Below are 72,089 nucleotides of genomic sequence, written 5' to 3' on the forward strand. Positions count from 1 at the left end.
AGATGGGGTACTCATAGCGAATGAATCCTTACGATGGCTGAAGAACAATAGAATCTCAGGTGCGTTGATCAAAATTGATTTTCAGATGGCTTATGATTCAATAAACTGGATGTTCCTTAGAAAGGTCATGGAAAAGCTCGGTTTCGGTAGAAGATGGATAGCGTGGATCATGGAGTGCGTTTCCTCAGCTTCAATGTCTGTTCTTCTCAATGGCTCCCCCCTGCGACCATTCAAGATGGAAAAAGGCCTCAGGCAAGGTGATCCTTTATCTCCTTATCTTTTCATACTTGTCAGTGAAGCTCTTGTATACTTTCTGAAAAAGGCACACGACCTCAACATGATTGAAGCTGTGAGCATTGGGAAAGCAAAGGTTAGTCTAAAACATCTTCAATTTGCTGATGATATCCTTTTTTTTACGCCCAGAAACCCATCATGCATCATAAGCTATTTTAGAATCTTGGATATTTTTGCCTTAATGTCGGGTCTAACCCTCAATTATAACAAGTCCGCCTTCATCTCATGGAAGGTAGATGATTACTCTTGGGTAAACGAAATGGCAAATGATGTTGGCTGTTTACATGTACGCCCCCCCTTTTCCTATCTTGGTTTTCCCCTTGGTGCAAATTTCAATACATATGCTGCTTGGAAACTGATTTTAAGAAATATTGAGAACAGATTAGCATCGTGGAAGGTAAGGTTATTATCGAGAGCTGGTAGATTAACCCTTATCAAATGTGTGCTAAATAGCCTACCTGTCTATTTCATGAGTTTGTTCAAAATGCCAAAGAAAGTAGCTGCGAAAATAGTAAAAATGCAGAGAAGGTTTTTCTGGGGTGGCCGCAATGGGGAATCTAGATGTTGTCCTACAGTCAAGTGGTCTAATATAGAGCTACCAAGAGAATTGGGAGGACTAGGTGTGGGAAACATACTTCATAAAAACCTGATTCTATTATTCAAATGGTGGTGGCGTTTCTCGGACACTGACAATACATTGTGGAAAAGGATCATCAAATCGGTACATGATATCAATGGGGATAAGGCATCCATGGCCAATTTCAGAAAAGCCAAAACAGGTATGTGGTCAAACTTGTTGTCCAATGATCCGGACACTGTCAGAGTCAGAACAATCATTGAAGAAGGCATGAGGTTAAAGGTGGGAGATGGAAACTCAATTCAATTTTGGCATGATAGATGGTGTGAAGCAGGGGTCTTAAAATGTATCTATCCAAGGTTATTTGCAATATCACTTCAAAAGAATTATGAAGTATGTCAGATGGGAGAATGGGTGGAAAACTCTTGGGTTTGGAATCTAGATTGGCGCCGTCGTTTGTATGATTGGGAAATTGAAGAAGTACGTGCCATGCAAACAATCATTGATCATAATGGGCCGAAACGTGATCCACAACGTGGGTTAATGTGGAAAAACAAGGAAGTTGCTTCTTACCCTACAAAAGGCATCTATGCTACTCTCAATGAATCTCTTGCTCCATCAATACCGAAATCTATAGCTACCGTTGTATGGCAACAATTTATCCCTCCGAGAGCACAATTAACTGTATGGCTGGCATATAAGGAGAAGTTGAAAACTAGACATTTCCTTGTGGAGAAAGGAGTCATTAGCCCACAAAATGCAGGTTGTCCCTTTTGCAGAACCGAACTGGAAACAAACTCTCACATTCTTTTTACTTGCAGATTTGCCTGGAGCACGTGGATGGAAATGCTTAAATGGTGGAATCTCTCCGCTCCGCTACATATGACGTTTTCAAACTTCAGCATCCAGTGGTTAGGGCTGGTCAATGAGCGGAAATGCAAAGATATCTGGATTCTTTCTCTAGGTTGCGTAATTTGGTCGCTGTGGTACGAAAGAAACCAGATTAAATTCGAGAGCAAGAACGCCATCTTCAAAAATTTTGTTATGTCGCTGAAACTGAGAATAGGAACCTGGGAAAGGAAATGATGGGCTACTCTGGCTGTGCACCAAATGTTATATTTAATGCAGACTCCTTCATACTGCGAGCTTAAGGCAACGATGTAAAACAATATAGACTAGAACTGTTTGTATATGTCTTACCTTTTTTTGTTTTTTGTGGTGTGTAATGGTGTGTAAGGTGTAATGTCTTATCCATGGTGTGTAAGGTGATGGAAAGCGCAGTGCTAGCTCGATTGGTGTTTTATGCAGGTGGCGTTTAGGATGGGGCATAGAAACGAAACAACCAATATCCGCTGCGTGGTATAGACCACCCCTATGCTGTTTTGTATGGGCTGTTCCTCGTCCCCTTTTTTCCCTATGCCTTTTTCCCCATGGGGTTTTTTATGCCGGCGGGTGTGGGTGCTCGGGGCTCAGTATTCTGTTTTCCCTCTTCATATATATATATTCCAAATTCTCAAAAAAAAAAAAAAAAAAAAAAGTATGAGGGCTTATGTTTTGGATCACTTGATGAAGTGATCAAAGTGGGAGACTTTGTGTGCCTTGATAAAGGCAAGGGAGTGCTCATGGAAGGTTTCGAAGGTGGCTCGAGTTGTCGAGCATGTAGGGCTCGATCGATCCACAAGACAGAAGCTGACCAGTGACCTCAGAACAGGCGCTCGACTGGTCGTGCATAACCCGCTCGGGTCGAGCGAGTATCAGTGGAAAAACAGCGCGATTCTGTTTTGTATCTGGTTTTGTTTGGGCTTTTAAGCCTTTTGTATTAGGTTATTCTAATATGTCTTAGGGCTATATAAAGAGTCTTAGAACATAGGGTGAAAGGGAGAGGCATATATAAGAGAGTAAAACTAGGGTTCACACCATAAGAGTTCTTCTCCTTGTATTTGCATATTTGTGAGAGATTGAAGTAAAGATTCAATCTTTGCTTTGGGAGATTGTTCTTAAAGCTTGTGAGGTGAGTCATTAATGTATTCTTGTTTATATTAATGATAAGATACTTTGTTTGAGGGGGAGGTATCATTAAATACCTCATATATTCTTGTGTTTTGCCATTGTTGTTGCTTGCTCTGTTTTTGTGGTTTACTTTACATTAGTTTGTTTATTGTTTCTTCACCAAAGTAATAGCCCATCTCACCAACAAGAAACGTACATTTCCTAACAAAAATCATAATATAACCTTTGATTTTAAATACAATACCGATCTATTCCAATTGGAGTTCGACAGCATATAACTGTAGAATATATATGAAGAAATCAATTTAATAAAAAGCTTAATTTAATAATAACAGTCCGTTTTTTACGGGATCGTTTCATAGTGAGAAGATTTCAAAACAAAAAACTCATAAGGTAAAAGTTTCTAATATTAAACTATTTAATTCAAATATAAGACATGACTCACGGTGAAACTGTCTCATATAAAGATTCGTAAATAATTAATATTTGGTCACGTATAGAAAACCATTGACCATTAATTGGTTATATCTCCTTTAATGTAATTTAACCCACCAACCAAAAACACATGTACATTTTATCCTTTTCTCTAGTTAATAAAAGTGTACGTCCTTCCTTATCGTTGCAGCCAAAATAAAACAAGGCAGGACAATGTGGTGAAATAATTATATAAAATAAAATCAGTACAATAATATGAAATGCAAATGGTATTCATGAGTAGAACCATGTGTAAGTTTAAAACTTACTATATTCATAAGTTTGCTGATATTTTTATTTAAAATATTTATTTACTTTGTAATATTTTCATCACTTTCTTTAATTTTTATATCCATAATTTTTTAATTTTTCTTACTCTTAATCAAATTCATATAATTATAATGTCTTTTATTACTTTTTTTTATTATTATTATTATTATTTTTAATATTTCTCGTTCTATTAATCTCATGAAACAAAAAGGAGTAAAATTTGAATTATTGATAACAATGACCCTCCATGTAAAACAATAACTAGGTTCTAAAAAGATATGTATACCCCTTTTATTTAAACACACAAATCACTGTGCACGACCATAAGTACCCTTAGGCTTAGCTAATTTTAAGTACTAGGATAAATAACACTACAAACTTACGTGTACTCTTATTTATTGCATGCTTCAAGAAACTTTTGTTATCTGTCACTCTTAATTAGTATTATTTATTTTTTGAATTAAAAATTATAAAATAAGAGATTGAAAAAACAAGTGACAAAATTAAGTGTTTAAGATTAAAAGAAATGTTTAGTAATAACAAAAAGTGTAAAATCAAAAAGACCGACTAAAATGAAAAAATAAAATGTAAATTGAAGGAGTATCAATTAGCGTTCAAACATGTTTAGACTTATTCAATTAATTTGTTACATATGTTTCTTCTCTTTTTAAACAAACACGATCTATATAACTAATTTATTTTGTCTTACTCTGATAAGTAGCAGACAAAAAATTAAATGGACTATAGCATTTTATCATATTCCTTCCAATTCAGCACTAACGTCTCATTTATTTTATGCACTTTATCCAATGCATTTATGCAATCCTTAATATCTCTAATTGTGCATTATTAAAAATTATAAAAAGTTGATATGAATAAACTTGCATTGAGACGAATCAAACAAGTTCCCACATGACTATGTTTTAACTTGTAGATTAATAATAAAATACAAATTAAAAGTAAGAGATGAATAGTATCCATAAAGCAAATAAAACGTTAGTTAGTGCTAAATTGGAGGCAGTATTTTTTAAAAGCGTAATCGAGAAATTTGTAAAGAATTATTGCCCGTAGATAATAATTTTGAGTTGGGTCATGACACACTTATAAACTTGGTGAAATGTACATTCGATCACAACTCACACGTACAAGTATTGGTAATTCTCCTTGCTTATAAATTTGAAAAATTGTTTAGTAATCCATTTCTTTTACTCATGTTTTCACACAAACACTTGTTTTGCGCCTTTCAATTCTTATAATTTTTTATTTTAATTTGTTTTATTAATTTTGCATTATTTTAGTTTTTGGCATTAATTTTACTCTTTTTTTAATCTAATCAACAAACTTATATTTTCTCTATATCTTAACCATTTATTTTATCATCTACTTTTTTTTTATCTTATTCTCCAGTTGATTTTTCATTTCTATAAATTTCTACTATTTTACAACTTATGCAAAATCAAAGAAACACAACAAGAAACGATAAGAATATTTCATTATTACCAGTGTCCAAGGACATTATAGTAAAATCACACAACACTAGTCCAATGTACTTTTAAGCTTTGATATAGGACTAGCCAATTAATCCCACCTTAATATACACATTTAGGTCACAGTAAACTTATAGCATTAAATTTCAAATCCACATATATCTTTCTAAGATTACCTACTTTTGTTGAACATACATACATCTTCTTCCTCCTTCTTCTTTTCCCATCCTCTTTTCCTCTTTCTCATACATACCTTTTTTTTGTTAACCTAATTAAGAGAGCCAGCTTAACTGGTTCATGGATATTGATCCCTTCTGGGTTCTTGGGGGGTGTAGGTTTTTTTCTTCAATTTGCATGGCTGATCTTAACCCATCATCATCATCATCATCATCATCATCATATTTTCTCTTATTCCTTTCAATTCTATTCATCTTTCTCCTTCTTGCTCACCCATCATATCAAATAAGAGCATTAGAACAATCCAAACAAACCCTATCTTCATCATCATCTCTTACAAATTTACCACCAAAAAACACAAAAAATGGAAAAACTTTACCATCAAAACAATTTGAAGCAAGTGAACATGAAGTACCAAGTGGGCCCAACCCAATTTCCAACCGGTGAGTTTAATTCAAGGCTATATATTCAGATTTTCCAGCTTATGGTGCATGCTTTGAAGCTTAATTATTATTAATTTTTAGTTATTTTAATTTCCATTTTTCTAATATTTTTAATTATATTATTTTTATTATTATTATTATTATTATTATTATTGTTATTATTATGTTGTAAGTTCTTTTTCCCCTTTGAACTTCTTAAAGATGTATAGCAAACTATTTGTATCCACTCATCTACTCCTATATCTCAATTTTCATGCTTGGTATTGGTTTTGTAGTATATATATAAATAGCAACTCTTTTAAGGGAGGGAGACTCAATACTATTTTTCTTTATATATAATATATTCCTCAATATTATTTTTTTCTATTATGTGCATGGTATAGATAATTAATAATAATTTTTGCATTATATAACATTATAGTTTAAGTTTTTAATTTCTCTATTTATCTTAATTTTCTTTTTATTATATACATCCACCATCAAAGAATATGTTTCTGTTTGAATAAAATAATAGACGCGTATGAATAAAAGAATGGAATATATGTTTGAGATGAAGGGATGGAGTATGTTTGATTGCATTTGGGATATGAATGTTATTAGAAAATTTCTATATATACTTTTTTCTACCATGGGAATTAAACCCTAAATTTCTAAGATTTACTTTTATGAATTTTGATTTTGATAGAGTATTGGCTTTTAAATTTTTTCCTTCATGCTCCTCTAGTATGCCTCAAAGGAAAATATTTTTTTAAGAAAAACTAAATTAAAAATTTTTTGATCTGGGGTAAGGATGGGAAGTCCTCCTACATCCAAGGGAAAGGGAGTTTTAATCCTATCTATAAGTGATTATAATGAACTATTGTCATAAAAGTAAAAGAAAATAACTTCAATTATTTAGTCAATTTATGGTTTTTGGTTATATTAATTTCAATTTTGCATGAAATAGTGAGTTCAAAATTTAAGATATATTAGTAATCAAAGTGGAAACTTTTTTGTTTGATTTATTATTAGACATGAGAGGTCAAAAATTAGGTATTATGGAGTTATTTAACAAATAAATATTATTTCATTTTTATTAGCCAGTTAAGTGAAATCTTATTTGATTCGTCTTAATGTAAACTTATTAATTAATATTTAGTTTTCATAAGTACTAATAAAACATAATTAGAGATATTTAGAATTTAAATAGCAGATCGATAAATATGTAAAATCAAATAAAATATTTAGTTAGAATAAGATAGTATAGTTCTTAAAAAGAAGAATTACTATAGTAAAAGGTAGTAAATTGGAAATACAATAACATAAAAAATAGAAGATATAATTGTTTAGATATGGTGCATGAAAATTGAGAATTGAGTATGGAGAATTGAGAATAGAGATGGTGGAATTCAAAGTTAAAGTGGGAATGATAGATAAGAAGGGAATCTGAGGCTTTAGATCAGAGATGGCAAAGCTGTATCTACAGTTATGAAGTATGACCCCTTTTGCTTTCTTTATCTTTGTCTTTGTCCCTCTCATATTATTTACTTCTATTTTTTAAATTTTTTTTATATTACTCTTTTTATTTTTGCATTATAGTTTAAGTTGTCCCCCTCATGCACCCATTCCAATGACAAAAATATAGACATAGGTGTTTTATATTCATTGAGGTGTTCAGATGGATTTTCGATATAATATCTTGAATCAGATTGATTTCGTTGTTTGAATATATGTAAATATTTTGACAATTTTATTTTAGTTTTAATTTTTTAATTTTTCGAGTTTAATATTAGATAATCGATTTTAGTTAATTGGATAATTTTATACAACTCTAATAATGTAGGATGTCATATATATAATATAATAATCCTTAGCATGATTTGGCAATTATTACTTTTATTATTAACCATAGTAGTTTGTGTCCATATTTATGCATGCAGCCAAATCTTATAATGGGTGAATCATATCCTAGCAGGAAATTCTGTTTGCACTCCTTTGTTTTCTTCCCTTTTAATATGAGTAAATTCACCTACTCACTTAAGGTAAAATATGGTTCATTTAAAGTGCACTTAATCTTCGTATAATAAATAAGTTTTTTTTTTTGTTATCTTTGACCAACTTATAATTATTATGGAGTACTTTTTTTTTGAAGAATTTATTAATTAAAGTAATTTAGGATAAAAATAAGTCAAGTAAAAATTATTTGGAATTATTGGAGAGAAGATATTGTTTTTAAATGTATTGATGTGAATATGTGATCCCATTTTTTCCTAAGAATATGTAGATACATAGTAACTAGAGTCTAGACTCACTATTTTGTATGAAAAAAACTACATTTGAAAGTTAATTTTATCCTTTATCATTAAAAATTCTAATAATATTTAATGTGAATTGTAGAACATAATGTATTACTCTAATTATAAAAATTGAAAATAAAATAGGGTATGTGGTTTAATGTAAATATTTTTAAAGTCAAATATATGGGAATATAAGTTGGGTATGAGAAGTATAGGACGGATATGAGGTGAAAATAAGACGAGTATAAACTAAAGAATCATGATGAACGATCCATGTTGGTAGACCTAATTAGGTGACTATAAAAAAATTTCCTACAGGTAATGAAAATAAAACCCTTATTTAAGGGTGAAATAGAAAGTCTTCAACTATAATTTTCAATCAATTTTATTTTAAATTACATTCATCTTTAATTTCAACCCTTATTTATGTTCAAACCCATGTTCATGTTATTGTGTTTATGTTCATGTACATGTTCAATGTCAGCTTCATGTATGTTCATTACTTATGGCGGTGCAAACTTATGTTAAGGATTTATGATAGTAATTGATAAGGTTATAAAAGACTTGTTCCTTGCTAGTTTAGTGGTTGAAGATTTTCTTATTTATTATTATTATAGAAAGAACAGTTTTTCATTTCCCTTTAATCGTAAAATTTTTTAATCTATCTTCGAATAAAAAAAATTTATCTGTGTTAATATAAAAATATTGTCTATTATCGGATAAAAAACCTTTTTTTTGAAATAGTATTTATATATGTTTTTGCAAGAACAAGAAAGCATATTTAAAAAAGTTATAAAGTTGTAATAAATTAGTTGGTGTAGTCTATTATATTAGACGGCAAATTGGTTTATTGTGGAATTAAGACTTAATTGTAGGCCAAAATGATGGACAAAAAGAAAGTGGATTTTGGGAATTTAAATTTGTGCGTTTTTACTGTTCGTCAACTATTGAAGAAGGTAGCTAATTTATGTGTTGTGTTGGATAACCAAATTTGTATTCCATTTTTTATGTGCTTTTTCATCATCATCATCATCAATGATTCATGATTTCATGATGTCTCAAAAGCCAAGAATAAACCCAATCCAAAAAGCACAAATGTTTTTTTCTTGGCTTTCTCTGATTTATTTTTGAAGGTTTTAAGCTGGTTAAATAGTAAAACAATTAAAAAATAATTGGTGAATGATTTTTAAATGAGCTAAAAATTAGTTCAGTTAATATCTGCATGTTTTGGATTTTTAACTTTTTTTTTCTCTAATAAATAATCGACTGTTAAAAAATAATTTTTATCAAACTTAAGTTGACTTAAACAACTAATTTATCGACTAATAGCCTAATACTTATAGCCCATCAAATCAATTAATAACTTTAAGTAAAAGTGATTTGCCAATGAGCCAATAAATAAAATGCACGATTTTTTAGTATAAATTAATATAAAGAATCTAAGTTTTAATTAATGATGAAATTTGGAATTATCGTTATCTTATTCAAATGGTTTTTTTATTATTAATTAACAAATAACCATGTATATAATCCAATTAGGATAGATTTTAAATACTATGTATGCAAAAAATCCAAAGTGCTAAGTGTTTTTACCATTTATTGCAAATTAAAATTACAATATAAAATTATTGCTGGATTTTAATGCATCAATTACAAAATTATTGCAAATCAAGCATACATTTTCCTTACTTATTGAATCAATTATTCCTAGATTTTAATGTATTAATTACAAAATTATTGCAAATCAATTATAGAATTTCCTTATTTAACGTAAGATTATATGTTGTATTTAAATTGCTTTACCTTTATTAGAATGTATGATATGATATGATATATGATGATTGCGTACTAATTATGGGGAAGTTAAAATTAGATACCATTTATTATTATTTTATTTTTTTTTGAAAAGAGATACCATTTATTATTAAGTGTACATTGTCAGTGTTATTGCCATTTATTTTTTAAATTGTAAATAATAGTAGTTACAGATGGACATAAATTCAAAATCTTGTTAAAGTTATCTATTATCAACCTCGGTATGATTTTCATATCAATTGGGTTTGTCTTCTATTCGAATCCAATAAAACAAACAATAGCCTTAGACGATGCACTCAGCACTCCAAACCAACTTGACACGAATTTGCTCCAAACTAGACTCATGAACGTACTGACTAAGGATCCATAATCAATTTTAAACTCATTTCTAATATATAAAACCTTAAAAATGTAAAAATAATGAAAAATAATAATATCAAGACATTCGTTATTCATTTTGAAAAATAATACTCCCTCCGAATCAATTTAATTGTCCCATTTCCTTATTTGGCAGAGTCTTTTTAGTTGTCCCATTTCTATTTTTGTCAATCTTTTTTACCTAAATACCCTTAGTTCATACACGTAATTACGAATATACCCCCATATACCTTTCTTACCTAACTATCCTTCACTATTTACCCTTCACTACTTACCTTTCACTATTTACCTTTTTAATGGACCCCACACCATTCTTAATAACCGTGCCCAAGTAAATGGGACATCTAAATTGGTTCGGAGGGAGTAATAGATCTAAATTTTCATACCTTATTTTTCAATTTTGCTTGTAGGTCAAAACAGAAAAAATAGGAGTGGATCATATGCTGAGAAACAAAATTTATCTTGTGATATTTTGAAAAAACCATTATTTTAGAAAAGAATTTATACTCTTCTCTTGTTAAAAAAATAAAGACATGCATAAAAAGTGGTACAAATTCTAGGCACCAATTCAGCCACTTATCAGAGACTGAGAAGACCAATCCGAATCCAAAGGCAAATAATATAAAATGTGAGCAACAACTATTTATTCATGTTATTGGGTCGATTTTCAGTTTGATGTTTCGAGTCGGCTCAAATTTAGATCTTGCGTATATATTTATTTTTTTACTTAATTGTAAATTAATTTTTAAAATCGGGTTAAAATTGAATTTTATTACAAGATTAGATAAATATCAAATTGTCGAATATGTTCTGAAGATAGTCTAACATATATGATGAGATCTATCAAATTGATACTTATGCCAATCATAAATAGGCTCCCAGGGCACAATACAGCTTTAACACCATCGTCTTTAGTTTAATTCACTTTTTCTCTTTGGAAGTGGACTCATTTTTGCCAGCACTCCAAATGCCAATTTGTTTGGTTGCAAAATTATCACAAATTTTTAAATGAGCTCGTATCAGAATCGTTTTGGACATTTTAAAGGTTTTAAGGCGAAAATTATACATCAGCCCCTTGTACAAATTATATTTTATATCATTTTTACAATATTGTTATTATTTCTTGTTAAAACCTATAGAAATTTGTATCATTTTGTTGGGATAATCAATGTATATATAATATATTAAAATGATTACTTCTAATTTTAAAGTAATAAATTAGGGAAATAAGCTAATTATATTTTTTTTATTTCATCATCGTCATCATCATCATCAACCTAGTGTATTCCGCCTATCGAAAACTATGATCAGCGTTTGGGGAAGAAAGAATGGCGGCAACCCATACCCATAAAGAAGAATGCAGCCAAAGAGTTCTTTGACTCGAGATTAATCCTGAAAATAATAGGTTCCAAATTTAATATTAATATTAGAATGATGACAACTCATATCTAGTGCTGATTATATTTTTTTTATTTGTGATTGGTGAAAATATTTTATTCAAATTCAAACTCTATAATTATAATTTATAAATTAAATAATTTAGTGACTACAGCCCAATTCATACTAAAATCCCACAAAAGTTTTTATTGTGACTAAATATGATGGCAAAATTAATGTTTTTAATCAAAAGCCAAATTTATAGACACAAGTTAACGGATTTTTAGTTATTTGAATTTAGAATAAGCAATCTATGACACGCCGCCCATGTACTATATTGATTATACATTAACCTTTACATAGAACTAAAAGAAAATAAACTCAAACATACATGAACGAGATTGTGAAAAATAAATTTTGATATTTTTGGAAATTTTTTTAAAAGTTAATATACTCCTATAAAAATGAATAATCTTTTATAAAAATTTCATCTAAGTTCTATTGGCAAAAAAATAAATTACTTAAAATATGTTTCTTTGTAATGAGTACTGTTTCGGTAATGAAACGAGAAAATGTAAAAGACACTTAAATACCTGGAGATAGGTGTAATCAGGTACAACTGTCAATATGCTGAAAGTGCTTATGATCCTTCCGCTGATGAGACCTCAAATCCTGCAATACAACGTTAGCCTTGCTCGGGGATAGTTTCCCGTAGAACCCCTCCGACGCTCAAGTTAGATTGGGAAACAGAAAGTAATGAATATATGATAATAAATGAATGCAAAATTATCGGATTATAGGATGAGTTCAGATCAATAGAAGGATATTTGGTTAAGTATAGATTGTAAGTAGGAGGGCGGTGTATTTTTATGGAGTAACGGTAGGAAGATATAAACTTCGAGGTAAATGAATAAAGCAAAACGTCTTTATAATGGTAGAATGGAGGTTAGATGGAGAATTAATCTGGGAATCATATGCATGATGGGTGATAGTGGTAGGTTAGGTTAAGTAGTAGGTGGTTATATTTAAGTGGTTAGTGAACCAAAGTGAGTAATTTAGGGTTTGACTAAATAAATTATAGATTTATTATTTGACCACATAACAAGTACTAATTAACACAATCATTCATTTAAACGTGAAATATTTTGTTGAACTAGGGCATGAAGTAAGTTCGATATTTATTAAACCTCTAACAACAAATTGTATGAGCAGTATACGGAGTGGTATATGAAAATAGTGGTCTTACCCAATGTTAGTTCTTTGTTTTCTTAGGCCATAGGTGAAACGAGGCACGTCTAAATCTAAAATAAAATTTAATAAATGAAATCATCCAAAAATAATTGAATTCTATGAATGAACAAATACAAAATAATAAAAATAGACATTAAAAAATCGACAAAATTTAAATACACGCTAAACATTGTGAAAGTGTCCAAAAACTACAAAATCAAAATCTCCATCGTCATGTCAATAGTACTTAAACTACTCATGTAAAAAGCAATTTATTTAATTTCTAAAATTGATTTTATCATTGTTATAAGTTATGCATAACTCAAGTAAAAATAGATAACATTGCAATTTCTACCATTAAGCAAGTAAACAACAAGAGAAAGATACAAAGACAATTTAAAATAGCTTTTCTAAATTGATGAAAGATTAACCTAGTATGTATTTTACTTTGATAAACTATATTTTCAAAATATGAATAGAAGAACCATTTATTAATTATAGCCACATAATTTAGCTCATTTATTAATTATAACCGTAAAATTTATTTTTTATGAGTTATAGTCGGTCTAAATCGAAATACGCCGTCATTGTAGCCAAATTATCGAATTCCGATCAGATTGTTGACTCAATTTAGTTAACTTTGAGTCTTTAATCTTACCCTAGTTATCCAAACTACCATCCCTACTTAAAATAAAATTCTAATATACATAACAAATAAAAAATAACTTTTTTATCGTCAAAATCTCATTATTTCAAGTCTCAATTAAAACCATAAAATTTTTATTGTCGTTTGTCAAACACCTCTTCATACTTCTAACAACTAGTCTCTTGAGAGCTCGTCTCTTTGAGAGACGTCTCTTTCATTAAAACTTAATGCCATTTATATTATTTTTAATGTCTACTTATCATATTTTTAATACCTATTCACAATATCTCAAATGCATACTTACATCATTTTTAATACCTACTTACAATATTTCAAAAATATATATTGAGCCGGTCCAATTAAAGAAGAATTTGTGTACTTAGATGGGTAATTACCGTTGCCAAACACCCTTTTGACTTGATTGGTTGAAGAGTAATTGTCGTTTGCCAAACAGACTTGAAGGGTAAAAGTAAAACAGCTAGTCTTTTTTAAAGACGTATCTCAAGCCCAATCCATTAAAGATTAATGTCTACTTACTGTATTTTTATTGCCTACTTACATTATCTTTGATGCTTACTTACCGTATTCTTAATACCTACTTTCAATATTTTAAATATCTATTTGTATTATTCTTAATACCTACTTATAATATTTTTAAAATAATATAATGCAATGATCCAATTATTGATCTCTCACGACAAGGTTTTTAAAGTAAAACTCAAATAATGAACATGATGTTTTAGTAGTTTGATACTACTTGATAGTTTCCGCCGTTTTGCGGTTGTTTATTTTTTTTTCTCGTTTCCATTCTTCAGTTCCTGTTACTCTACCATCCCTCCTCCTCCTCCCTCCCATCTCTACTCAATAATTACTCTTTCTTGAACCCCATTCTTGTTGAAGAACATGGAAGAAGATAATCTATACAGGTAATATTATTATACTCTTTTCTTCTCTCTTTCTTTTACTTGATTCAATGGCGCTACTGTGTGTAAATTTTTTGTCAATTAGTTATGGTAATTTACATATGAGAATTCATTTCATTACATGATGCAAATTAAGATTTGAAAAAAAAGGCACCTTACATATGGGATTTTACTCCATTACTTGATTTAACCATGTGTTGTGAATTTTGAAGTAGCTGTACGTAAATCGAATCATTGTACCATCTATGTTGATGATTGAAATTTCAAATTTTGTTGAGTATGATGATTTGTACATTGTGTTGGATGATGGGTTTTGAAATTAGGGTGAAAAGTGATGTTTTTAAGTTTTGAAGTTATATAGATTGAACCATTGAACCATTTATATTGATGCTTGAGTTTTCAATTTGTGTTAAACTATGATGATCTTTAAATTGTGTTGGATGATGAATTTTTAATTAGGGTAAAAAGTGATGTTTTTTTCAATTTTAGAAATAGTAGTATATAGATTGAACCCCTTGTGCCTAATGCTGATTTAGAGGTATTGTTGGAAAGGACAGAATGTAGCAATCAGATTGATTGTTCTCCCCCTCTCGCCTCTCAAGTCCTAAGCTTTGACTTCCTGTGCTTCGGAAATGGCGTTTCGATATCGAAGCTTTAGACGAGTTTTGACCCTTGTGCCGCAACTCCTCTCAGGTGAAGTCTGCCGTTGTCTATTCCAACTAATTATTTTCCTGATTACATTTTTATTTTTTGTCAATCAGGTCTATTCATGTATACTAATTGATACCTGTTTCTCTTCTCTATATGTATTAGCATTTCCAAATTTAGTTTAATCTTTATTGTTTTGTTGGATGTCTACTACTTGGAGAATGTTATGGACGCTCTAGAAGCCAAATTGATGATGTGTTGACAAAATTAACTGTACATTGTTGAAGATTTAAGCTTTTCTAATTTTAGAACTTGGTTGGGGACTTTGTGGAAGCTGTTTAAGGGCTAAGATGTGAATCTAACTTCAGTTTGTTGTGGTTTAATGGCATGTCTTACCATAGGCAGCAAGTATTAAAACTGTCACACATCGTGTGGCTGGTCACCAAACAGTCATCTTTTTATGTGCTATGTTCTCATGTATGTGGTGTTTGTTTCTATCCAGAGCATTGGAACATGGAATTGCAAGATCCTTTGCATAAAACCTGGAAATATGATGCAGCTGAGCTATCTTATATATCTATTATTTGAAACTAGCTATGTTATAGGAGTTGCAACTTTCAATACAATTTCGCCACTTGAAAATTTGGTGGTGGAATGTGAAGGGGGATTGCAGATAGCTAGTTGTTTGATTAGAAGTGTTAATTATTTCAGTTATCAATGGCCAATTTTGAAGGCGCAAAGCTTGTTAATTTTTATTGTTTCAGAGGAATAATAGTCTTGTTTCCCAACTTGTATTTATAAGTTTATTTATGCTTTTGCTCATTTGGTTGATCAAGCACGTTTGGCCTCGGTTTGTTTTTGATACTTTGATTTAAATCTGTATTGATTTTGTTCCCTTTGTTTGAGATTAATTGAGATCCAGAAACCCTTCTACGTTTTGCTTAAAATAGACAACTCAGTATTCTTAGCCGATACTATTTTCTTAAATAGGAAGATTATATTGGATATCTAGTCAAGTGATTTGATTACGTGTAATAAGTCTTTCTTTGCCTTGTATGGACGAATATGGTGATTTACATCTTCATTTTTAATCAGGTCAGGGATGTCATGAATGGGGGGAAGCAACTAAATTAGCTTCCTCTTTGATTCCGTTGGCTCATACATTGGAATTTGTTGATAAAACTGCTGCATGGAGAGGCTTGCATATCTCAAGGTGGTTTCCTGTATTTCCTGTTCTTGTGCTTTGTGTCTTGTGTCTTTTGGTCTCAATCAGACATCGTTTTTGTGTTGAAAGTTGAAAAGTGACGGTTCACTTGTTTCTTTTATCTAATTTTTTCTTTTTACGTATTCTCCTAGTAGAAATGTTACTTTAATGCTTGTTTTGCTGTGAAACGGAACATGTTAAAGAAAAAAAAGTGAAGTGATGAACTATGGGCTGAGTACTGGGTGTATGTGTGTATGTGTTTGGTCGTCCTTTTGTAATTGGTAGATTTTTTTAAATGTCAATGAACTTTAATTTGTTTTTGGCTCTCTTTTCTCAACTACTATGTGACTATGTGTGTGTTGATTTTTCTAACTGTCCTGAATGACTAGTGGCAGTTTTTCCAGATTGTCAACTTTTGCTGAGACCTCAAAGGGGGTCTCTCATGAATTGGACCTAGTTGCATTTATCAGATCAACGTTGGATCATGTAGAAGGTACGCTTTTCATATCTTTGCCACTTTGATATCATGTTGCTGCATGTATTTGTTCTTGAGTTGATTAGCGTTTATGACGCCACCAAGTATCTGATATGGAAAAATTAATAGTTTCAAGTTTGGGATGTCTTCTCTAATTGATCTCTGGAACCTATAACTTCTTTTTACGGCTTGTTATTTACATTTTGCCCATATTTCTTGTCTTTGAATTGGTCGTCTCCCACCTTAGCAACCACCAAAACCCACTTGGCCACCCACTGCTAGATCACCATTGGCACTAGCACTCGATGCCCACCTAGCCACCACTAAGCATTCCCTACAATCCAAATCCATCAATCCGTTCGTCCACATGTAATTTCATTGTTTCATGAATTTGAAATTCATCCACAGAAGGAATAAGGGTTATATTTGTTGTTGAGGAAGAATTCTCTGGAATTTATATTTAGTTTTGTTATTTTAATTAATTGATACTTTGTTATTTCTTGCTAAAGAAGCCAACCCAATTCACGGTCCTTGCATTTGCTTTATATCCTATTTCTGGAGTACAGAGGAAATCATGCTCACTGCATGGTTTGGTCTTACTATTCTATTTGAAATGCTCATGATGCATGAGTATCACGAGTCTTTGCAGACTTGATGTAGAATCTCTGCACCATTTTTTATCTAGCATTTTCCTGGTTGTGGTTGGCCATGGTTTTGCACAAATTTTAACTTGATTTAACTTCAATTTGTTAATTTATTTGATGAGATTACCGGTCTCACTTATTTGCATTATTGACTATTAGGTCCATCTCATCGCTGGATAAATATATCTGATAGTAACAAGGAGTTCTTGAACAAAGATGGTGCCACTTTGCTTGTCGCTGGAGCATTTTTGGATGATCCTGCTGGATCTCAAGTTGATCAAATTAATATGCTTGGAAAAGTGAAATTAGTCCAGCAAAGGTAGGAGCAACGATGGAACTGAGAGCATGTTGACCTTTTGATTGAATAAAACAATATCATTTTAAAAAAAGATGAGCTCTTTTACCTTTGTGTGGGGGAGGGGAAATTTTTTCTTACATTCCTGTTACATTCTGCAGTATTTGAGGTGACAATCTATTATTATAATCCCCCTCCCTTCCAGTTTTTAGAATGCCGTTGGAATTTAGGATTGCTTATTCCAGCATGTTGGGCGATTCTTTAGTCTAATAGCCATATAGACAGTGAGAAGAATTGTATAAAAGCCCCAAGAAAAATTAATTTGTATGTGTAAAGCTTGAGAAACAAATAAAATAGCACGACGAACGTCTTGTATGCATGGTTTGCATTGTTACATCAGAAGAAATAGTGGAAAACCAAAGGAAAAAAACTTAAAATGTAGATATAGTATTGGCTATAAATGTAATGCGACACTTGTATTTAGAATGGGGATGGAGACTTTCACTTCAGGATTATAATGGAACGAGAATCTTACGATTTTATATGGTACAGATGTAGCTCACTTTCTATCACTATTTAAGTAGATTTAGCTTAGAACACTGGGTAAGGTTGCTTACATTTTTCGTTTGTGCTTTATCTTCTTTTGAATTCTCATTGGTACTGCTTTCTGATTGAGCAATGTGAACGAATTGCTCTTCAACATTAAGGTCCTGGAGCCATTTGTCGTGGCTTTTGGATGCTGGCTCCATCACCTGGTTGTTTACTCTATGTATTCTTATACCTTCATATCCAAGTGCTGATGGCTGTAGTTTTGCAATGGTGTGAAGATAAGAAATTTTTGTTTTGAACTTTCTCTTTTGTATCTAACTTGTCTCTTTCTCTCTGTTGTTCATGTCAGGTACCCATGGATCCAAATTCTTGGATTTAGGTCTTGCTCCTCAATTTGTTCTACAGTGGATCATGATCACCTTGTCAACATTATCATGGAAGAATACATTACCTTTCCAATATTGTTGTGCAGTAAGATATTCCCTGAGGTCAGTTATAAATTTTCTTAGAGCATTGCATTGTAGAAGCTATGTAATGCATAATACACTCTGTCAGTAGGTTGCAGTTTCATAGTTAACATTGTGACTTAACGAATATAAGACCAATTTTAACTGAAGAGCTGAAATAGACTTCAATTGTTCGAATAGCAAGTTAGCAACTTTGCACACAAACCAGAAAATTCATCCTGCCCAGCATTGCAAGTTACAGTTTAAGTGGAGGCCTTTGAAGAAGCTGAGCTTGTAAACCCCAAATTATTTTCATATTTCTGGGAAGTAGTGACACAGTGGCACTCATTTGCTCTCTCATGAACAATATAATTTGTGGCTTACAAGATATCTCTCCTTAGAGAGTGTCTTCCTCTCTTACTAATCCCGTCTGATCTTTTCCTTCATCTCCCTTCTATCCTAATGATGCTGCATGTAGATTCTTTCCTAAAAAAGTAATCAAGAGAAAAATATTTTTTACTTAATTACAAGCTTCCTAATACATATATCCTATATTTTTCATTGCACACTACCAGGTCAACTTCAGTTCCTTGATCAGCTGTCTTTTCTTGTCCTTTATCTTTAGAATGACAATTCCCGTTTTTGATAACCATTTTATTGCTGACCGTGTTCATCATAGCATCTTTAAAAGAGGCTGCTCTATAATGACGTGAATTGTGCTTTTGAAGGGTCTAACACTATAATCAACGTCAAGCTAGAAGAATACGATCAAACCATTCTTCATTTAAATACTTCCCTCCCCCTAAGCGGACTCCAAACAATGAAACATTTCTTTCCAGCAACAAATCACAAGGTTAACTGTTGTTATGCTCACTAGCCCAACCTCCCTGATTTATTATTCGCCTAAATGTTTCTACTTAAAAGGACCTTTATTAGAAATTCTCCAAAGCCTTTGATTATTTGTAGTTGTGCAAATGTTCACTCTCAAGGCATATAACTATTGCTGCATTTTAATTGGTACATGTTCATGCTAATAAAAGTAATATGGGTGTTTCTCTTTCCTTTTTTCCCTGCTTTGCATCTCTCAAGCTAGACTTCTTATAAGAAAACAGGGCTGGGGCGACGGTTGGGTGCAAAAATAGAAAGAGGGATAGAAAGATGTTGATTTACCCATCTTGGTTATTGTTTTCATTTGTGTTAAGTATTTGGCATTGGTATGGTTTCGATCCATTCTTACTATTTATTTTGATTTTGATTTTGATTTAGATAGCTGCTGGTGGATGCATGTTATTGAAAGGTCTCAAAGATCCTCCATTGTATCATGGGAAGGACATTGATTTGAGTACTTTTATTGATGGTATGTGGCTTGTTTCAGCACTTAATAACTTTATGTTCAATTAAAACTGACCATGCAGTTTAAAGTATACAGAAAAGCGTCTTATGTGTTAATCGTGTTATTGGACTAATGAAACAAAATGGGAGCTTTGATGTCTATGATAATCTTCAGGAAGATAATGGGACAAAAGATTCAAGAGAGAATCTTTGCATTTTGTTGAGTCAGCCATTTGTTGTAGTTTTACTCGACCTTTAGTTTGCTCTTATGAACTTAGTGGCTTCTATTTTCCAATCTATCGTTTCCTTATTTGTAGCTATCAAGGACTTGGGCCAGCAGATTAAGCATGCTGGGAGTGCTAATAAATTAGACAGTCCTTGGTCGAAGCATTGCGAGGAATTCAAGGAACCTTATGCTTGTTCTTATATGCAGAATTTGATTCTTTCTCTTCCAGGTATAGCCTTTATGCTTCAATTCTGATGAATATCTCTCTTTACTGTCTCTGGAATTATATTGATCACTGCATCTTGACAATGGATTAGTTTCCTTTATGTACTTCTGTTTCCTGCCCCCATAGTGAGGATTTCAAGGAACCCTTACTACCAGTTTTAATTCTATTTTCTTGGATATTCAAATCATGTTGTACACTGAGTGTTGTGCAAGTATTTAGCAACTACTTTGTACTAGACTTCTGTTCCTTTCTATGCACTTAGTTTATCTTTTGATGTAATGAAGTTGAAGTTTAATTTCTCAAAACCACTCGCATTATTTACCATTTAATATGAGTAAGAGTAATATATCTATATTCCTTTTAGAAATATATCCATTTGTGATCCAAATATAATATCCTTCACTCGTTTATCCAGAACAATGGGTAAAGTCTCAAAACATGTATATGAAGCAAAGGTAGCAAATTATATTTAACTGGAAGTGCATGGTATATGTGTAGTGATTGGGTCGAACACAAGGAAGCTTAGGCTATTGTGGATTACTGACTTCTAGCGCATATGCAGTGAGAACAAAAATAAGATGTAAAGATTATCTACAAACTAATATTTAGACTACTGGAATTTAATAATAACTATGGTATCGGGAATCTTCACTATTGCACATGAATGTCCAGATGTATTTGTTATTATTATATATGGGACATAAACTTAGTTAACGATCTTTTCAATCTCATACTTCCAGCTTGTTGATTTTTTCATCGTATGATGGCCAAATTTAATTATCCTCTAAACTTTAGCTTTATTGATTCAAATTGATAAAAATTTAACTCAAAATTACCTAAAGTCTATGTGAATCCTAATCTCATACTTCCGTCTTATTGAGTAAAATAACAAAAACTATAACTTAAGGCTCATTAAACACATAGTTAATTAATTAACCCACAATTCCATAAATAACGTCACTCATGAATAAATCCATGTACTATAGGGTTCATACCCTCTACCCTAGAGAAGAATCCATTCACTAGACATGGTAGAAAACAATAAACAAGAAACTGAAACCCTGAACATAATACTAAAAATAATTATGAAATTCAAGAGTATAAGTTGAAATATAAATTTAAGAAATTAATACTCCTTTCCTTTTTCCCTTTTGTTTGTCCACTTTAGAATATTGCACTTCAGGAGAGAGAATAAATAAGGTTATAGAGGGATATATCCATGTGATCTAGTTAGATTTGTCTTAATGTAAAATTTTTTATCGTACCATTTGTGTAATTTTTTATGATGTGTATCTAAAGCTTTGCTTTGAAAACTGTGCAAAAAGTAAAGGGAACAAACAAGAAGGAACGAAGGGAGTAACAAGAAATCAAAGGGAACAAACTACTTTGCCTCTTGTTATGTTGTGTTAGTAATGATAAATTTTTGTCCAGATCATAATAGGTTTATACCTGAAAATTCATCCTGTTAGTTTGTAGTCCTCTTCAATTTTATGATTTTGGTGTTAAGTGGTAACTATTGCTGGCTTTGAGAAGTGCAGATTCAGTCCACAGTGTCATATTTAATTTATTGATTGTACTTGAATGAGTGATATTCTGTTCTGGAGGTATTGTGACACCGCACTCCTCATTCTTTTCACTGTTTCATGAGTGAAGTAATTTGGAGAAGGGCGGGAGGATCGGTGATAAACCGATGATTGAGTAATTTATTTTCATTTATGGAATTCATGTAAATCATGAAGGGTGAGATGTGTAAGTACATAGTGGAGAGCTTTGCATCCTAGACTTCTTCTCTATTGAACATAAATATGCACTGAAAACCTATACAGTTGCCAGTGACAAAAACAAAAAATGACTTTAATTAGCACTTGCTGCAGCCATTTGGTATCAATCACTGTATCTGTTCGAATATGCCAGAATTCTTAATTGCTGTGATATGGTGACATTGATTTAAAGTTGGTTGAACGAGGAGAACAAATCATATCAAAACTAAATAACAGTCCAATGTCAATAGTATGTTTTAATTGCACATATTATATGGATAACTTGTATTAATCTTGGAATTTATTATTTGATTTGAACTGCCTTAAAAAGGATGAGAGCTATTATGGTAATTAGAGGAGTGAAATATGTATCTTGTAGAATAGCATAATGCAATTTTCTGAAAGTTCCTCCCTATTGCAGCCTGCATTTCAGCTGATGGATCTGGCAATAGAATTTTTATTTCAGACAGCAATCATCATCGAGTGGTTATATTTGATGATAATGGAACGATTTTGGATGTGGTACGTATAAAGTAATCAATTTTGATGTGCTCACTTCTTCTACTGCATTTTACTTGTAAATTCTTGTGTCATTGTAATGTTTCCTCAAAACCTGAAGCATTTTTCTTTTTTTTCTTGTCAAACTTACTTTGTTGGGTAACTATAGTCACAACTCACATGCTTTTAAAGATGTCTGGGGACATTTCCTGGAGATGTAATGGTTTCAGATTGTGTTTTCTAAAAAACCACTATAAAAGGCAGGAACGTCCTTGGCAGTAATGGATTTATTGCTTTGTCATATGTGTATTATGAATTGTTTTATTCATATTAAGTCAAATATAATAGGATCATATTGTAAAGATAAGGCTACATCATATCGTATCGTCTTCGTTATAAAGGTTTTTTAATTTACGTAACCCATATAGCCCGCAATGTAAAGGATTAAAAATCCTCATTTAGGTTCATGATATCGCTTGATATTTAGCGGTCCGACTGTACGACAATCGCATCACGACATCACCCTGTTTTTCCATCACTGTGACCACAAACGTTTTGCTTTATTAATAGGATTATGCATCAACACTTACCTTCTCACACACCTGTCCGTTTGTTACACAGGGTTGCCAAAATCCTAACCCTCTACATACAATGATCTAGGTTGATCGTCCTTGATTGGAAAGTTTTTTCAAGTTGTTCACCAAAATTTTCAAACTCCATATACTATCACACAAGAGATTAAGAGGAAAATAAATAGAGAAAAGTAACCATAGGTCTATGCAAAAGACAATAGGATGGAGAACAAAGAAAAAGAGGGCAAAAGCAATCACTTTTCTCTAGGGTTTGAGTTGTACACCCTAGTTCGTCATTAAAACTTGTAATTTACCTTGTCAATTATTAAGAGTTTGCATTTTTGTTAAGGTAAATCTGGAAAATTGATATAATTTGTATTCGATTGTCTTCTATTGGTTGCCCGACGATAGTGAAGCTTGTATTAACTAACATATTGTCCTCCTCTCCTATCGCTGGACAAGCTTATAATTTAATATGAAGAGACATATGAATGAGTTATGGAATCACAATTTGAAGACGTAATGAGAAAAAATTGTTTTTATTGGTTTGGTTATATGAAAGAAGACCGATGAATGCACCAATTAGAAAAGAGAAGATACGTCATTGTAAAGAGTTTAGAAGAAAAGGTTGTTAAGAAGCCAGAAGGTGATGGTGGATAATATGAGTGAAGATGACATGAATATTGGAGAACATATATCAATAGATAGGAATTCATGGAGGTGGTGTGTGTGTAGATGATCATTGTAATTAGTTTTCATAGTTGTATATTATGTTTTGATAGAGCCAAAGAAAGTATAATTTTTGCTAGCGTCATTTTCCCACATTGATATCTTTTGGTTCTTGTAGGCGACCCCATATTCTTAGAAATAAGGCTTGGTATTGTTAGCATTGTTGTTATCAATGTCTTGTTGAATAGATTACAATCAGAATAAGAGATTCTTAGTTCAAACTTACAGCTTTTATATGTCAGATTGGTTCATCCCCAGGTTTTGAGGATGGGGACTTTGAAAGTGCCAAACTAATGCGTCCTGCTGCTTCCTATTATCATGCTTCAGAAGATTGTCTGTACATAGTGGACTCAGAGGTATTGCATTTGATTTTGGATCTTAATTTTCTTCCTCTATGTATTTTCAGTGCAGTTTTCTTCTGTTCCATATGGTTTTTGTTTGGTGGGTAATATACTAATATATATAACTGTTTCTGGTGATGCAATATCTTCAAATCTTTAAAACTTACAATGATAAAGAGTTTGTAATCTATTTTTGGTTAATTGGAATTTTACTTTCCATGAGCAATTGTTTTTTACATCCTTGACCCTTCCTTGCGCATGACAAGACTTTCCTGTTGATATTTGGTACTTCTTGGGTGTTGCATTGAAGCTTTCTGTAATTTTTGAAAGCTTAGGTCTTACATATTTCTCAATTATATAAATTTTGATTTAATAGTCAAAGATATGAAATGTGGGTTCTTATTATTTTATAATGCTTACATCTTTTTGTTGTCTTTCTGCATCAATTGGGTATGCTATTGATATTATCCTTCTGTCGATGAAGAATCATGCTATCAGAAGAGCTGATTTTGGCAAAAGAGTTCTAGAAACACTACATGCAGCTTCCATTTACAAAGATAGAAATGGATTCTGGACATGGATCTTGGATAAGCTGGGGTTTAGAAGAGATGCTGGCATGAAGCCTGTTGAATTTGATTCAGAGTCATTGTTATTTCCTTGGCATCTACTAAAGTCCGTGGATGATGAACTCTTAATCATGAACAAAAGGTATGCTATTTTGTTTTAATATCATCAAGATGATTTCCCTTTAGACTTGTAAAGGTTTTCATGTTACTTGTATTTCTCCCCCAAGTCTCTTGTTGTTTACAATTCAAGTTTCATTGTTCCTGCATCCCATTTATTCTTTCTTGATCAATGTGAAACATCTCTCTGATTGTCGTTATTTGTGTACTCTTGCGTTGAATTTCACATTTCTTTGTTCCCGCCAGTATTGTTTTGCATACTGTGTTATGTGAGATCTTATATGGAATTTACTGAAGCTTAGTAGAGCTGGATGAATAATTTTTTCCCTGCTTCTTGTTGTTGATGAGGACTTAAGGTGTTCTGTACTCTGTACATATCTAGGATTGCATCCCCACTTGTGAAGCTGCATTTGGTTACAATCTATGTAAATATAAGAATGGGACGACGGATCAGGGATATCTAGTTTGCTCTTATAAAGACTGAGAAACAATAATTGTTTGTCACCTTTATGGAGTTCCATGTTCTCCTAAAGATCGTTGCAGTTGGTTGCCACTTGAACTTCTATTATCAATTATAGTGCGTCCTATTTCCTGTGGTTTTTCTTATAAAAGGACCCTAGACATAGAACTTTGGAAACATTCTTGTTGAACATATAGAGTCATGGATAACATCACATACGCTATAGCTTTTTATACCCTCTCTTACAATCCTCAACCTACACTCTCTTACTGGTTGAGGTATCAGCAGCATATGCAGCTTGTATCAAGTACTAAAACCTATCCTTGGGGTCTTTGAGATGAGCTTCTGCTACCATACCTTTTTCTTCCCTCATTTTCCCCAATGCTAATATTCTATTCCTTTTTTGATTCCAAAATTCTTCGAGGTTTTCTGATTCAATTTTTTCATTCTTGTCAGAAGGAACCACCAATTACATAAGATTATGATGCATGTCAAAAAGGGAAAGGAAATCCCTAGAACTCTAATAGATTTATATTAAATTTCCTGAGCATAGTGCAAAAATTCAGCTTCAGTCACGGTCAGTGTAATGGTAATGGTTGCGAAACAGTTTTTGCGGTCAATGCAGATAGTTTTCACGATCGTCTAAGACTATATTTTCTTCGCGACAAGCTTAAAAACCTTTACAATATGGTCGTAGTACGGTTATGTGGGCGATATTTTGCACCTTGTGCTTGAGGCAAAGGCAGTTGTTTTAACAGGAAATTGTCACAAGTCACAACTGCCGAGAATGAATAAATTGGAATGGATGTATTGAAAGTATAGGTTGATGGTAAGAAATTCTGTGCTTTTTTGGGAAAGATTAAGCCTTTTAAAAACTTAGAACTATCTGTAACCGAAAGAGTTTACTAAGACTTCATAATATTTAATTTAGAATTCTTCAGCAGGAAAGATACACATAACACACGAGCATTGTGTGAGGTCATAAAATTAAGAGATTTATCTGGAATTTTTGGTTTTACCAATGATGTACTTAAACACATATACTTTATGCTGTAATCTTGCATGTACAATGCAGTTTTGATTGGAAGTGTTTAATCTGCAAGCAAGCCTAAATAGTAGCTTTCCTATTGTTGATTTGATATCTTTCATGTGTTATAAATCACATCTTGTATGTTGTGGTATGCATGCAGATTTAACAGTTTATGGATTATGGATATACAGAGTGGCATGATCAGAAATGTCGTCAAAGGTATTATCAACTAAGTTTATAAATTCATCTATCCTCTGTCTATATAAACTCTTCTACTGAAAATCATTGTTTTTTTGACTGGCTTCTTTATTTTTTGAAAGGCCAAAAAAATATGATGGAGATCTGTGGCCAACAAATTGTGGATAAAGTTTCTCCCTTAAAAGATCTCTCTCATGATTTCCTTCAGCAGTTAGTATATTCTCGTTATATGCTAGGAGATATCACAAATTCTGGTCTTGTATCGTCATTTATTGCCCGAGAAAATCGTTTGCTTTTATGTGATACAGGTAAGAATATTAATTGTACTTACTTGTCTTCTTAATATAAACAGACTCCAATTCATATTTACGTTTTATCATGTACTGTTTCTGGAGTTGCTCAGAGGGTTTTGATGATAAAAAAAGATGATACTTCCGCGAGTATTGAATTTTCAAACCTCGGAAATCTTGGCCTACCTTATTGGTTATCTTGTTGTTCGGAGACGGCTTTTACCACGTAAGTTCCGGTATTCCTGCAGCTACTGTGCTTTAGACATTGAAGCAGATATATGAATTACTTCATTATTACAGGAGCAATGTTTACAAGGAAGCTCATGTTGATCATCTTCAGTCTTTCACACTGTTTCCGGGTTAGAATAATTTGATTAGTACTGAACTACTAATTTTGAGGTTACTTTTTATGAACAAAGGCGAGCACTTAGACATATAAACAATGGCTCTTTAAAAGTTATGTTTTCATAATACTTGATTTTTTATGAACAATGTGCATTGGCATGGAAAAACCAGGGAAATAGACGAAATTATGTGCATATAATAATAATGCCTGTAGATTTTCCTGACTCGTGCATGTCCTCTGCCACAAATAGGTAAAGTAGATGTGCATTTGATTATAGATATTCCTGGGGATACTGAGCTGGTAGAACCTTTGGAAGAATCTTGTGTTTGGCGTCACGTTAGAGGGGCTGCATTGGATGTTTCACGAATGGATAGTACTGTTACAACTGTAGAAAAGGTATATGTCAGCGTTCCACTTTCTGAAAAGAAGCTTGCCACCATTATCTCATCCTTTTGCTTTGTATATGTCCTTAGCAGTGTAACCTGATTTTTTATTGTTCGTTTGCAGGTCGGCGTAGCTCAGAAATGGTATGATGATTTGGATGGTCTTGCTTTCGAAGTAAAACCAGAGGTCTCCTCAGAAGTAAAAACAACTCCAGAAAGAAACTTGGAAGATGGTAAAATTCACATCGAATGCGCTATCAACACAAGCCCAGGGACAAGCGAGGTATGTGCGCCTTCCCCCCCTCTTTGTCAAACACCCACCTGAATATAAGAAAGTGAAATTCTAAGAAACCAGTAACCATAATCCACTGGAGATGAATTTTTTAGTCAGCCACCTGAAGACATTAATGAAGACATTAGATGACAATAGTACATAATAATTGATTAGTCACTTTGTTAAATTATCACTTAACAATGGTAGGATGGCGTCTATGTTACTCGGACTCCTTCATTTTGCTTCATGTACCAGTGTCCGATCTTTGATGTTCGGACATTAGTATGACACTTAAACACTTCATTTTAGGCGTAAAATTGAATATTTAGACATACCCGACACTTCAACATATATCAGTATTCGACATCAGTACCCAAGTCCAAGTAACAAGTGGCATACATCTGACCCCCCAACTCCAACGTTGGTGAAAGCCATTTAACAGCACTGGGTTAATGGAATTTGTTATTGTTGGTATTGGGGAACGTGTGCTAGTTATGGAAGTTACACAATATCGAAACTATCTATCATTGTTCATGGTGAAGCTTAGAATTTACTTGATGTTCAAAAATGGCTTATAATCTGGGACATTTAAGGAAGCGAAGTGGCTTATTTTTGGGGGAAGGCAATAAGTCTGCTATGAATTGATATTTTGTTTTGCAATATTTTACAAGGTCATCATATTGGCTCCGCTTTACCTGAAAATACGAAATAGTTTAAAGACTTGCAAGGAAAATCAAGAAAAGGCAGCTATAATAGCAGAAATTCTGAAACCCGATAGACGAAGTGCAAGGCATGCACTTGTTCGTTCGTTATTGAGCTTAAAGAGAGACTTGGGAGAAGTTGTGTTCATCAAGCCATTGTTCGTAAAGCTAAAATTCGAGATCTTGAATCCTCCAAATGCCCAGAACTCGAGGGACATCATATTAACTGATTCAGCAGTTGATGTTAATGTTTCCCTCAGTTAATACCTTGAAGATTCTATAAGTTTTATCATTTTATGTGTCATGTACAACAGCAACAGGATGGTCTTTTATATGAATCATAAATTTGAAAATTTTGATGTTATCGAAGATTTTGTTGTAAAACGATTTTTGCCTCCTAATTATTATGGAAATGACAATATATTTTTCTAAATAATTACATTACTCATTTTATTTACCAATGTTAATATCAATAATCAAATGTCTCATGATAAACTATAATATTAGTAACTTAAAACGTAGGTCATGTTGATGGACAAGTGTCAGTTTACATAAAAACAATTCATAAGTTTGAATATTCCTTTTCATTCATAAACTTTTGCTATAAGAATACTTTGTGTGAGTAAAATAGATATTTCATGAAGAAATAGAAAAAAATGTCTGGATGAAATAAAAAAAAATAAGTAAAATATGTGATAAAAAAAGCAGCAAATTCTCTGATTAATCAACTTAAACTTTTTTTTTTTTTTTGAAAGAATTAATGAACTTAAACTTATTATACTGCTCATTCAACTTTATTTTTGTTATCAATTTCTAAGTGTCAAATTGTATAGCTTAATTCGCTGTTTTGCAAGACATTACAAGGATGGGTATATTTTGTATTTGCTTTATTGTAATTTATTGATTGATAGAAAAACTTAATTATGGAATTATTACCGTTTCCAGTCATTGAGAATAACTGCTGTTATTACCTTTCCCTTATTTTCATTTTTGATTTATCTAAGAAAAAATGACCAACGAAAATAAAACTTAAGTTTTTCTAAGAAAAAATGAGAAACCAAACTCACTTATCACCTTTCCCTTACTTTTATTAAATTCATTTAATTCTAAATCTTTAAGTCATACCAAACAGATATAGGAATACGACACCTGTCTTTGAATTAGTAACATTACATGTTGTGTTATAAATTTAAAAGAACATAAGTATATATGCCAAAGTAATCCATCTTCTGGGAATAGATTTTTTGGTATTGTTAGCGCGCATATATGAAATGGGGTGTTAAAAGTAAAGGACAATCAAGCTCAAGCTCAAGCTGATGGATCTATAAACAACGCTTAGGTTTGAGTTGCTACTAAAATGGACAGACATCCGGTAATACAAAAATATGCTCCAAAATTTCAAGAATTAATTGTTTACATTCATGAATAACTTATAACTTACATTACTCGACATTTCCACATTTTTCACTATAATACACAATAAAATCCACTAACCCGAAATGAATACAACACTCCAGAAGATAGGGAAAGAGAACCTTGCACAAAAATCCATCACTTGCTAAAAAACATCCGCCTCCTCTTTCCTTTTCCTTTTTGCATAGCCTGTTGATCAAAGCATAACCATAAGTCAATCCTTGTTGATGAAAGCAGACGTTCATTGATGATTATATGCATAAAGACCTGACCAAAAAGTTATATAAAATAAACTCAAATCATCCACCTAGTTAGCAAGGTTCCCATCTCTGGCATGGTCCTGATTGTCAAATGTGTTCAGCCATGCACTTGAAATTGCAGACACATTTTTGTTCAATTATTGGTTGAATCTTTTGGGTTCAAATTTTGCTACAAACTTTGAGAAGCTACACGTCCAAAACCAATTTATACAACGCTCGTATATGCTTTTACAACTCCCTCTGACTCAACGGGTTTGCTCATTTTCAGGTTTATTCAGTTTTGTTGGGAGTAAATAGAAGTGGATGAAAAACATGCATGAATGAGAGAAGAGAGAGATCGAGGCTGTAGAAATAATGAAAGAGAGATCGAGTTTGTGAATGAAATTAAGAGATAATATGGGCCCATGTCAAAATATAGATGTAACAAATTTATAGGGACAAACTAAAAAAATAAATGTATAAAAACACAAAGGGGCACACTAATATAGAATTAATAAGTTTCTCTAACACAAACACAAAAATTTTGTTTTTAGAGTATCTTCTACCTCAGCAAGCAAACACTACGGGACATCATGTCCAAGGAAGGCTAGGCAATTGTCATCGGAGTAGATTACTAATAACCTAGAATAATTTCTCATTTTCCTTCCTGCAACCATAAAGGTCAACAGAAAGCAAGAACATCTTTATAAGTGGACGAGAGACTGACATGAATGCATAAAAATCATACATAGTGCGAACATTATTAAAATAATGAGATTAAAGTATAAATGGCACCAGCTGTCACAGTCCTGACTCCTGAGGATAGTGGTACTTGGAACGTTAACATATCCTTGCCTATTTGCGGCAAGGATACGAGCCAAGCACAGGATGAATGCTTCTAGCAACACATACTCTAGAAACATCTATGCTATGGCTACCGAATAACATCGATTTCATAAGAATCAAACATAATAATGTATTTGTTTTTGGGTACTCGTACAAGCACAACGCATTCAATAATAACAAAACACACAAAGATAACAAAAAAGTTAAAGGACTGCACGATAATTACACTTGTGAGAAGGGTGGGATGAAATTGAAATGAATGAGTCACTGGAATTTACACTTGGGGCAATACATGCCGTGAAAATAAGGAGAGCTATGAAATAACTTTGTGTATTTGACGCCCAAATTTTAAAATAGATCATGAGGTTATTTTACATACCTTAAGGTTACCATGTGAACTAAAACAGGTCTCCATATAATAGTTTAAACCAAAGAGTTACCATATAAAACATCCCAAAATTAAAATAATAACTACATGAAGTTGCAACAATCATAAAGAAAAGCACACCTTCATGATGAATAATCTCAATGTGAGGACTATTGCATCTCTTAAACTGCAAAACCAAAAGAAAATCATAGCTTAATATACACATACTGTCAACCACATATATATAAAATTTGCAGAAGTATCTTTCTATTACAAAGAAATATATATAATCTACTCCATCCATTGAATCATGATTCATTGAGGTCACACATCCATATTAGGAAATCAAAGTACCATATAAGTTAGCCAACAACGGAATTTGATATGAAAGCATTAGGACTATGTAGTACACAGCGCCATGCCAAAGCATATAGTTCTTTCTAGTAAGCACCGAAATTTCGTAAAATGATAGGAAGTAACAATAACATCTATCAGAATTGATATCAGAGCATTAGGACTACGTAGCAGATACCTGGAAATGTCTGGTACAGTATCTTCAGCTCGCAATAAACGCTTCACCTCATTAGGACCATCTATAGAAAACTCAATATGTTGCCCATGGGTAATGCTTACCTGCATGAAGCAAACATGACAAAATAACTAGTTGCATGGAAAGAGTGACAAAAAAGAACTGAAACTAGTCCTAAATCAAACAAGCAACCACATCCAAAGGCCATGATCAAGTTTGACATTTACACCTTAACAAGTGCAATCCTATTGCAAATTCAACTATTCCGGCAATGAACGTGAAATGAGCAATGAATTTCCAGAAAAGATATCATGTCTTTGCCCATTATATGACATATTCAACTATTGGACCGCATAGCTTACTAAATGCTCTGACTGCTTACATTTTCACAAAAACTATCCCTCTCACTTTAGATTGTCTCCTCAGAAAAAATGAACCAACAAATTATAGCATGAGTAAAGGATCTATAGTTAAAGAAACTGATAACATTCACAAATAATGATTTATAAATAAAGATTTAGTATCATCCAAGAACATTATCTTAGGCATTCAAGTCATCAACACATGTATCTAAAGAACACAAGAAAATAGATTCATACAGTGGTTCCTGGCACAAACTTCTCATTGATAACTACAATGCTGGATCCAGTACCCCTGATACTGTACCCCTCGCGCTTAATCGTCAAAATAGCAGGTTCCCATATGTCAAGAAAATTTGCCTGCACCAGCTAAGCTCACATTCTTACAATGTAAATGTCTTGAGGTTGAAAGTAGAATTCTTGAATAACCTAATAAATACTAAGGTAGAGAATGAAAGGATTCATACCGATACAGATACATTATATGAGGCCTGGCCATTCCGCAAGTTCTGTTCTATATGACTCTGCATAGCAGGATCTGTATCAAACTAGAACTATTTAGCTACCAATACCATACAAAAAAATTATTGGCAGTACGACCACCAGCCCAATCAACAAATTGATAATACCATTTTGCCAAAAATAATGCCGTACATCTCTGGATTATTAAATGATTTTCAAATGCAATTTCACCCGTAAATCTTAAACTAGATTTCATCATCGGGTTTATACATTAAGGTATTAAGCAAAATCTTCAAAAGAGTGAGGAAATCAAAAATTTATTGCAAGTATTACCACAATAACAAAGCCTTAATCCCAACATATGATGATTGCAAGTATTGAAAGTCTTTAAATTTAATCAATAAAAGAATTTATCTTCATATGTGACGAACTAGTCAACAAGACAATGCTTGTGAGTTGTGACAACTCAAAACCAACAAAATAACACAATGAAAGGAGATAATCTATATACGACCTTCCAGATAAGGCAACAAATTCACGCAACTGAATCTAGTTAACTTGATGATATTAATGTGTGACATTTGAGAATTTAATAATTTAAGACGAGTAAATTTAAGAGAATTATTAGTACGAGAATTACCTTAAATATACATAATATAAATATATTCTCACCTTAAATATACATCATATAAATATATTCTCAATTTAATTTCTTCTCTCTTTCCCTTTTCTTTTGTTTTGATTAAAATACCCAAACCCTTCCTCTCTCTCTCACTTCGATTGAACCCAAAAATTAGCCAAACCACACTCTCTCTAAAAATGGCTGATTTCTTGCTTGAATTCTGCTACAGTTGATTAACCTTCTTCCTCATTCAATCCATTGATTTTCAAGATTTGGGCAAATTATCATCAGGTATATTCTTCCTTTTCCTCTGATTTTCAAGTATAACAAACAAAATAACAACAGGTGTAATCTTCCCTCTCTCTTACTTTGATTTCGAAGGTAACTGCAACAAATCATGTTCATTTTCTTTTCTTTTTCTTGAGTCATTAATATTCCTTCTGCCCTTGAATCAATCGAACAACCATAACCATGGGCTTCATGATGGTTTTTCGAAAGCAGCAGAAAATATTCTGAAATTTTGGGGCTAGAATGCGAAACTGACATTTGTGTGCCGTTTGTTTCATTCAAGCAGGGCCATTATCCTACTAATTAAGGTAATGGCTTATGTTGTCAACTCTTATGTATTTACCTAGATTTCTTTTTGGACATATTCTTTTCTTTCTCTAGTATTTTATTTCATTTGCCTATTTTTCCATGAAGTTTCAATCAAAGATCAACGTATTAAGCCAAGATTTGTATTATACTTGTTTTAGTTATCTTTGGGCCAAATTAAGATTAGTAACGAGTAGTCTTTGTGGAAATGTTGGATTCTTGAGAAAATTATGAAATTAATTAGAAAATAACGATGATGTTAAATATTGAATAACTTGATATTTTGGATGGATAATTAGATTTTTTTTTTTGAGTATTAGTGATTGTAGGTTTGAATGGCTACCTTTGTGTTAACAAAACATATATAAAGGGATAATGATGTTGGATTGATTTTGATGGATTTTGATAATTAGTACAAAATTATGAAAATTATTGAGAATATGGGCATTGTTGAGAAATGTTTTAATATTGGTGTTGTTTAATATTAATCAAGTGGGAAATTGAGATTCATAGATTTTTATTGAAGAATAGTTGTAAAGATTAACTGTAGATAATTTAACATTCTTGGATGAATTACTAGATTTTGTGGACTTGTGAAGTGTAGTTTAGAATACTTATCTTTATGGTTAACTAAATGTGCATATTGGAAAATAAGGGTTGGAAAATAAGTGTAAAGATATAAGCCTTGTTGAGATATATGAGAATATAAGGAAATAATGAATAATTGGGGTTTTTTATTTAATTATGTGATTCTTGGAAGTATTGATAATGATGAGTCAAAATGTCTATATTGTTGTATTAGTTGGAAATACAAAAGGAAATTATGGAAGTCATGGAAGTTGTTAATCTTTAAGAGAGATTGAACAAGAGCATAATTATAAAATCTTGAACACAATTTGGGGAATTAGATTAAAATATGCACAATTTGTAATGGTTTGAAATGTTAGGATAAAGTCTTGACTAAGCTACGATTGTAGGAGGAGATGTAATAAGTTATATGTTAGTATAGTAGTATCGAACGTTCTCTAGTGATGTTGTGATCTTGTTATGCTCCGGGAGACGATATCATCGAAGAACCCTTCTAGTTGTTAGCTGGATTCGTTACCTTGAAGCGATGTTATCTAGGGCTGAACACAGTTTGGTCTAAACCGTAAACCAAACCGGACCAAACCGTAATTTAACTATTTGGTCTGGTCTACGGTCTGAATGGTCTGGTCCGGTTTTTTTTTTTTTTTAAACGGTTTACGGTCCGGTCCCGGATTTATATTTTGTAGACCAAACCGGACCAATAAGCCGTAATAAACTCTAATGGTCTAGGGATTAGATTTAGGGCTTATATTCCTAAATCCTTATTTCCTGAATCAGAATTCAGACCTCGACCTCTGCTTGACTGCTTCCTTCTCCCATTCTTCTCTCTTCCTCGCCTCGCCTCGCCTGAGTCGACAGACACAGTCGCCTCGCCTCGCTTCCTTCAACTCTTCAAGCATCGACAGTCGACACTCGACAGTCGACAAACGCCTCTGCTTCTGTGGTTCTTCGAGGCTTCTGTGGTTCTTCATTCTCCAATCTCACCATTCACCACGGAATCAAGTGTAGAATCTCGTAATGTAAGTATATTGGTTGATTTTTTTGATTTTTAGGGTTTTTTTTATCAATTTTTGATTTTTTTGGTTAGAAATTTACAGGTTTTGTGATTGTGAGTATGGGCTATTCTATATAATAATTTTTGTTTTCATATTTATTAATGTTGCTGGAGAATTTAAACTTTGAAATTTGCATTTATGTCTTTGACTGTGAGATACTGAGATGTATATGAAATTACTGGAGATGTATATGAAATTTGCATCAAGTGTAGAATCAAGTGTATGATTAATTTTTGTTTTCATATTTATTAATGTTGCTGGAGAATTTAAACTTTGAAATTTGCATTTATGTCTTTGACTGTGAGATACTGAGATGTATATGAAATTACTGGAGATGTATATGAAATTTGCATCAAGTGTATGATTAATTTTTGTTTTCATATTTATTAATGTTGTGGAGAATTTAAACTTTGAAATTTGCATTTATGTCTTTGACTGTGAGATGTATATGAAATTACTGGAGATGTATATGAAATTTGCATCAAGTGTAGAATCAAGTGTATGATTAATTGTGACTGTGAGATGTATCATGTAAGGTTTGATATGCAAGAAAGATATGGTGAAGATCAATTACTGGAGTCTGGATATATATATCATGTAAAATAGTGTAATAAGTGTTTTATATGCTTCCATCAAAATTATATATATATGATTTGGATATGTTGAATGTTAATATGTTGGTATTACTCGTTTGATACGTTGAATGTTAATATGTTGGTATTACTCGTTTGTAGACTAAATAGATTGTTGATGATTAATTGTAGTTTGCGATGTCGATGGATGAACCTTTTTTAGTTTGCGATGAAAATGAAGTGGATGATCAGGATGGTAATGAAATCAAAAAGGAGGAAGTTATGAGCAAACAAAGGAAAAAAGTTGTGAAACCAAGATCCGACATATGGGATCACTTCACCAAATTTACAAACAAAAACATGGAAAAGAAATGTAAGTGTAACTATTGTGGTCGTGAATATAAGTGTAATCCTAGTGTAAATGGGACTAGTACTTATAGAGCACATTTAAGTAAGTGTACTAGATTTTCACTCAATAACAAATCAAATGCTACTCAAACACAATTGAGTTTTCAATCAAGTGTTAATGAACAAGGGGAACAAGAAGCTCACATAAAGAGTTGGATGTTTAACTATGAGGCTTGTAGAAAAGGCTTAGCGTTCATGATAATTGTTGATGAACTTCCCTTTAGATTTGTTGAAGCCCAGGGTTATGGAAATGGTTTAGGAAAGCCTACTACTGATGATTGGGACCAAGTGAAGAGCTTAGTTCAATTATTAGAAGTGTTTTATAATTTAACTTCGCGTGTGTCTGGTTCACAATATGTTACTTGTAATGGTTGTTTTGATGATATAACTGATGTTGATTGTTTGCTAAAAGAATGGTGTGAAAGTCCTAATTATGAGTTTAAGGATATGGCACAAAGAATGAAAGAGAAGTGTGATAAGTATTGGGGGGGATCCTAAAAAACTAAATGTTATGCTATATGTTGTTGTTGTACTTGATCCTAGATATAAATGGGAAGCTGTGGAATTTGGGATAAGACAAATGTACACAAAAGATAATGATGCTTCTGTTGTTTGTATGCGGGTAAAGAATGCCCTTTATGATTTATATAATGAATACAAAGGCTTTCATTCCACATCCGCAACAATAGTTCAAAGTGATGGTGCTTCAAGTTCTAGCAAAGATGTAGAACCTGGTCTTCCGAAAAAAGGACTTATGAGATCTAAGTTTAAAAAATTCAAAGAGTCTCGTGAGGATGGGGAATTGACTAAAACAGAGGTGGACAAGTATTTAGATGAGGTTACAGAAGAAGATGGAGATGACTTTGATATTTTGACATGGTGGAAAAACAATAGTTCAAGGTTTCCAATTCTTTCTCTTGTAGCTCGTGATGTGCTAGCCATTCCTGTATCCACAGTTGCATCGGAAAGTGCCTTTAGTACTGGAGGTCGAGTTCTGGATTCATTTCGAAGTTCATTAAGTCCAAAGATGGCAGAAGCTCTTATTTCTTGTCAAGATTGGCTTCGTGCTTCTTCTCTAAAAGTTGAGGAGTGCTTGGAGGATATAGCACAACTAGAGAACGGTATGTGATCTTTCATATCATGATTAGTATTATGTTTATTTTATAAAATCATATTTTTTATGTTTGTTTTTATTGTATAGAGTTATCAAAGATCAATTTGGCTCCTTCAGTTATTGATGTTCCTTGATGCAATGATGCATATTCATGGATGAAGTCGGCAATTCGCTATTGCTGATGTATTTTGATGATGTATTTGATGGAGAATGTTGCTGATGTATTTGATGATGATGTATTTTGGATTTGATGATGTATTTTGTTTACAGATTATCGTTTATCTTAGATTCTCACTCAATTAAAAAAATTTCAAAAAAAAAAAAAAAACCGTAGACCAGACCAGACCAGACCGTTCTAGAACGGTCTGGTCTGGTCCGGTCTGGTCTGAAAAATTTCCAGACCGGAATTTCTGGTCTGGTCTGATTTTTCTGTCAAACCAGACCAGACCGGACCGTGTGCAGCCCTAATGTTATCAGTGAGTAGTAGCAGTCCCTTAAAAGGGTCTGGGCTAGACTATAGTTTGAAATGGTTTTTATCAAGCTGTTTTGGAAATTATAATTATTGAAACTGATTCGTGGTTGATTGGTTATATTGATATTGTTATATGGTCAATGGATCGAGCTCACGAGCTGGTCATTGATGGAATAGAGGAGCGTTGTCTCTTTCCTCCCATGTTTTGAGGTGAATTGTCATGCAAATATTGACTAGCCTCACTCGAGAGTGACATAGCCTAAGAGCTATGGATGTTCCTCTCAACTAAACTCCATGTACGCACATAGATCTAGGAAACTGATGTTGCTTTTAAGCCTATATTTTGAATTATTGTGTTTTGTTGTTTTGGATTGTTCTCATTCAGTTTAACTTGACCCCTGTTGTTTTCATCTTTTAGATTGTTTACAGATCGGAACCAATCGGGAATGATGGGTTAGCAGCGATGATTAGAGATCCATGGATGTTATATTGAGCTAAGCACATGAGAATTTGTAGTTTTGTATTAGCCTTTGGTAAATGTATATTGGACTAGGTTGTATTGGTTATGTTGGACTTTTACAGTGACTTTTATGATTACTTTGTGTTTTAGTTAAATGTTTGGGATTGAGAATTAGCTGATACAGCTATGTTATAGAACCGGTGACCCCTTTGCACAAGTTTTGGAATTTAGATTAAAGTTTCTTGAGAAAATAAACCCCATGATGACCCTGTTTACTGAGTCAACGGTAAGTCGGGTTGTTACATGATGCTTATCAAAAAAGCTTTCAAATCATCCCTTTTATGGTATGGCTAACGATAAAAATCATGTCTCAGTTGGCCACTAGACATGCGATAACAATAGTCAACCCTCAGTTAAACATTTTTTTTCTTTAGGCAAAAGATAAGAACAATATAGCTCTGCTACATTTTTAAAGATAGTTATATATTGCACACACAAATTGGACAAGGGCCATTTTGAAAATTATTTCCAACATACAAAATACAAATATTCAACGATGAATGATGACTATAAAAACATAAAGTTCATCCAGTTAAAGTAAGTATCTCACCGCAAGATATTTTCTTGTGATCATTAGCAAAAACCTTGACAAGCTCCCCCTACAATTTCGACCATTAAAGAAACAAGAGATCAAAATTGAAGTGTATGCTGCAAGAAAATTAAATTCTAGACAAAAAGGTTACCTTCCTATTTCTATCATCCAAAGGCTGGACTTCAATGGCCAAATAAGTCTCCACATCATCAGCTGTGACAAGGTAGTTAGGTTGTTTTGCACCTGACATTCACAAGAATCTGAGTTCACCATCCCACACACTTAAAAAATGAATAATGGGAAAAAAGGAACGAGCAATACCATCTATATATTTCACTGACCCATCTTCCAAATAACGCACCCACTGATTAACATGAAAACAAGCAATGTTAAATAGCTTAAAAATAAATTAAAATGTGTCTCAAAAAACAAGTCCCAAGAACAAGGACCTCAAAATTGCAACTAGTTGTTCCATTGACTGAAATGCCACATGCCAAGATCTCTCTCCCTGGATAAGGGTCACCTGATATTTGAAGATCCTCTATAGCTGGCAATGGATCGTCATCAGCAGCTGCATATTGCAATGTGAATATGATGTAAATATAAGTCACCACATAAGCTCAACATGTATTTTAGAGTAGAACCACACAAGTTACCCTCAGAGAATGATGATGAAGGTTCTTCAGGAACTGGTTGAAGAATTGGAGAAAAAGAAGGATTATGATCCTCTAGGGCATTGGAATAGGGAAAGGACCCCGAAGAACCCCAAGTTCCACTGTCTTCATTTTCATTCTGGTACCGTTCCGCAGCAGCTCTGTCAACCTCAGCACTACTGACAGGATCCTTAAATTTGACCATCCTACTATGTGTAGGATGCAATTCATCATGGCTCACAGCTCCTTGTGCTGGTGTATCATTGACATCTGAATCCCTAAGGTCAAATAAGAGAAAAAAAATCAACCAAACTATGAAGTAGATAAAAAAGAGACCCATTGCCAACTTAGAAGTCTCAAGAAACAGTTAGATGATATCACAAATCAATAATTCTAAGATTATATGGAACTATAAAATCATTAGCAGTTGTAGCTGCACTCAGTGGAAAACAGAACCATAGTTTTTTCTTTTTGACGATCCATTGCCACATTGCGGTTATTGACGATCTCTGGATAAGCTGAAGGCCTGTAACGACCTCTCAACGCTAAGGCTGCATACATACAACCTCACCCAAACCCCACCTAGTTGTAAGCATCACTTAATTTTATTTTTCCCTTGAAAGACGTCAGACTACATAAGATAAGATAACAATCCAAGTTATTCAGCTTCCTAGTCTCTTAATACTTCCTCCGTTCTGAAATACTTGCTACATTACGATTATTGACACAATTCATCGTTCAAGCTTATTTTACATATTGCGGCTAATGTGTAAGAAAAAATATAGTCAAGTTGGATCTTGTTTGAATTGTTTAATCGCACTTTCATAATATTAACTTTATATAATTTTTGGATGTGTATAGTTCAATATATAAATGATCAAAATAACACATTGGATTATGTAAAAAGTCAAATGTAACAAGTATAAAGGAATCGAGCAAGTACATGAACTCTCAAATGCAACTCACAATATGATACCTTTACAACATATTCTACATTTAAAAATCAAATTTATGGGTGAAAGAGTTGATATAAAATACTGACCATTAAACTGCATTTTTTTCACTCTTGATTTTTTTTTTCTTTCTTGGTTTTCTTCAGTTATAAGACTCCAACGTTATTGTGTATATGAATGAAGAATCCACAAACCCATCAGGCATGGAGAATTGTATGGTATTTCATTTCCAAAGGGAAGCCTAATTCTGTTACTTATTCCTTTCCAGATAAAATAATTGTCCTCTTTCTGGTATTAAATTCAGAGATATAAGAGCAAACAGAACATTAGTTCTACAGAAAAAGCAGTCTGCATGGATCTTCAATCTTCCTGCTGGTGGGGTGGTGGGAGATCCAGTTCTAAAACACCTTATCCATTACCAATACCTTAAAAGTAGCCAAATTCAGTTTTCACGGATAAGGATGAAGAGACAACTTTCCTTAAATAAACTTGCACTGTTTCAGGCCTTCAGCTTTCCAAACATACGGAAAGGCACATATTCTTATAGACAATCTAAAGAAGAGATAACGAAGAGTAAAAACGGCAGTCAATCAACATTTGTAAGAAACTACAATGTGGACAATTTTTAATGAACAGATACTACTATAAATCTTTGGGTAAGCTGTTTCAGGAACACCCTTAATGAACTACTTCTCTGTATACGGTGTCTGTTTCTATACTTTTTGAGCAAGAAAATTAGTTTAAACTGAACTCTAAAAGTGGTGACATTTGGCAAGAAGTTATAAATGATCTATACTGTTATTCTAGACATCAATCTCTTTATTTACATAGACAAAATCTGCTTATAATATAACTATCTAACAATTAAATATTATGCATTGCAATAACAAAAGCAGCAGGAAGAAATTTATCTTCTTAACAGCTAAGCCATTTCTACTTTAAAGATGACCTTGAAACCAACAAACAGAATATCAAATGAAAACAGGACCCACCAACTAAAGAGAAGGTTGTATAGTTCACAGTGGCAATCTTCATTTGAGCAGGCTCACCTGCTTGCATTAGGCCAAAACCTTCCAGGATTTTCTAGTTCTGTACTTTGTCCAACACCAGCATTTGCATCAGCTTGAACTGAATGATGCCCCCTAGAATTCCAATCTGTAGCAATCTGACCATCAGGGTTTGCCAAATTTGTGGGAGCATATTGCGGACGAGGCACAAGTTCAAGCCCCATTGTTCTCTGAGAGAAATTGCATAAATTCAGAAAAGCACCATAATACATAATACATATGAGATATATCAGCTTGTGAGCATACTGAAGTCAGTGCTACACCAGTGGCATGTTCAGGGGATTGGGGGGCAAAGTTTGGGCTAGTTCCACCAGAGCGCCATGGAGTTAGTTGATATTGAGACTCTTTCAGTTTTGCCTGTCAACACAAGACATACAAGATCACAAAATCTATTATGTGATGTCAGCTTCAATAGATTAGAAGCTAAACGAAGTTATACATCGCCTTAAACCAACTTTTCCTTTTTTGTGGTCGGTAAGTGGGGGTTTAAAAGGAGGAACACTTACCTCGGTGATCATTAACCTTTCTTGGAGATGCTTAAATAGGACCTGCAAACAGCCAATCAGAGAACGCAACTTCAGTAGAGTGCAAAACCAGGAGACATATACAGAGAGAACACACACATACATAGCAGAACATTTACTGATTTCCTTGAGCAACTATAAGATGTCACCTTTTCACAAGATATCGAAAATTGAAAAGGAAGTTCCGGTCGATATCAGCACTACAATAATCCGATTAAAGGATACAAAAGCAAAACAAAAAATACCACAATAGATCCAGAGAAAGTAGATATGAGGGGGAAAAAAGGATGTCGATAAAATGATTTCAAGTCCAACTAATCAAGTCCTGCTCAGTTCTAAAGCACATTCTGGAATTCTTGATTGTTTCTTGCTTGCGGCAATAGATGTTTACTATTAACAACAAAAAGTTGGTTCTTATCTATGGATGATATTTTATGTGAACATCGATAGATTAATGAATTGATTAAATGATCAAAGAGTGGAAATCATGTGTAGCTGTGAGAAACTTGCCACAAGTGAGATCATAGAAAGTTGTTGATTCAATTCTGGACATAATAGGGGGGAAAATTTTGATGATCAATAAAACAATACATCAGAGCTTTTCTTGTCCACATGCCAAGCACATAATTTGGTGACAGCTTTGAGGAGCTATTCGCATGCTCTCCAAGGTTTATAAACTGTCCAAAATTGGAACACGGACACGAACACAATAAAATTTTTATCTTTATGTAAAAAACTCAGAAAAATATGTTTTTTAAAAAAATAAATAAATAAAACTAATATTTTGGATTACTCTTGTTACTATGAAATTAACTATGAAACATAAAAGGAAGAAATCATAAAACCAGCAAGTATTAGTGCTCGCTTTACATCAAAATGTAAGGTTAAAGATAAAGTCAACAAGGTAGATGTGTCCAACTAGAGGGTTGGATCTGACACTGTAATGAAAGGAACAAACAGTAATGGAACAAAGGAAAGCTAGAAGACTATTATAATATGCTCAATAATTCTATTGTTATGTATTTTCAATTTTTCATAACTGGACTAGTGCCATTTCTGAAATATTGTAAATAATCCTATAAATAGAAGGGGGAACATAGTGTCAAAATGCGGTAACGGAACGGCAATGAAGTTATCATAACACCTATATATCAGTCGAATCATAAGATATCCCTTGATACGGCCCAAAAAACGGTTATTTTACACCTTTACAATGCGGGAAATATCAGTTTGCTTTTATTGAAAATCTTTACATCGCGGCGATGCGATGCGGCCGATGCGGCCTTGTTTTTACACTATAAGGGCGAATGGGGAAAGAAAATCATCTAAGAAATATTTTGTAATGAGTTTATCCTGTCAGAAGAGTGAAAGCCTCTCTCGAATAGAAACACAATGAATGATGCTCCCAAATGAGTAAGATTTTCCAACCCCTTACTTGACGGGTCCCTCCTCAATAAAGATAACAAGAAAATTATAACCATCTCTCACTACAATGATAGTAAGGGTGGGAGTCTGGGACAATATATGAAAAAGGCTATTAAGATTGTAGTATCAAAACTCTGTCATGAAGACAATTCTCGGATATGATGCAACACGACTCTAGGAGCCAGAATTCCGCAATCTAGGGATTGACTCCTTTCTTTGCCTCCCCAAGATCCTACACTCAAATGAGTTAATTTCACAACTCCCTCATCCTTGTTGTCTCCTTTATATAAGAATTATCATGTGTCATTTTCTACATGCGCATAGCAAAGACTAATTTGAGACTAACTCCAAGGCCAATGGTAAAATTTATCTCCATAGCTTTTAATTTGACTACTTATAGGTTGAGTACAGAAGTACCCCTAAAGAATAACATGCAACATATGCAGTTCCCTCCAACATTGTACACATGTCCTCATCCAATTCGTTATTATTCATAAGTTGACTTTTGTTGAGTTTGAAAAAGAAATTATATTATCAAGAAACAGCAATTACAGGAAGCAAGTTTTCATTCTAGGTACTTTTTCCAACTAATACCTCTACTTCATTGACTGGTCACCTAATGATCATAGGCGACACACGTCTTCCAAAGTCAAAAAAAAAGACATACATAATTCAAAAAAGAACAGCTTCTTTGGAAGTTCCACTACCCACGATATAAAAAGTTGCTCGCTAGATTCCTCCTTTAAAGGTAGAATTTCCCACAAAAGTAAATTTTCTGCAATCAATTAGACACCAAAATAGCATTGAAACTTCTCAAGAAATGAAGTTCCACAGCTTGCACTTTCTAAAGATATGTAAAACCTTCATCCAAAAATACTACAGAAAATCTTTCTACTATCATAGTTTAGTAATTGGATAAGTAGAAAACCGAAGAGGGCCTCAAAGTCTAGAGTCTTGATGGATCCAATAATAATGACACCTTTGTCTCTACTCGAGATTCAGACCCACTCAACGGAATGGTGTTCAATGCACAACCCTGTTTCTTGGTACCTGCCTAAGATTTGATGTTTCCAACGACCAAATCACAGCCATGTGCCAAGGCAACTACCAACGTATCATATCTATTAGAGTCAAACTCACAAATAAAAATTGGCCTTTATAAGCACAAACATGTTTCCATGAATTACATAACTCCCCTTGTACCATGTGAAGCAAAAGACAGTATATACCATAATCACTAATCTTGATTTTTAAAGCACAAATATTGCTAAGTGAATCTATAATATTTGCAAAAGTTGGAGCCTATACAGTAAGAGAATATAATACCGAATGTTGCATAAAGTCACTTAAGAAACAAAAGCTACGATTTAAAGAAAACAAATATCAAGACAATTCAGACAAACCTTGATACTACCAACAATCGATTGGGCATCTGAAACTTGCGGCTGAAAAGAATATTCAGCTAGAAGAGGCAACAAAGAAGACACAAATATTGTTCTCTCTTGCTGCACGTCCTGAAAGAAAAAATTATGTCAAATTCAATTATGTAGATAAGATTCTTATAGCAAGCTCATAAAGCTGGCGCCCATTTATTGAAACAATTTCGTTCAACTGATTCCTTCAATCAAACTTATATATTTTTACATAAGATTAACCCAAATAGAAAGGATTAAGCCCAAACAGCTTGTTTTGGAAGCCCAATCAGCTGTATGAGAAATATATATGATCTGAATAGTCCTAAGTCTCATAAAATCTTGAAATTTAAGACAGGTTCAATCATATAAATCATTGAAAAACGAGAAAAGTCAAACTTAGAGAAATATATTACCTGTAAAGCATATGTTAGTCGTACATTTTCTTCTATTATATCTTGCCTATATGAGAGAGCTTTGGAGGCTGCATCAACTAGATCTTGTTGCTGCTGATCAAATGCCTGCATAGAGCAATTAATGAAGCTTATGGACTTATTCCTTTCGCTATATTACACAACAGATTCAGACCAATGCCAAAGCCTTAATCCCCACATATGGGGTTGGCTTAATAAACCAATACAAGATCAACACAAGATCAAAAACCACAAAATAACAAAATTATAACAAAAACTAAATCAGGAAGAAGCTTGTACCATTCGCATATGAGCAATGCGTTTCTCTAGAATATATTTCTCATTACGAATTTGGCCTTCCTACAGTTAGAGAAAGAACAAACATGCCACTACAAAAATCACTAAATTCATATGGAAATAGATTCAAGAAGCCAATGGTTTAAAAGATGAGATAATAGCTTCAGAACCTTTATGGAATAGTCACTCAACTGCTTCTGAAGCTGAATAATATCTTCATCACGCTCCTTGATCTTTGAGAGAAAATGATATTGGGGTAAGTACAAATCTTACATTATAAGCATGGAAATAGAAAAGGAAGAATCCATCAAAAGTGTAAAACCTGCTTCCAAAGGGTACTAGGATTTTCTAATTCTGTTACTGGCAGCAATCTTTGTGTTTGATCATTGTTAGGTCCATATTCTCCATCCTTGTAGAACCTTAAAAGTGAAATTTTACAATGCATCAAAAGTGAGAATGTGTTACCAGATTCATTGCAAAAGATTAGAAAATTTATTTCCGAAGACCCAAAATTATAAGTTCAGCCTCTAAGTAAACATGAGATACCTGCCAGAAGAGTGCAATGTTGGTGATGTGGGCTGAGAAAAGTTAGCAGTTTCTGAGGTCTGGCCAACTGGAAGTGTGTTTGCTTTCCCATTACTATACACTTTCTGCATTTCAGCATTAAATCTTGAAGGAGAAACGGTACCTGATTGATAAGTTTGACTGGTTTGATAGACCCTGTTGATTTGCCTATTGTTATCAGATATATCAACAGAGTGACCCTGAGTCATAGGATAATCAACTTTCTGCCAAACAAGAAAAGAAGGGTCAAATGAAATTAAGTCTATGCATCACGCCATCACCTTGCATGATTCATAGGCTGATAGACATGAGGCCTACGGAGCATAAAAAGGTTAAGTAGAACAATAAGATTATATAAGAGATCGTTCACAAACACTGTACCACTAAAATATTACATTTCCACATGAACATTTCTTTCTAAACAAATGGTATAGAAAAAAGTTATCAAGAAAAGTGTGCGTGGGTATGTGTGAGTGGCAGGAGCATTCACTAGCAGTTAGTATCATTAAGCAGCTGTGAATACTCACAATGGTTTCAAGTTCTTGATCTCTCCTCAGAAGCTCTGCCCTTAACCTATTGTTTTCTTCGACCTGAAAATTTTCTTGTTAAACATCCATGACTCCAGAAAACAGACAAAACACACAGGTACCAAGCAAATGATAGAATAAAAATTAGAACAGTTAATGGAAAAAGCCAAAGTTGAGGTTCATCTTGCCAATGCTTATAAGCAAGAGTATAAAAAACCATTCACAGATTCTTGCTGCAAAACACTCCCATTCGCAGATTCTTGCTGCAAAACACTCCTAAAAAGAAAGAAATAGCTCCAACTACATAAAATATAAACTACAGAAGACAAAAAGTAATGTCCAAAAACCCAGGAAACACTTCTATAATTTTTAACCACCCTATCTCAGTTGGGTTATTAATTCGGTCTTTGGCATCAACACCTTTAAAAGCGATAAGATGCAATGAATTTAAGATACTAGAAGAACTAATACAAAAGTGGCCTGATTCTAATGGGTGCATGGAACAAGGGTGATGGCGAGTTATGTCCATATAATATTTTACGTAATTTGGAAAATTGTTTAAACTAGGATTTTTTGATCTAATTAGAGTTATGTAGTTATTAGGTCTTACAAATACACATACACATCATTGAATAAAATTTAGATTACTGAGTTGAAATTTGAGTAGTTAAGAAAGAGAGTTCTTGTGAATTTGCTTGTACATGATATCGTAATCAAGTGAGAAATCGAAAAGTGAAAACCACTGAGCAAGAATATCATCATATTGTTTCCAAACCTTTGAGCTTTGGTTCCCAAATTTCAAAGGGAGTCTTTTACGTGATAAAAGTATCAGATAAATTAAGCTAAAAGTCACTTTTGCACATTATGAATTGGGTTGGTAAATTCATATCTGCTTGATTCCTTCGTCACAAAAACGGATAGTCACACCGATAAAGGGTGCAAAAAAACACAGTGAGGATAAAGATGTGTTCAATTAAGGCTCTTCAAAATGAGTTCCAACCATGCAAACACATGTATCGTCCAAGTCAAAGGTTTTAGAATCTATCAGCTGACACTACCCACATTGCCTCATGATTTTGACAATATTCGACGGCGCAACAATAGCATCACCATGACCCGGAACACAAATGCAATTGGAATTGCATATTTGCACTATGGTTTCACCAACATAACGAAAATTAATTAAAACAAAGCTTAGATAATTAAAAGAAACTCATTACTAAAATAATTTAAGTTTAATAGAGATAAGCTTGGCAAAAATAAGTTTAAGTTTAGCAAGATAAGTGACACTAAAAAACTTTGAAAAAAATAAGCCAGGTCTAATCAGTAACGTTCATCGAAAATCGAAGTTCAACAAAACAAGTTGAACAGAACATTGCCAAAATCTTTGCATGAATCACCAAATAAAGACTTGACGTATTTGAAAACAACTACAATGTCTATGAGGGTCTTCACAATATACATTGGGAGTAGGTAGTAACAAGAAATTCTTTGAGGTAATGACTTTCCCCAAGAAACCAACCCAATTGTCCCATGAGAAAAAGAGGCCTAGGCAGTGTAAATGTGCTCTACAGCGACACACTGCTTTGAAATATTTCTTCATACGAAAAATTCATAAATTACCCATCTCTTCACAATAATGAGGCTCTAGTGTTGATCCAATTTCAAGATGAATACACCACAGGAGAAATCGAAATGTTATCCTTTCATAAAATGTTTCAATTATTTACGAAGGTTATTGAAACAAGAAGCATTTCAAGATGACTGGGAACAAGAAGCTGATACAGAAACTATTTTTTTAATATAAATTTATAAGAGGATCCAACAAATCTATTGTAAGATTGAGGTTTCTATCATTTTTAAGTTTCACATTAGTTCTCTTTTTTCTTGCCTTCCTTTGTGATCATTTGGACCACTTGGCTATTGTTTCTTATTTTTAGTAAATTTATTGCCAAGAATAAACATTAAAGCTTCCGAATTTCTTAATGCTGAAATGATTTTATAAATAAGCATAGTCATACTCTTCATTTTTAACATTCTACATCTCTTCAAGGATTTTGGCAAAGCATATGAACCTAAAAATATCCATTCTGTTCTGATCACTAATAGTATCAACACCTTAAACAAACATCCAGACTCATTAACAAGATCATCAAAAACCTAAGTTCACGTAGTAGTTTAATTAAACAGTTTCAACTGATAAGATCCCCTAAGCATATCCAATGAAAATGGTAAGAATAAGTACTATGATACCATGGAAATCAACCAAGCAAGGCAAGAATAATAAATGAAACAAAACGCCTCATACAAATCTAAGAAAGCGCCATAGTTCAATAAACCAACAGCCAATCCTATCGGCCATCCTCAAATGTTTAATTACACTGTAAGATTTATTTCGAAGCATGATGAACTGTAAAGTGAAGATCATAACAAAAATCAATCAAAACACCAAATTACTATTAGTCCAACACGAATTTTCTTACTCAAGTGTCGCCATCACCACGAATACAATTGACTAGCAAGAATCTACCAAACTAAAAAATTCCTCAATCAATCTCACCCCATAACATCTACACAACAAAATTTCCGAAAACAAAAAAAATTTATATTTCACATTTAAGATTACAATAAGTTAACTTCACAATATTTAATCATCATGCTTAAATACAAATTCTTACATAAAAATAAAAACAAAATTAAAAAAATAACCTGTTGACGAATAGTAGCTTCAGCAGCTTCTACAGCTTTCATGACCTGAAAGAGACTATTATCTTTAGCATTATCGATACTTAATTCGCCAAATTTATCAGATAAACCACCATTTTCCATCTTCTTCGAGAAATTAGGGTTTATTTTCAATTCTTCTTATTCTTAAAAACCCTTCTTCCCCAAAATCAACCAGGGATTTAAATCGAAGAAAATCAAGTGAAATTTTGAGGAAAAGGATGAATCATATTTGAAATTGATTCGATAATTACAGAAAAGTATACTCTAGTTTTGGTTTCCAGGTAGCAGCGGTTTTTCCAAGTTGCAGTGATTATATTTTTTTTTCCTTTCGTCTTTATTTTTTTAGATTAGTGTTTGTATTTCTATTTATTTATTTTTCTCTTTTTCTTTTGCAGTTTACTCTCGTACATTATAGAGGTGATCATGTGCGGCCCGGTCCAACCCGGCCCGAAAAAGTGAGGGTTTGGGTGTCAAAATATGGCCCGATGGACGGGTTTGGGTAGAAAATAAGTGGCCCGATTTTTTTGGGACGGGTTTGGGATTTGGTGTTTGGCCGGCCCGGCCCGGCCCGAAAAAGTGTGTGTTCATGATTTGCATTTTAAATTTGTTTTATATTATGTATAATATGTAACAATTGTATTTGATTATTTCAATTATTTTTAATTTGTGTTTTAAATTATGTATAATATGCAACAATTGTATTTGTAGTTTTGTGAATTTCTTTGTCTTTTTTGGTTTTATTTATTTTAGTTTTATATTTTTATTTTTTTGGTTATTTACAAATCACGGTGATTGATTAGAAATTATTAAATAAAAAAATGAGAGTTTTTAATTTAAAGCATTATTGATGAGTGCTTTTAGATTGGATAAATAAATTTTACATAAAAATTTAAAAATTATAAAGTTATTTAAATTTTACATAATATATATAAATAATATATTACATAGGCCCGCAAGCCCGCAAAAGCCCGCATAGTACGGGTTTGGGCAAGAAGCTTTTGGCCCGCCCCGGCCCGGCCGCATCAATGAACAGATTTTTGCCTCTCGGCCTGGTGTTTGATCACCTCTAGTACATTATAACCGTGAGCGTGGGTTACACGTGAGAGTTGCCATAGGGTGACCGACGACTTTGAGTTTGTGAAAGTTGACTTAAGATAGATTTTTTTTTTTTTAATTATAGAGTAATTGTAAATGGTATGGACTGTAAGAATTAAATTCAATTTCACTAATAATGATGTTTTGGTGTTTTTGGAATCATTTAAAGATGTTCATTTCGGTCAAAAGGTTAGATGTTATTTGATATTGAATTTTGTGTCTATATTTTTTTATATAGTTAATTATTTTTTAAGTCGAGTCAAATCAAGCTCGAATACAAGATCATGTAAATTTCGAGTCATCGAATCTATTTTAAATACCTCTAAAAACATTTATAGATTCAGGGTAAAAAAATAAGAAACAAGAAAATGATAAAGATGTGAAATTATGATTTTCGAATTAATGATAATTGTTTGATCTTGCCATCTAAAGTTGATTGTTAAGCAAATCTTGAAAACGCAATGTGTTTTTTGCTACATACTCCAAGTGAAAAGATTTCATTTCATTTTTTCTCTTGCTAAATTGTGTTTCAAACACAATGTTTGATTATAAAATTTATTTTAAGGTTAAACTTAATGCATAAGGAAAAGTTAGATGTATATATTAGAAAAATTAACTGTCAGTTGTAGACTTTATAATCATAAAGTTCGGTCATTTTAACTATTACATAATACATATGTAATTTTTTTGATCACTTATTATCATTATTTTTCTAATTCAACCAACAATGTTAATGAATTATGTTCAATTAATCTTTAAAAATTGTAATTAATTAATTAATTATAATTTGATGAGTTCTAATATATCTTGACAAAAGAGGGTTTGGTTTAACTTGTAAAATAGAGGGTCAAATGGATTATCAAGCGTACAACAAATACCAATGGGTGAATCAAACTACCTACAATTAACTTTAAAATATTTTAATAGAAAAATAGAGACAAATTTCAAAAGTAAAACAAAAAAAAATATGAACACATAAATACTTTGGGTGTCAACTAGAGTCAATAAATTCAGTTTTTTCCTACATGTTTGACTTTAAGAAAAAGGTTTTGACAAAATATTATCTTTTGCATATCACATTCCCTACTTATTAATGCTTCCTTTCTTTGTGAACTTGTACATTGTCAAACAACTTACTTCTAATACTTTGTACTTGTATGAATAAGTCAAGATTTAAAAATATTGTATAGAATTGGATTTTATTACATGCACTTTTTTAGATATGATCTTAAGTTTAATGATTATTTAATTTTAATGAAAAATTTTCAAATATAATAAAAATAAAAAGAGATTGTAAAAAATCCGGCAATAATTGAATTAATTTAAGGCATGTTTGTGCTGATGATAAATACTAAAGGAGAAAATAAATTTAACTTTTTCTACTAAAATGAAATACAGATTATATTTATTCTAACTGTTTTGCTACTAAAATGAAATACCGACTATATTTATTCCGACTATTTAAAATAGTCGGAAATTAGTCGGTATAGGCTTATACCAAGTGATTTCCAACTATTTTCGTCATTCGGTATAATGGTGTCTTTTTGTAGTGAACTGTTAAGTCATACCTATGCAATACTGAAATTCAAATAATAAAACTTGACGAAATGATAATATGTTATAACTCAAACACAATAATGCAAAAACATAATAATTCACCAAATTTCAAAAAAATAGGTCGCGTTGGATTGGATTCGATTGAGTTTTCATGCGGAAACAAAACTTGACAAGTCAGTCAAAACCAAACCTAGCACCAATATAACTTTAATAATGACCAAAATTTTGCCTATCATATATTTTTTATATATAAATAATTTTTTTTCCTGTCAATCTATTTTTGAAACTTTTAGCAAGTGAAACTGTGAAAGAAATAGTTTCGATAAAGAAAAAATTATATTAAACTAAAAAATATTTCAAAAATAAAAAAAGAAGGTGAATTTTTTAAATCGGAATATCTCAATATGAGTTACGTATAGAGTGGAAAATTAGATTCATTAATATATTTTTATCTTTTGATTATTTCGTATATTAAAAGATTCTTCAAATTAAAAAATCAAATAGAAAAGCTTGTTTTGGTGAACTAATGGTGTTAGTACATTTACCACATCTTCTATCTCCTTCACATTTGTTACTTTTACGACCAAAACACCAAGCTCTTGATAACAGTCCGTGCTCTAATGAAATTTCCATAAGGATTATTCACGAAAATTAAGAAAAAATTAGAATATTTCAGATAGTGAATATATTATTTAATTGAAAAATTAATTTAATTGGAGAAAAGTAGGGACCATAAGTATTAAAAAAATATTAAAAGAAAGTTAGTTGAAAAAATATAGGGATCACAACTAAACAAAAAATAGTTTTATAAAGTTAGTGAGAAAAGAGTGGAGTCCATAAGAAATATAAAAATATTAAATTAGAGTTAGTGAAAGATATGTGGGGTTCATAAGCATTATTAAAATATTAAAGTGAGTATAAATATAGTTATTTTTGTCTAAAATTTATGACATAAATAAAAAGATTCTTAATAGAAACAACAAATAAAACACCCAAAATGACAAATAAGAATTTTTATAAGGAACGGAGGGAGTAATTGTTAAGGCCCCTAAGATCTAGATTTTCTAGATCCTATTAATTCAGTTTTTAATTTTGATCCATGCTAAGTAGAATATAAATCTTAAGCATAATAACTATTATTCATCAATCAATATTGTTTTGATTTTATCCAATGTATAAGAAAAAATCAATCAATATTGTTTAAAAAACATAGTCAAGTACAATCCTATTTAATTCATCTCTATATATACATATATACTTTTAAGATATCAAATTTCTTCTACTTTTTAGTTATATGTAACTTATGGTGTTAAAAAATAAATGAATATCAACTAAGTCCAACTAGAAAGAAAAAAAATAATATTTGACTATACAATATGTTTCAAACTCAAAGACAGAAAAGTATAAGAAAAGAGTGAACAAAGGATTGAACATATATGATTAAGATATATCATACAAAACTACAAAAGTACTTCAACAGAGTGCAACCATAAAAGTGAATGATAAAAATCACTAGTGTTATCATGTAATCAAAGGTTATATACATTTCAAAACCCTCAATCAATTCAAAGCCAAAACAGTTTCAAACCAGAGTATGATTCAGAAAGAATAATTTAATATTAACAAATGAAAAAAAAAACAGTTTCATACAATTTCTTTCCACACCATATCACCCCATCCTCGTTGCAGCCGCATCGAACAAGAGGAGAACATAAAAATTACATTTCTAAGACTAAAATTTTTCCAAATAGATCGCCCACACAACAAACACTGAACCACTGCATCTTCACACCATATACAAAAATGCACAACAATGAATTTGAACTACCAAAACTCCTTTAATGATGACATCATTGGGTGGCGTCTATTGGGGCTCCCGTTCTAGCCTGTGATATCCTGTTAGCATAAATCGTCACCAAACGCAATTGTGTACTATTAAGCCCCTCTAGATAAGGTAGGAATGCTTTTCCGAGCATAATGTAAATGTCCACAAGACAGAATACAACCGTCTGCAAGAAATCAATTAAAAGAAATCAGAAACAAACATCTTCATCTCTGGGATAGAGTGAGAAAGTATGACAGTAATGAGGCTACAAAATGTGCAGACAGGCCCTTAAAAAACTATGTGAAGCAAAATGTGATCGCAATTGGACTGGCTTTAGATCACACAAATCATCAAGAGGTGAGGTGAGGTGAGGTGATAAAGAGACTACGTGATCCGCTCCTCTAATTCAGATTTGAAAAGCCTTCCAACCTTAACTTATTTTTTGAAAAAAAATTATTTTTACCTACAGCCATAGATTTTACTTGATGCTTGTGAGTGTTTTAAAAGACAGCAAAAAATGCTTTTGAAAAAAAGTCTTAACTGAAGAAGGTATTTATTTTGTTCTTGATCCTTGAAAATATTTTAGATTTAAGTGGGGAGCTGAACCGGAAGTTTTTCAGCTAAGCTGCTTGGATCAAACTACGGTGTAAAAATTGTAAATATTACAAGCTAAGCTGTTCCTGAGCTGAAGCAATGCTCAGCTCGGCTCTGTCACTCCAGTTCTGAGCATACCTTGCGGACATCAGCACTTTGATTCCCAAATGCATCAAAAAGAGCTGGCAAGAAAGACGGCAACTGTGCCATTAATTCCTCTTGAGACAACCTCCCAACAAGCTGAAGAGAAAAATGATATTGCTTAGTAATACAAGCAGTTAAACTTCAGAATAACAGGAAACCTAAATAGTTATGCATGAACACCCGAATAGAAGGTAAACACACCCAAGTAAAAGCAAAATAGGACTTCAGAAAAATTAAATGCTGATCTACAATGTTCAAACATACTTATCACTTACTGGGTTCTAAATTACAAACTATTACTAACTTTAAGTAATTTCTGGACGTGCAATTTATTTCAAATAATAGCAATTAGATAGAGTATATGAATTGCCGAGGTCGACTTCACAAACCATACAAACCATTTTAGATTTCCAATTCAGAATGAGGAGATAATACTTAACTCAATAATAATAACTCCACTCCAGTGCTAAAAAAAACAAAAGGGAGACAGATCTTTATATCCACAAAATAAAGGTTCCATTTCCTCTTTGGAGTTGTCCAAATAAACATCAATGAACAACAATAACTCAACAAAGTTTGAAACAAAATTCCTACTTCAATCTCAGAATGTTTACTTTGCTAGGTAGAAAACAACAATGAATATAAAAAATTTAATGACTTCGAACAGCAAATACCATAGTAATACAAGTTACTATCGATGAAGCCCATGACCGAAAACTCCAAAGAATATGGCATGGTGGAACCTTAACTTGAAAAGAATTATGGTAGCTCAAATCAATTACTATAAAATGACTTCCCAAAAATGTGACATGTTCTTATTTCTTAAGGACAGAGGGAATAAAAATCTAATGAAGAGCTGTCCCTTGAGCTATCAAAAGTTTCTCAAGAGTCCAAGACAGAAAACATGATTCCAACACATTTTAGTTCACACAATTCAAAACGATCAATATACTGGATCACCCCAAAAAACACAACCCAGGGAGAGATCTTCACCAAGTTTGGCAACAATGATTTTTAGTAAATTATCAGCCTTTCACGACTTCAGATTCCCTAATTCAGAAAATTGATCAGAATTTTTCAACAGAAAGAAAACAATCTGAGCCTTAGACCCTAATCAAAACATGAATCCAGAATCAAACACAAGTTCCTGAACAATCATTGTAAAATTCTGAATGCATGGGATATTGGTACCACTAATTCACAGAATCAAAATCCACCATTTAAAGTTCCTATCATCCTTCCAATGATTATAGTCCTTTCTGACTAAACAATGAACTTCCACTATAAGCCAAAAGAACAAAATCTTGAGCTTTTCTCAACTATAATCCCGGAATTAAGTTTTACAATACAGGATCATCCCAACCAACTAGACTAATCAACATCAATAAATAATACAAATTCTCCAAATTTTTGAGTTGCATAACTTTTATATTAGTTATTTGCACTACGCCACATGTCACAATTGCTACCCTAACTATCAATTTTAATTTGTAATTTAAACAAAAGAAAATTAATGAGTGATCTTGACTATTTGTCTCAAATATATATATATATATATATATATATATATATATATATATATATATATATATATGTTCTGGCCTATGTCACCTATGTCTTATTTAATGTTCTAGCATTTATGATTGTTCTTTATGTTTCTCAGGTCATGCAATTAGCAACATTGATGGATAACGTTGATGGATAAACTTGTGCAATGGCTAACATAAAAAGTGAAAAACAGATGCAACTCAGACAAATCTACATGGATACCAGCATGCAAGTAATACAATAAAAGGAAGAAATAGCAAACAATCAAAGGAAGAAATAGCAAAGTACTAGACATAAAAAGAAAACCCTATACTCTGAGAAGGAAATCTTTTATCTCAAACAAACAAGACGGCAACACATACCTTTGTCAAACAGTTTATGCAAGCAACAAGAGTCTTCTCATCCTCTGTAACTAACAGGGGAACAATTACCTACAGATCAATGGAAACAAAACATAAAAATGCATGACATGCCATAAATTTTAATTAGCAAAAAAAAAAGGAGCATTTAAACGGGCAACTTACACTCAAGCATCTAAATGGATCATATTGCGCCAACAAAATAGTTAAGCAGTTCTCAGCTTCATTTGCAACCTAAATTAATAGCAATGCTATTAGAGGGAAAAAAGGTACTAGAAAGTATCAAAAAATCATTCCTGACTGAGCAGGCACGTGCAGAGATTCATAAAACCAGAACAGGATCAGTGGGCTTCGCCAGGTTTGACCAAAGCTACGACTATTGCCCTAAAGTGGGCTTGGCCAGTTTTGACCACAGCTTGTCCACAGTCAATTGATGTTCAACAGCAAGTCATTTCGTGAAACGGGCTAATTCACCTAGGGGCAAATTTATGATCTTGCAAGACAAAAGGTTGCTTGGACTTGCTGGCTCAGTAGTCATCTGCTAGGCCTCATGGAACGGTTTAACAATAGCTACTGACTATACATGTGATAACTCAAATAATTGCTGTCAACATTGTAAATTTACCTTGGGAATAGTATCCTTTGAAACATGAAGCAGCTTTTCAATTACAATTTCAACAGAATCTTCAATGGCTTCTTTCTGCAATTGGAGTTCAGCAGCGATCACTAAGTTTAAGTGCTTTAATATATCGTAAAAATTAGCCAAAAAAAGCAAATAAAGATACGGTGATCAACAAGGTGAATTACTCACCTGATTTCTCAGCATTTCAGCAACTAGCAAAAGAACATGTTCTCTAATAGATGAATCTGAGTCATCTAACACCTCAAGGACAGCAGTTAAAATCTGATTAAAGTACTGCAAAAGAGAAAGAAAAACAGTGTTTAGCACAACACCCTTTACAAAGATTCCAAATACAACGCATCAGAATGCAAACAGGTTACAAAGTCAAATAAGTGATGCCTAGAAACATTAAGAAACAAAAAGAAATCCTCATAGCAATCTAGCAAGAATTACTGTAAACAAGAGTTAAATCTTGGCATACCTACCTCAACCCTTGGCTAGGCCAATCTACACCCTACATAAAATCAGCAAAGATTTTAACACTAACAACCTACTCCATGGAGTGGTTTTCAAATAAGCTAGTGGTTTTCAATTGTTATATTGACAAAGAGCCAAGGACACAAATTAATACTGAAATGTGGCCTGATTTCACAGCCATACCATCTTACAGTCTGTTAATTAATAGTGGGCATGTACTCTTCGACATAGGAAATAAATTTTCAATATAGGTCAGCTTTATTGACTAAAAAGCAATTTCAATCAGTAAATCAGTAAACGGATACTTGAGCCAATAAAAGTAACCCACTTCCTAACGCAGTATCTATATGTGGCATACAACATATAGCATTAAGCAACACACTCAAAAAAATATAGAAAAAAGTTGACACAAGATTCTCAAGCATTCACATGTTCAATAAAAACCATCAACGAACAACTATGGATACACCACTAGAAAGTCCAAAAAAACTTAAATAAGTCCTGGATACTACATGTAACAATGAAATTTTCAATGCCTAAAGGGGCAATAACGAGAAGTATCTTCTATGCATAAACAAGTGATGGTGCATCAAGTTTAACAAAGAAATTACACATATGTTGCACCCATTCTATATGCTTCCACAAGACAAAAATCAGATATATTAGCATTCCAGATGAGGGGATGAGCAAATCGGGCAATTATACCTTGCTCCACATGGAAGAATCATTTAAAACTGATGCTTCAATCAACTGATGAACTGCACTTTGCTTACTATCAGGGCTTCCTTCATTCCCATTGCAGAGCTATAACAAAATAAGACCAAATAAACTATTATGGAACCATTTTCTATGATTCATAGTAAGATCCCTAGACTGAGAGGATATTACATAACAAGGAAAAGGGAAATTAAGTCAGAGGCCCAAAAGAAAAAAGCTTCAGGGCAGGTGAATTGCATTAAAGGGAAGCATTTTTCATCTCAAAAGTGCCAAAAGGACTGAAGTTTGCTCTTCTATTTCACACCCCTCCCACCCATCCCGAAAAAAATAATCACAAAGACAAAGCATCCCAATTGGTATTACTAATAAAATAAAAAATCCATGATTTAGATTCCTTTCATATAATTCTGTAATCCAGAAACAAAAAATTAATGCCAAAATTTTAAGGGCATTGTGCTCACTGCATGGAGAATTTGCGGAATGCTTGGACTAGTTTCTGTACTGGAGACAATCTTCAACTCCTCATTTTTAGAAAGGTCTGTAGCCAACTCGTCCAGGAAACCATTCTCAGGCTGCAAGCTAGAACTTACCCCAATGCTGTCAGAACTCTTTTTAAGTCCGTTAATATCCATTCGAGGAGTAGACAAATAGCTTGAATCCTCATTAGTTTCCACATTTTCCAATCGATTTGTCCAGGGTCCAACACTTTCACCAGCGTTATTCCCTAAATACTTGTCTTTGATTCTAGAACTTAAAATATCATTACTAAAGCCAGTGTCAAGACCCTCATACAGATTTGTTTGCATTTCATCAGTAGAAGCTTGACTAGTGCGGCCCCTTAAATGTGTTGAATCCAGCATTGAATTCCATTTCCTCCCTACATCAGTGTCAAGGGAATTAGCAGAATACCTTCCAAAATTGTTACTTTTCTTCGATACTCCCATATAACCCTCTTCGGAAGATGTCCCCACAACATCTGATGGATCATAAGCAGCCTTAGAACGCTGTCGGTCTTTCTTGCTCTGCAAGTAGTTCATTAGATCTACTTCTATGCGAGGTGTATATTGTTTGAGTGCTCGCCTCAAAGAATTTTGTTCTTCAACAGACAGGCTAAGTATAAAATTTAGAACGTTTGTGGGATCATAGTGGGTATAAACTGATATAAAACAAGAAATAGCAGCTTCCTTAAGTTTAGTGTTTTTGTCATGAACTAAAGGCGTCAGCTTTGCAAGCCACAACTTTAATATGCCAATGTTACTAGCACCTTCTGCAGTAATTGAATGCTTGTTAAAAGAACCAATTGCAAATTCAATGACAGCCAATTTTGCTTTGGGTGATCGTTGTTCATCCAATGAACGAAGCAAGGCAGGCAGTAAAGAATCAACCCCGTAAGTTTTACCCACAATATCTAATGTGGTCGAGCAAGGCTGGCGGACAACTTCTTTTGGATCAATTAACCGAGAGAAAACATGTGGCAAAATCCTTTCCATATAACTCTCGAAAGGCTTTCTGCAAGATGGTATTATCTCCGCAAGAGTTAAAAGAGCTGCCTGTGCAACCTTATGGTGGGGATCATCCAGATGCTTAAAAAAGAGTTTCATCACCTTTTCAAAACTCTGGACAACATCCTGAACACCACTAGGTCCTTGCTGCAGCAGAGACCGTATATAGTTGAAAGCAGCAACCCTAGCAGACCAGTCAGAACTTGGACTCAGTCCCTCACCAAGAGCTTCATGAAGAGATGTTGGACCATCCACATAACTCGGCATCTCCCCCAAAGGAAGATGACTGTCATCAAAACTTCTCCTCCTGCTTGAAGATGTACTTCTACCTGTAACATTCTTTCTTGAAAGTGGTCTCTGAAAATTTGGAACATAATTAGAGTCTCTAAAATTTGATTCTCTATAGGGTGTGTCGGCAAACTGTCTATCCATGTGTGGGTACATATATCTTCTTGAATCCCTTAGATCAGTTTGCTCTTCAATTACGCCTCTTTCCTGTACTCTTTCAGAAGCTCTCTTAGTTGAATGTGACATCAATGTTGATGATGGCTCATTCATGAGACCACTACGATAGGATAGTTTACCAGCATCTTTTGAACCATGCATATGAGAGTATATATCAGAAAGAACACGGCCGCCATTGCGACTGTTACTTCCGCTGACAGATGATAATGTTGAGTCCAATGATAAACTTGTGACTTGATTAGAAGCAGGAGCAGCAAGAGGAAATGGAGGATCACGAGACGATGGAGGGTCAACTCCTGCACTAGGGGCAACAAAAGAGAAATTTACCCTTCCTCAATTATGTCTAAAATTGTTTATTTCAATTATGAAATCATAAATGAAGCATTTGAGGATGACAAGCTTTGGGAAGTCATTCTAAAATTCACAATTTTAACTACTTCAATGTTGGAATTGACTCAAATCCAAATTTAAAGTGTTTTGGTTTGGCAAACACTAAATTTGAGCTAATTCTAGATTTCCAAATGAAATCGTCGTTGTTCCCAAACATAGCATTAAGAAAAGGGCAATTCAGGCTGTACAGTAAATAACTGCAAATACCTTGTCAATTCAAAAATAGTAATGGTGTCAAACTCAATAGAAAAGAATTTATCCATACCTAGATCAAGGCTAGATGATCTAACAGTAGAATTGTGTTTTGAAGTCAAATCTAGACCTCTAAGCAGGCTTTCAATTGCTGAAACCTTCTCCTTGCTGGAACTCAGTACACTTTCTAAGCTACGGTCAGATCCTTTATCAAGAGATTTTGATTGAGACAGAAGCATCCCAGAAGAAACTGAAGCTCGTGAGGCTAGAGTTGCAGTTTTGTCCATTGCAACAATAGCAGAGGTCCCATATCCGGGCAAATTTAAAGAAGCAGATGAATGTGTGCTTGGTACATTTCTTTCACGAACAGAAGGAGAAGCGTGCCTTCTGTGAAAACCCCCATCTTCTTCATTAATTATCTGAAACAGAAGACAAACCTCACTTAAGAGACCAAGGGGGGAAGGGTGCATTTATATAAAAGCTCAACTAGTACGTCTAAACAATGACTACAATCGAATGAATCCCAATTTAGAAGAAGGTCCTACCCTCTGTATAACAGGATCAAATGATTGAAATAGCCTTCTAGAGCGATCTGGCCAGGTTTTTGCAAACAATCTATAGCAAGCCCTTGCAGTTGTTCGTACCTGTAACAGTGATATCCTAGTTATCTTTCATTTTAAACAGAATAATAACCAAATCCTGCAGAGACAGAGTCTTAAAAGGACCAGAGTCCAGACACATATAGACTTTCCTGTAAAAGGTCGAATACTGCTATACTAGAGCCAAGTCCCAGCATGGACAGTCAGATACACCCCTGAAGTACCATATAGCCCTTAACTACTCATTTCCCTCTCAATTGTTCTTTTCAGAATAATTGTCTCAACATTCTCACAATATTAAATGGAATATTTGACCATCCAGCAAATGAAAATTGAGAGACAGATACATTGGAAAAAATTGAATAGATAAATAAATAATAAAAAATAGGCGAAAAGTTGCAGAGAACAAACATAAGTGCTTAGTTACTTTTCACTCAGAAAGAAAAATCTCAGACATACCTCACTCACTGCATCACTGACACAGCGTCTAATCATATCTTCATACAGGTCTGCTGATCGCTGAATTTCAGGCTCATCAGGCCAATGTTCTAGCACTAATAAGGCATACTCACAACACCTATATTGTAAGAGGAGAAGGATTAGCAGAAATTAAAAGAACTTTCTTTTCAAAGATAGTATTATCTTCCAGAAGTTAAATTTAAATAAACACAAACCTGGCACGCAGCACAGCATTTCGGTCATTTTTAGCACAATCTGCTATTCGAGGGAGTACACGGGCAACTTTACAGTTACGCAACATCTTTAAATTCAAAAAAAGTAAGGCAGGTCAATCAGATTGTACACACACATAAAAAAAACAATCTGAAAATTGAGCTAAAAAAATTAAAGTACCGTCTTGATGCAATTATCTGCAGATTCTGCAATTACAAGTACGGTTATTACAACAAGCTTAAAGAGAACCTGCAAAAATAAAAGTAAGATTGTCACAGACAAAACAAAACATATGTCAACTGAAATCATGAACAAGAAAATAGAAGCAAAGTTACAGGAATAAACTGCTCAGCACAAAACTCAAAATCCCCCAGCAACTCCTTTGACAAAAAGTTCAACAAATGACAAGCCTGCAAAATCCAAAAAGATAGATGACAGAGCATCAGAAATTCAGATAAAGCAATTTATAAATGCACAAGAGAGAGAAATGGTGGAAGAAAAGGGTTGAAACAAACTGAAATCAAACATAAATCACAAGTAGTCTATATAATAGGTTTCATAATAAGCTTCACTTTCATAAATTGCACCATATCATCAGATTTATGAGACCGTTGTCAGGACTCTGGAACCCACACTTCAATGGTATATCCGGCTATTTCAGGTGTACCAGAAGAGAAGGGCTCTAAAAGATATATCCAGGCGCTCATCATCACACTCACAATAAACCATTGCTATGTCAAACCAGATGAAAAATATATGGACAGAAAAAGGAAGAAAAACAGCACAAAGAGGGGCGAAGAAGGTCTTAAAGGTTTCTCATAACAACCTTGCGCTGTCATCAAAACACAGGCATCAAAATGTTGGTATCCTAAAAAGTATAAGCTACTCCCTTTGTCCTGAATTTGTCCCTTTTAGACCTTTTAAGTGGGAACCTTGTGGAAAAGAAAGATCCAAACTCAAAAGAACAAATGAGCAGCTCCTTCCTCTCCCACTCTTTTGACCACAACACTGATGTTAAAGTTGTAGCCAAAATACGCCAGCAAAAGTTGATAGCAACTAGCAGTCTCAAAAGGATTTATTAGAAGAGGAAAGCAATAGAATAGTCCAGAGTTTACAAACTAAAATGAAGGCAAAAGGCTGCAATGATATTCAATAACGAAAATCTTAAACCAAATTTTTTTTTTGGGGGGGTGGGAACATACTTGCTTCACTATGCTTGATCTACGATCAGATAACTGTGTGCTCAAAGGACCAACAAGCTGCTTCAGCAATCCACGGAAACATGGGTAATCAGCTGCACCTGAACAAGATAAAATACAAGAAAAACTTAGCTCCAAACAAACGTCCACCTCAAAAAAAACACAAAAAGACGATGAATATTCACATGAACAGCAGAAAAGCTACAAACACATCAAAGAAGAGAACCCCACGATATTATTAAAAATCATATCATAAGACAGACTACGCCATATCTGCTCGAGAGCTTGGTATATAGTAATTCCATTGTATGGAAAGTGAGGACAAAAGCAAGAAGGGGTGTCGGAGAAATAGATATTACAGCATATGAAGATGAAAGAAATGATAATTACTGACTATTACCATTCAAAACCAACCAGAGCAATCCTAGAAACCTCAATCCAGGCACACATCAGTAGCTAAATAAAAATGGCAGAACGCATAAGACACAATTAAAAAAAATAAGTATAAAACTATAAAGGTTTACAATAACGGAGAACGCAATTAATGGTGGATCTTCTTTAAGACCCACCAGGGTCCAGGCCAACCACCCTTAACATATTTTTAATATTTAAAATTCATATATGGCCCCTTCAAAATTCTTAATTATTTGATTTTATATTAAGTTAGTTGCTCACAAATTGTTCAAGATCCTAACTCAGCACAATAGCACTAAAGAGAAATAGACTATTAAGGATACCTCCAATAACAAGGCCCTCAACTCTCTGCATCGCGGCAATACGATGAGACCAATCTTTTTCAGGTACAAGTGTGGATGCAATTTTTTCAAATTCCCTAATTAACTCCTTCTCTGAGTAAACCTTCACAGGTTCTACTGGCTTTTCTGTTACATCGCCATCTCCTGCACACCAAAAATTAATGAAGGTATTAGCGAAAAGTCACTAGGAACTACTTTAGTAAGTACTAGGGGCTAGTGGAGTTGAAGTGAAAGTAACATTATTACTAGATTTTATGCTCTAGCTTCCTCATTTGGAATATATTGGAAGATGATACAAAAGACCAAAATGCATAAAACAGTGCATTTTCTTTCCACATTAAAACAAAATAAAAATTTGAATAACATAAATTCCAATTCCGAGACAGTCGAACAAGCCTACCTCCAAAAAGTGATGTTTCACGTGAAGAAGTCTTGGCTTTCGGACTGCTTCGCTTAGGATTATGATTTATAACCTTATGCTCAACAACATTACTAATACTAACAGCACCGTCAGAAGACTGTGGCTTGGGTTCAATCCTCTCCAATCTCGCATTTATATCCTTTACCTGAATTTACATCAGATAGGATAAGCATGCTAAAAGAATATACAAAAATAACAGGATTCACATGCAAATTAAGGGCATAATAAGCCATTAAAGATTCAAAAATGCTTGGATGTAATGAAAGTAAAAATAAATGTCAACATTACCATATATGATGGAAGCTGGTGTCTTTGTAATTCCTCTTGGAACTGGGGACCAATTTGCATATACATCTCCTGAAGAAAAAAGGCAACGTTGATTATGTTTCGAGACAAAGAGACATTAGTTTCATATAATTTGAACAAGTCAAAAGGAACCAAAAGGCCAACAATTTTTTGTCTTATCCTTCCTTACATTAGCATATTTCTCGGTATGGAAAATAGGCATTCAGTACTATTAAATGGACATTTATTACATGTTTTGGTGCCTACTAAAGCATGAATTACCTAAATATATTATTTTCATGTTCAACTTGATTCCTATGTTAAATTGACTACATTCTTTTTTCATGAAAACCAGTTATTGTCTTCTTTTTATCAATTATGTTTTCACTACCCAGCTATGACTTCCTAATATGATTAGCTGGTGAGTGTCATTAAACAAACAAAATGAGTAATTCCAAATAATTCCAGGGTGACATTAAGTGCCACTTGGAACTAAGTGGATTTTATTTAACTCACATAGACGAAAATTACACGTCCGCTATGGGTCGTCCCATATAATCAAAATCAAAACACCGGTGTATGTAGCTGATATGAAGCGGATTCTTGGAATATATAAACCATAAAATAATCAATGAAGAGAGAGATCCATCCAACATTATAGAGCCTAGCTAATGAGGTAAGCCAGAATCAATCTGCTTGGATTACTTCATCCTCGTTTTCTTTTTTTTATTCCTAAATCCTGACTTTCATAACCACAACAGTTCTTCTTTCTAGTCAACAGCTCAAGTACAAAGTTATAAATACTATGTCGAAGAATTCAATTCTTTATGCACCTAAAAGAAAAAGATATTTCCACCTTTCTGATCCTTTTAACAATGTTTCTAAGCTTATAAATGTCTGAGGTTCTAGATTCTCCAACAACATATCTTTCTTTTGATTGGTTGATTTTGCTTAACCAATAATTTCCTTGCTTTGTTGATTGGTTTACTTTCCTTAATCTTTAGATATAAATTTGAGTAAAAGTCCCAAGGAATTTCAACAGTTACTAGCTAGAACTGATAAACTAAACCATCCATTCAATACTAACAAGCATGGAACAAACAAAATGATTGTTCAATAAGAACAAGAAAGACAGATGAAGTATCAGCAGTCTTCTGCCATGCTAATTCCCCAAAACTTTAAATTCCAAAAGTAGATTGATATTCAAACGATAATTTGCTCTATTAATCTAATAGCTTGAGCGCACAAATAATTTTTACTTTAGCCCTACATTTGTACAAAAATACAAATGTCCACAAGGAATAAAGCCTCAACCCATTACAAATTTACAAACAGCAATTATTCATAAGAATCATGTCTTCTCATTGAATAGTACGTCACAAAGATTTATTGTCTTGAGGCATTATATCTGTAGCAGGTGTCCATATTCAGCTTGCTTTTCTAACTCCTTAATCCCAACAATATGGGGTCTAATGTCTACATAGGTTAGAAAAGAGCAAAAAAAAAAGAGATAAATCATAAGCCATACAGCAAAAACAGTTCATACCAGAAAGCTGCTTTTCTGATTTGGTTTAACTGAAGAATTATTACTTAAAAACACTAATAAATGACAAAGCTTCTCCTACAATGCAAAAGGACCATAAAAAGGTGCTCACAATTGTTTTCCCTGCATGGGTAAAACTTTCTCATGTGGTCATATCTTTTCAATGTATTTCTCTATGGAACGACCAAATAAACTAGATAAATTAGGTATATATTCGTGGACATTTAACTTGTTTTATTCTTCTAAATAACTTCAAAAGACAGCTTTATGACAAAGTTAGGTAAACAAGGTAATTATCACTTACTCCCTTTGTTGTTCGCCACACTCTCCTTTATAATGCGTCTCTTTTACTTTACTATAATTCCTTTTACGGAAAAGTTTTTACCACTTTGTTTTATTCTCATCCACACATTTCAAGTCTCCTTTACTACCATCCACACAGTTCAAATGGTCCCACTATTTCTTAATTTTTGTGTTTGTACATAATCTCATTGTTATAATCTATTAGGAACGGAGGGAATATCAATAAACCGTCATATTTCGATTCTCCGTATTCCTTCCCTCAATACACTAGCAATCATGGTGCAAAATCGCGGTCGCGGTCGCGATAACTCTCGCGATTGAGGATCACGGTAACGGAAAAAATTCAGTTATCGCGGAACGGATCACGGTTGATTATTTTTTAAAAATGCAATTATTTAAAACATAAAAATAAATAATTACAAACCAACAAAAATACAAAAATAATAATAATAATAATAATAATAATATAAAATTTACCCACTCTATTATGTACCTTTGATTTTTAGAGTACAAACATAGTTATATTTTAGAGATAATAATTAAAAAAAAAAAAAAAAAAACTCTCATAACCTTTCAAATGGGTAGTCATAAAAAAATAATGTGAGTATACTAAGAGGAATTAATGACAGTTGGTAACTTGGTGCATTAAATACATTGGGTAAAAAAACAATAAAGTACTTCATATCCCTTTGAAAAGTTGTATCATTTACTCTAAAAGTTGTACCCCCCCTCTCTCATTAGTCATTTCCAAGAATATCATGGCCATTTCAGTGAAAGCTTTACATTTTCTTCTCCAACCCTTTAATGGTGGAATTTCATTACGTCTTGTATTCTTCTTCTTCTTATTTTAGTTTCAATCATCTAGATGTGTAATTTTTTTGTTTGTTCTTTCGTTTTACGTTCTTTTAGGTTGAAACTCAGCCTGAAAATTCAAAATTCAGCCTGCCAACTGAAAACTCGCCCGTGAAAAACGCTAATTTTCGTTATGAATCGGCCAAAACGGCCAGAAAGCGTGTTGACTCGTCGTTTTTCCATACACCGTGACAAAACACGAGTTTTCGGAACGGCTAGCTGGAAATCCGAGTTAACTCGGCCGTGTTTTTGCACCATGCTAGTAATGCATTTCTGGAACCAACACATGAAATGACATGAGCATACAAGGAAACACCTAATTAATCATCAAGGTACAATTTTAAAAATCACTTCCCTCTCAAAAACTTCTAAACTCCTTTCCAAGTCTCTTCTCCCTAAACTCTAAAGGATTACAACCAGTGTTGATCACTCATTCAAAATAGATCACACAGTAACCAAAAATGAACAGCAACACAACATAATGTGGAACTGGTTAGAAATGACGTGTTGCTCCAGTACATAAAGGTCATATACAAGGGGTTATGAACATGAAGGTCTGTAAAATACCTTAAAAAGTGTATAATGCATAAAATATCCGCTAACAAACAGTATGTAATAGATTTAACCAATGTAATCCAAAATATATTAACTGTTATGATACAATGAAATTAACATATAAAATAAATTATACTCATAGTTACTTAGTAACCATAACCATATAGAACTGTTTTGTGTTATCAAATCAAGATCCTAAACACTTTACTTTTAGGGTTTAATCAAAAAAATAATTTCCAAAAAACCTGTCAATGTATGATGATGCGAAGGAAATCCCTACAATGGTCAAAATAAGTCACCTGCAAGACGCTACTTCATCGAAAATTTCGACAAGAATGCGATTTGTCTGTATGGAAGATCATGGAGTGCAGTGTACACATCAAGAGGGTTTATTGCCCAGCCATTAACATATCACATCCAATGCCAAAATTTGCGAAAAATTGACTTGACTGGAAGTCATCCAAAATTTACATGTATGAAAATGCTACACGCTACTACTCACACTCTAAAACACAACTTTATGACACACAATACCAAATGGATGGAAAAAAAATTTCTACACCAATGAGCAAGTACTTCCATAACTTTGGTATGTTAAAAAAAATCAAAGAAAGTAACAGAAAACGTTTTAATCCATGACAACTACAAGAAAAGTTTTAGAACTAGCAAACTGCAAAAGGTAAACAGAATGAAACTCACTCCATAATTACTAAAGGCTAAATCTTCAAAATTAATTAACCGAACTTGAGGTTGGAAAACACAACAATGTAACCATATACAATCTATGTTGACCAGAATCTAAATGATTTGGGAAACAATATTCTTTTACTGAAGCAACCTTCAGATTGTAACTTTGTTTACTTTTTTCTATTATTCCAGCTACTAAGAGCAAACAAGTGTAGCATGGACTTCATTCATTTCAAATGAATGCACACATAGTATCATAACGTATAGTACATTGCACACAACTTTTGTTAAGCTACAAAGATATGCAAACCTCTATGCAGGATATTGCCGCTTCTCTAACACTATGATTGGGGTCATTCAACATATGCAATATCTGCAAGGATGAGAAATCCAATCTATCAGCCATAGACAGAGAGAGTAGATTATAATCTACTTAAAAGGCATATCACCGCGAAATACTCCATCAACAAACTTACAGGAGGAAGGATGGCCCTTTGGAGGGGAAGCTCTGTAGACGCAAACAGATTAATTGCTGATGTTACTGTGCGTGCAAATTCTTCCCGAACTCTCCAGCTTTTGTGCTCCCAAGCATAAGAACCTGCTCTTTCAACAATAATTGTAGGAGACGACACCTGAAAAACACATCGGTACAATATTTGCTACATTAAACTACGGCAAAATATGCCACCAAACATAACAAAACCAACTAACTATATTCAAAGATGGCAACTGAATGCAATAAATGCAAGGACGCCAGAATTCTAAACACTCTAATTAAACTCAATCACAACATACATTTTTCCTTTAAATCACCCAACCTTCAAACAATCACCATGAACACAATACAAATAGAATGCAATAATAGAAAATTAACATATTAACACAAGAATATATAAAAGGGCAATAAAATATCCCTATAAACTAATTTAAACGTCATTCTATATGCAGAAGAGTAACTGCATGAAAAAAGATCATATCATATGTATTTTCCACCAAAAAGAATCAAAATGATACAAAAAAAATCAGACAAATTACAATGATAAATCATCATCCAAATATACCTTTAACTTCTTATAAAAATGCAAAAATATTACTTTACAACCTTAAAGTAGTCAATCGGATCAAAATAAAGTAAAAATATTATCAAAGAGAGTTCCAGAAAATTAATAAACACTTCACTTAAATCCTTCCATTAAAATAGCAAATAAAGAATGAATTGCATGAATAAGGATCATATTTATTATTTTAATTCAAGTAATTTCTTAAAAGAAGGCAAGCACTGGTCAAACAAAAGAAGATAAACAAAAAAAGAATAAACAAAACCTCAAAAAAACCATTTATATCACTAAAATAACAGGATTAACGCACAAATCGAAAATAAAACACCAAAAAAAAACGAAAATGAAATAAACCTCCATAAGAGTGAGAAGAAGGCGTCGAGCGGCATCTCGAACAGGCTGTTTAGCGTCACCAAGACGCTCAACAGCAGCAGGAACAAGAGCATTAAAGTGAATTTTGAGATGGTCACCAGAGAGAACAGCAGCAGAAGCAAGAGCTTGAAGAGCGCCTTGAGAAACTCTGAAATTGTTATCTTTGAGGAGATCTATACAAGTATCAACAAGAGAAGTAACTTCAGAAGATGTTAATGGCTTCCTTGAAGCTTCAAGGAGTTGATGGAGACGCTCAACACCCGCCATTCTCTCTTTGGTGTCCTTTGCTCGCGCTAATTCGAGTGCTTCCTCCATTGTTAGGGTTTTAAAGAGATCGGATTAGCAGATCTGAGTGTGTGAAATGTTGAAGAAGAGAGAGAAAGGGTTAAATACGAGGAGAGAGAGAGAGATAGAGAGGTAAGAGATTAAGCGTAAGTTAAATGAAGTTGCTGTTGATTTTAGAGAGAGGAGAGAGAAAATTGTCATGAAGAATTGAGTGGGAATGGGAGTGAAGTGATATGGCGCTGGCTAGGCTAGATCGACGGGAGATGAAATTGTATCGGGCCCGGGCTTTGGGGCTCGGGTTCGGCGCTGAGATAAGAAGTGGTGACTGGTTGACTGCCTACTGTTCCATTTTTTGGCATCGACGAGGAGAATCTTTTTGTATGTTTTTTATTTCTTTCACAAAATGGACTGTTTGTATTGGCCCGTCTTACGGTGAGACTTGTGGATCTTTTTTAGATACAATTGAGAGGTATATTCGAATGAATTTTGGATATTAGAGTATATTTTAGTCACAATTCTCGCATAAGACGGTCTCACCGTAAGATATGCCTTTATTTGGGTTAATAGCCCAATAATAGAAATTTTTAGCTTATGAGTTTTCTTGTTTTGAGGTTGTCTCACCGTAAGAACTTACGGTTTCATACGAGACGGGCTGTTTTTTAGTTGGGTCATTTTAATTTTTATGTGTATTTAAATATATTGATAATTTGATTTAATTTGTATTTTTTGATTATTTGAGTCAAATCATAATTTACAACATAGTAACTCTTTTTTTTACACATAGTGACCAAAAAATATCATTGTTATTATAAGCATCCTTCTTATTTATACTATACTAGCATAGAAACTCATACAATGCACGAATTTATGAGCATAAAATATATAAAAAGATAACTTTAAAGAATAATGCAAGCATATATTATCGTGATTAAATTTATCGAATACATGACTTTTTTAAAGCAAAACTTAAATACTGATTTTTTTTTAAATTATATATTGAATACATTACTTTTTCATCCAATTGAAGTATATCAAATTTTAACTTAATTATAAAATTGCTATAATAAATTATACT

The 72,089-nt window shown here is 33.1% G+C and overlaps 3 protein-coding genes across 13 annotated transcripts; 1 reads left to right on the forward strand and 2 right to left on the reverse strand.

The window, feature by feature from the left end:
• Nucleotides 1-14,185: 14,185 nt before the first annotated feature.
• Nucleotides 14,186-29,120, forward strand: LOC130813203 (uncharacterized). 8 transcript variants are annotated; one of them, XM_057678966.1, is made up of 18 exons: nt 14,186-14,380; nt 14,914-15,070; nt 16,121-16,241; nt 16,619-16,722; nt 17,508-17,667; nt 18,542-18,680; nt 19,905-19,995; nt 20,288-20,425; nt 22,604-22,704; nt 24,224-24,337; nt 24,807-25,030; nt 26,656-26,714; nt 26,816-27,001; nt 27,089-27,209; nt 27,284-27,342; nt 27,580-27,725; nt 27,837-27,995; nt 28,658-29,120. In XM_057678966.1, exons 2-18 carry the CDS (start codon nt 15,010-15,012, stop codon nt 28,949-28,951), a joined length of 2,277 nt encoding a protein of 758 aa, XP_057534949.1. In that variant the 5' UTR covers nt 14,186-14,380; nt 14,914-15,009; the 3' UTR covers nt 28,952-29,120. The 8 variants fall into 8 exon arrangements, with proteins under 8 accessions (XP_057534949.1, XP_057534953.1, XP_057534951.1 ...); XM_057678970.1 differs by having other exon boundaries at nt 16,625-16,722; XM_057678968.1 differs by having other exon boundaries at nt 16,121-16,238.
• An 869-nt stretch (nt 29,121-29,989) lies between these two features.
• LOC130813204 (uncharacterized) lies at nt 29,990-50,296 on the reverse strand. Of its 4 annotated transcripts, none has more exons than XM_057678977.1 (22): nt 49,924-50,296; nt 47,215-47,277; nt 46,812-46,911; nt 46,670-46,736; nt 46,446-46,542; nt 46,294-46,356; nt 46,127-46,186; nt 45,830-45,934; nt 45,405-45,515; nt 42,559-42,600; nt 42,299-42,409; nt 42,035-42,222; nt 40,036-40,310; nt 39,829-39,950; nt 39,701-39,743; nt 39,531-39,622; nt 39,398-39,446; nt 32,908-32,978; nt 32,681-32,800; nt 32,085-32,185; nt 31,694-31,739; nt 29,990-30,289 (listed from the first exon to the last, which is right to left on the reverse strand). In XM_057678977.1, the coding sequence occupies exons 1-22, from the start codon at nt 50,041-50,043 to the stop codon at nt 30,239-30,241; spliced, it is 2,097 nt and encodes a 698-aa protein (XP_057534960.1). In that variant the 5' UTR covers nt 50,044-50,296; the 3' UTR covers nt 29,990-30,238. The 4 variants fall into 4 exon arrangements, with proteins under 4 accessions (XP_057534960.1, XP_057534959.1, XP_057534958.1 ...); XM_057678976.1 differs by having other exon boundaries at nt 32,681-32,809; nt 49,924-50,293; XM_057678975.1 differs by having other exon boundaries at nt 46,670-46,911; nt 49,924-50,293.
• Nucleotides 50,297-54,008: 3,712 nt separating this feature from the next.
• Nucleotides 54,009-71,249, reverse strand: LOC130814205 (CLIP-associated protein). Its single transcript, XM_057680279.1, has 21 exons — nt 70,712-71,249; nt 69,776-69,931; nt 69,610-69,672; nt 65,363-65,431; nt 65,054-65,219; nt 64,636-64,797; nt 63,902-63,999; nt 63,035-63,109; nt 62,880-62,948; nt 62,702-62,787; nt 62,487-62,604; nt 61,974-62,072; nt 61,502-61,847; nt 59,341-61,142; nt 58,868-58,966; nt 57,875-57,979; nt 57,689-57,763; nt 57,229-57,297; nt 57,067-57,135; nt 55,151-55,252; nt 54,009-54,602 (listed from the first exon to the last, which is right to left on the reverse strand). The coding sequence occupies exons 1-21, from the start codon at nt 71,042-71,044 to the stop codon at nt 54,444-54,446; spliced, it is 4,320 nt and encodes a 1,439-aa protein (XP_057536262.1). The 5' UTR covers nt 71,045-71,249; the 3' UTR covers nt 54,009-54,443.
• Nucleotides 71,250-72,089: the final 840 nt, after the last annotated feature.

Source organism: Amaranthus tricolor, chromosome 5, assembly GCF_026212465.1.
Source record: "Amaranthus tricolor cultivar Red isolate AtriRed21 chromosome 5, ASM2621246v1, whole genome shotgun sequence".
Classification (NCBI taxonomy): domain Eukaryota; kingdom Viridiplantae; phylum Streptophyta; class Magnoliopsida; order Caryophyllales; family Amaranthaceae; genus Amaranthus; species Amaranthus tricolor.

Excerpts from the sequence above, each read along its gene's own strand:
- LOC130813203 (XM_057678966.1), top strand. The coding sequence starts at position 15,010 with ATGGCGTTTCGATATCGAAGCTTTAGACGAGTTTTGACCCTTGTGCCG. Across the intron at positions 16,242-16,618 it reads GGCTTGCATATCTCAAGGTG|TGGCAGTTTTTCCAGATTGT; the intron begins GTTTCCTGTATT and ends CTGAATGACTAG. Across the intron at positions 27,002-27,088 it reads TTTGCTTTTATGTGATACAG|TTGCTCAGAGGGTTTTGATG; the intron begins GTAAGAATATTA and ends CTGTTTCTGGAG.
- LOC130813204 (XM_057678974.1), bottom strand. The coding sequence starts at position 50,043 with ATGGAAAATGGTGGTTTATCTGATAAATTTGGCGAATTAAGTATCGAT. Across the intron at positions 46,912-47,214 it reads ATCAAGAACTTGAAACCATT|AAAGTTGATTATCCTATGAC; the intron begins GTGAGTATTCAC and ends CTTGTTTGGCAG. Across the intron at positions 39,951-40,035 it reads TTCATCATCATTCTCTGAGG|CTGCTGATGACGATCCATTG; the intron begins GTAACTTGTGTG and ends TGCAATATGCAG.
- LOC130814205 (XM_057680279.1), bottom strand. The coding sequence starts at position 71,044 with ATGGAGGAAGCACTCGAATTAGCGCGAGCAAAGGACACCAAAGAGAGA. Across the intron at positions 63,110-63,901 it reads GATCAAGCATAGTGAAGCAA|GCTTGTCATTTGTTGAACTT; the intron begins GTATGTTCCCAC and ends TGGATTTTGCAG. Across the intron at positions 62,073-62,486 it reads TCAGTGATGCAGTGAGTGAG|GTACGAACAACTGCAAGGGC; the intron begins GTATGTCTGAGA and ends TCACTGTTACAG.